The 57947-nt window shown below is 44.9% G+C and overlaps 2 protein-coding genes across 2 annotated transcripts; both read right to left on the reverse strand.

Annotated features, from left to right (window-relative positions):
- Window positions 1-27781: 27781 nt before the first annotated feature.
- On the reverse strand, window positions 27782-28192 carry LOC127298429 (putative ripening-related protein 7). Its single transcript, XM_051328278.2, has one exon. It carries the CDS (start codon window positions 28181-28183, stop codon window positions 27782-27784), a length of 402 nt encoding a protein of 133 aa, XP_051184238.1. The 5' UTR covers window positions 28184-28192.
- A 2558-nt stretch (window positions 28193-30750) lies between these two features.
- Window positions 30751-31211, reverse strand: LOC127298430 (putative ripening-related protein 6). The gene has a single exon (XM_051328279.2). The coding sequence runs from the start codon at window positions 31203-31205 to the stop codon at window positions 30792-30794; it is 414 nt and encodes a 137-aa protein (XP_051184239.1). The 5' UTR covers window positions 31206-31211; the 3' UTR covers window positions 30751-30791.
- Between the last annotated feature and the right edge of the window lie 26736 nt (window positions 31212-57947).

Raw genomic sequence — 57947 nt, forward strand, 5'->3', positions numbered from 1 at the left:
TGTTCTTCTTTGGTTTGTAAAGTTCTTTATGAGTTCAATGGTCTTCGGTGGCTGGAGCGTGGTTTTCATTTCATATTATCCAAGCTACACAAGTGAAAGGGCAATAATGACGATCTACGACAATTGGATTGTGGTGAGAGGCTGGTATGAACTCTATTTGTTTTCATTTTTGTACATATACTCATCCATGTGAGCATGCTTAGTTGGTTCATGTGAGGTATATGTTATTTGAGAAAGTCTAGTAGTTCATGATCTCTCATGTTTAGCACCAATTTATTAATATGAGTAGCATGTCATGGATGTTTGCTTGCATTTTTTATTCATAAGTATGTATGGCATTATGGTATCCTCCTCTGGATAATTCATTCATATCGACTTGGCACATGCTCACGCATGCATATGACTGAACAAAAAGTCAATTAAGCCTCGATGATCTATATTGCTTCAGAGTTCTTGTATCACTTTTATGCCTCCGTTAATTTATTTTGCCGCAAGCATGATTATGACAGTTACTGCTCTCTTGATTTGTCGCTCCCTAGTCCATTGCTAGCCTTCACTTGTACTGAGCGGGAACGCTGCTCGTGCTTCCTAACACCTGAAAACCAAGTTGTTCCAAAAGTGTCCACCATAAATACCTATGCATGGCATTTCAAACCATTCCAAGTAAATTCTCATGCGCTACCTTTAAAACCTTCAAAATGCTTCTCAATTTGTGTTTATGTTTCATAGCTCATGAGGAAGTATGTGGTGTTTAGCTTTCAACCTTGTCATTTACTTTTGACGGACTCTCATATGGACTAGTGGCACATCCGCTTATCCAATAATTTTGCAAAAAGAGCTGGCAATGGGATTCCCAGTCCCGAATTAATTAACTTAAATAGACACTCCTCCATGGTTTGTGATTGATGGACGGCACCCGAAGATTCGGTTAGCCATGGCTTGTGTAAGTAAAGGTTGGGGGGAGTGTCATCATCATAATAAAACTAAAATAAAAAGGCACTCCTTCATGGTATGAGATTGTTGGCAGGCACCCGAGGATTCGGTTAGCCATGGTTTGTGAAAGAAAGGTTGGAAGGAGTGCCAAATAAAATATGCAATAATTCATGGGAGCCGCTCTTGAAAGTCCGGTTGGCGAGGTAGTTAGTGTACCCATTACCATTCGTTGACAACAACAAACACCTCTCAAAATAATTTTACTCCTGTCTTTATAAAAATGAAAAGCTCTAGCGCATGTTAATCCCTGCTTCCCTCTGTGAAGGGTCAATCTTTTACTTTTATGTTGTGTCTCCATTATTTCTTTGAGCACTATCTTGAGAGCACAACTGTCATTCTTAGTATAATATGCTTGTCTCAAAATATGATTGATTGTGGTATAACTTTGATGCATTTATCTTTTGACAATCACTACTTCTAGTCTTTCTATGAACTCCAGAGGTGCCCGGGCATTTATGTTTTGCCAATCAAATACAGGCAAGCGAGATACCACTTTATCATACTCTCTTATGAACATTGCAATCCTGCTTATATACATGATTCATGACGCTTATTATTAATTGTTGGTACCTCTCCATGATTGACATGGCTGTTAGATGATCTTATTTGCATGTATCCCATTATGAATTGCTTAAGTATTAGCCATAGCATGAGAATATATACATCATATGAGCAAATGTGTTCGTTAAAGTTCTTTTATCGCTCAGCTGTTAACTGAATTGCTTGAGGACAAGCAATAAGCTAAGCTTGGGGGGAGTTGATACGCCCAAAACGTATCTACTTTCCCGAACACTTTTGCTATTGTTTTGCCTCTAATTTGTGTATTTTGGATGCAACTAACACGGACTAACGCTGTTTTCAGCAGAACTGCTCTGGTGTCTCGTTTTTGTGCAGAAATCCAACTTTCGGGAAAATCCTCGGAATTTATGCAGAAGGCCCTATTTTCCCAGGAAACTAACGGAGCCAGAAGGACAATTGAGGTGGAGGCCCGAGGGCCCCACACCATAGGGCGGCGCGGCCCTGTGGTGTGGCCCCCTCGGCCGGCCTCCGACGCCCTCCTTCGGACTACTTATTCGCCTCGACCTAAAAACGCAGGGGGAGAAGTCGAAGTCGCCAGAAACCCTCCAGAACGCCGCTACATCGCGAAACTCCGTCGCGGGAGCCAGAAGTCTCCGTTCTGGCACTCCGCCGGGACGGGGAATTGGAGGAGATCATCGCCGCCATCACCGCCAACGCCTCTACATCAACCAGCCATGTTTCCCCCATCCATGTGTGAGTAATTCCCCCGCTGTAGGCTGAAGGGGATGGTAGGGATTGGATGAGATTGGTCATGTAATAGTGTTAGATTGTTAGGGCATAGTGCCTAGTGTCCGTAATTGGTACTTTGATGATATTGTTGCAACTTGTTATGCTTAATGCTTGTCACTAGGGCCCGAGTGCCATGATCTCAGATCTGAACATGTTATTGTTTCATCATGATATTCATTGTTTATGGTCTTACCTATAAGTTGTATACACATGTCGCTGTCCGGAACCAATGGCCCCGAAGTGACAGAAATCGGGACAACCGGAGGGAATGGTAGTGATGTGAGGATCACATGTGTTCATGGAGTGTTAATGCTTTGCTCCGGTACTCTATTAAAAGGAGTACCTTAATATCCAGTAGTTTCCCTTGAGGCCCGGCTGCCACCGGCTGGTAGGACAAAAGATGTTGTGCAAGTTTCTCATTGCGAGCACGCACGACTATATATGGAACACATGCCTATTGATTGCTTTGTACTTGGACACCGTTTTATTATTATCTGCAAATGCCCTGCTATGATTGTTACATGAGTTTCTCTCATCCATGCAACGCCCGTCATCCGTCCCCGTGCCTACAGTATTTTAATCCTGCTGTTTACTAAAATCACTACTGCTGTCTTTGTTACTCTGCTGCTGTTATTTCACTACTGCTACTGCTATAAAACTGTTACTACTGATAAACTCTTGCGAGCAAGTCTGTTTCCAGGTGCAGCTGAATTGACAACTCCGCTGTTAAGGCTTCCAAGTGTTCTTTGTCTCCCCTTGTGTCGAATCAATAAATTGGGTTTTACTTCCCTCGAAGACTGTTGCGATCCCCTATACTTGTGGGTCATCAGTCCCCAACACACCTAATATGTGCACTAGTTCGGCGAAGAGATAGTGAAATACAGGTGGTATGAATAAATGCGAGCAGTAGCAACGGCACCGGAAAAGTGCTTTGCTGTCCAGGACTGGTGTGTGGTTGATGGTGATAATATTGCAGGAAGTAAAGATGCAGTAAAACAGTAAACAAACAGCGATAGCAGTATTTAGGAACAAGACCTAGGGATCATACTTTCACTAGTGGACACTCTCAACATTGATCACATAACAGAATAAATAAATAGATGCTAGACTCTACACCCTCTTGTTGGATGATGAACACCACTAACTGTGTAGGATTACACGAACCCTCAATGCCGGAGTTAACAAGCTCCACAATATTCGATGTTCATATTTAAATAACCTTAGAGTGCATGACATATCAACATAACCAAACCAAGTACTAACATAGCATGCACACTGTCACCATCACACTACGAAAGGAGGCATAGATCACATCAATACCATCATAGCAATAGTTAACTTCATAATCTACAAGAGATCACAATCATAGCCTACGCCAAGTACTACACGATGCACACACTGTTACCATTACACCGTGCAGGAGGAATAAACTACTTTAATAACATCACTAGAGTAGGACACAGATAAATTGTTATACAAAACACATTGCAATCATAAAGAGATATAAATAAGCACTTCACTATGCCATTCATAACAGTGAATAAGTATTCTGTGAAATATAGCCTAAGAGACCCACACGGTGCACACACTGTCACCTTTACACACGTGGGACAAGGAGTCTCTGGAGATCACATAAGTAAAATCCACTTGACTAGCACAATGACATCTAGATTACAAGCATCATCATATGAATCTCAATCATGTAAGGCAGCTCATGAGATTATTGTATTGAAGTACATAGGGAGAGAGATGAACCACATAGCTACCGGTACAGCCCCGAGCCTCGATGGAGAACTACTCCCTCCTCATGGGAGACAGCAGCGGTGATGAAGATGGCGGTGGTGTCGGTGACATAGGCATCCCCAATGGGCCTGCCAAAGATAGTACCCGGGGTTTACTAAAGGCCCAATACCCGAAGAATAAGAAGACTCGGAAGCCCAAAGATGTTGTTAAGGAAAGCTAGAGTTGTAATAAGAAGTGTTGTATGTAATCTTGCGGGACGAGTTAGAAACCTCCCCGGACTCTGTAACTTGTACAATACGAATCCCTCGGCTCCGCCTCATATATAAGGGGGGGTCGAGGGACGAGAAAGATCATCGAATCATTGTTGAGTAAACCCTAGTTTTATTTCGTCGAGCACTTTTCGGCTGATAACCTTCGAGATCTACTTGCCCTCTACATTACACGAAACCCTAGTCTACTATTCGTAGGCATTGACAAGTTAATACCTTGTCAGTCGGTGGAGAAGCCTTCCGGGGGCACTACCCCGTCCCGGCGGCGTGCCGGAACAGAGACTCCTGTCCCCCAGATCTTGGCTTCGCGATGGCGGCGGCTCTGGAAGGTTTCTCGTACCGTGGATTTTCTGTATCGAAGACTTAGGTCGAGGGGCTTCTTATAGGCGAAGAGGCGGCGTCAGAAGGGGTCTGGGGCCACCAGACACTAGGGCGGCGCGCCCCCCTGGGCCGCGCTGCCACCATGTGTGGGCCCCCTGTGGCCCCTCTCTGGCGGCTCTCGGGTGTTCTGGAAGCTTCATGCAATCCTAAGATGCTGGGCGTTGATTTCGTCTGATTCCGAGAATATTTCCTTACTAGGATTTCTGAAACCAAAAACAGCAGAAAACAGCAACTGGCCCTTCGGCATCTCGTCAATAGGTTAGTTCCGGAAAACGCATAATAATGACATAAAGTATGCATAAAACATGTAGATATCATCAATAATGTGGCATGGAACATAAGAAATTATCGATACGTCGGAGACGTATCAGCATCCCCAAGCTTAGTTCCTGCTCGTCTCGAGCAGGTAAACGATAACAAAGATAATTTCTGAAGCGACATGCCATCATAACCTTGATCATACTATTGTAAGAATATGTAATGAATGCAGCGATAAAAACAATGTAAATGACATGAGTAAACAATTGAATCATATAGCAAAGACTTTTCATGAATAGTACTTCAAGACAAGCATCAATAAGTCTTGCATAAGAGTTAACTCATAAAGCAATAATTCAAAGTAAAGGTATTGAAGCAACACAAAGGAAGATTAAGTTTCAGCGGTTGCTTTCAACTTGTAACATGTATATCTCATGGATAGTTGTCAATGCAAAGTAATATAACGAGTGCAATATGCAAGTATGTAGGAATCAATGCACAGTTCACACAAGTGTTTGCTTCTTGAGGTGGAGAGAGATAGGTGAACTGACTCAACATAAAAGTAAAAGAAAGGCCCTTCGCAGAGGGAAGCATTGGTTGCTATATTTGTGCTAGAGCTTTGATTTTGAAAACAAGAAACAATTTTGTCAACGGTAGTAATAAAGCATATGTATCATGTAAATTATATCTTACAAGTTGCAAGCCTCATGCATAGTATACTAATAGTGCCCGCACCTCGTCCTAATTAGTTTGGATTTACATGGATTATCATAGCATAGCACATGTTTCAACCAAGTGTCACAAAGGGGTACCTCTATGCCGCCTGTACAAAGGTCTAAGGAGAAAGCTCGCATTGGATTTCTCGCTTTTGATTATTCTCAACTTAGACATCCATACCGGGACAACATAGACAACAGATAATGGTCTCCTCTTTAATGCATAAGCATTCAACAACAGATAATATTCTCATAAGAGATTGAGGTTTGTTGTCCACACTGAAACTTCCACCATGGATCATGGCTTTAGTTAGCGGCCCAATGTTCTTCTCTAACAATGTGCATACTCAAACCATTTGATCATGATAAATCACTCTTACTTCAGACAAGACGAACATGCATAGCAACTCACATGATATTCAACAAAGAAATAGTTGATGGCGTCCCCAGGAACATGGTTATCGCTCAACAAGCAACTTATAAGAGATAAGATGCATAAGTACATATTCAATACCACGATAGTTTTTTAAGCTATTTGTCCCATGAGCTATATATTGTAAAGGTGAAGAATGGAAATTTTAAAGGTAGCACTCAAGCAATTTACTTTGGAATGGCGGAGAAATACCATGTAGTAGGTAGGTATGGTGGACACAAATGCCATAGTGGTTGGCTCAAGGATTTTGGATGCATGAGAAGTATTCCCTCTCGATACAAGGTTTAGGCTAGCAAGGTTATTTGAAACAAACACAAGGATGAAGCGGTGCAGCAAAACTCACATAAAAGACATATTGTAAACATTATAAGACTCTACACCGTCTTCCTTGTTGTTCAAACTCAATACTAGAAATTATCTAGACCTTTAGAGAGATCAATTATGCAAAACAAATTTTAGCATGCTCTATGTATTTCTTCATTAATAGGTGCAAAGTATATGATGCAAGGGCTTAAACATGAGCACAACAATCGCCAAGTATCACATTATCCAAGACATTTTACCAATTACTACATGTATCATTTTCCGATTCCAACCATATAACAATTAACGAAGCAGTTTCAACCTTCGCCATGAAAATTAAAAGCTAAGAACACATGTGTTCATATGAAACAGCGGAGCGTGTCTCTCTCCCACACAAGCATTTATTCAAGCAAAACGAAAATAAAAACAAACAGACGCTCCAAGTAAAGTACATAAGATGTGACCGAATAAAAATATAGTTTCAAGAGAAGGAATCTGATAATGTTGTCGATGAAGAAGGGGATGCCTTGGGCATCCCCAAGCTTAGACGCTTGAGACTTCTTGATATATGTAGGGGTGAACCACCGGGGCATCCCCAAGCTTAGAGCTTTCACTCTTCTTGATCATATTGTATCATCTCCCTCTCTTGACCCTTGAAAACTTCCTTCACACCAAACTCGAAACAAACTCATTAGAGGGTTAGTGCATAATCAAAAATTCACATGTTCAGAGGTGACACAATCATTCTTAACACTTCTGGACATTGCACAAAGCTACTGGAAGTTAATGGAACAAAGAAATCCATCCAACATAGCAAAAGAGGCAATGCGAAATAAAAGGCAGAATCTGTCAAAACAGAACAGTCCGTAAAGACGAATTTTTTAGAGGCACCAGACTTGCTCAGATGAAAATGCTCAAATTGAATGAAAGTTGCGTACATATCTGAGGATCACTCACATAAATTGGCATAATTTTCTGAGTTACTTACAGAGAATTCAACCCAAATTCGTGACAGCAAGAAATCTGTTACTGCGCAGCAATCCAAATCTAGTATCAACTCTACTATCAAAGACTTTACTTGGCACAACAATGCAATAAAACTAAGATAAGGAGAGGTTGCTACAGTAGTAACAACTTCCAAGACACAAATATAAAACAAAGTACTGTAGTAAAATAAACACATGGGTTATCTCCCAAGAAGTGCTTTCTTTATAGCCATTAAGATGGGCTCAGCAGTTTTATCGATGCACTCGCAAGAAATAGTATTTGAAGCAAAAGAGAGCATCAAGAGGCAAATTCAAAACACATTTAAGTCTAACATGCTTCCTATGCATAGGAATTTTGTAAATAAACAAGTTCAAGAAGCATAATGCAACAAGCATAGAAAGATAAAACAAGTGCAGCTTCAAGATTTTCAGCAAAAAGAGAGGTGTTTTAGTAACATGAAAATTTCTACAACCATATTTTCCTCTCTCATAATAATGTCCAGTAGCATCATGAGCAAACTCAACAATATAACTATCACATAAAGCATTCTTATCATGAGTCTCATGCATAAAAGTATAATTACTCTCCACATAGGCATAATCAATTTTATTAGTTGTAGTGGGAGCAAATTCAACAACGAAGCTATCATCATTATTATCATCATCAAATATAGGAGGCATATTGTAATCATAATCAAATTTATCCTCCATAGTAGGTGGCACCAAAAGGCTACTATCATTATAATCATCATAAATAGGAGGCAAAGTATCATCAAAGTAAATTTTCTCCTCAATGCTTGGGGGACTAAAAATATCATGCTCATCAAAATCAGCTTCCCCAAGCTTAGAATTTTCCATAGCATTAGCAACAATGGTGTTCAAAGCATTCATAGTAATAACATTCCCATTAGCATGCATATAAAGTTCCATGGGTTTCTTAATTCTCTCTTCAAACACATCATGTCCTAATTCAAGATAAAGTTCATAAAGATCTCTCATATTTTTGTTGTTTTCCATTATGCCTAACTAGTGTAAACAAGAAACAAAAAGATGCAATTGCAGGATCTAAAGGAAATAGCTTCGAGCACACACACAACGGCGCCAGAAAAGTACTTTACCTGGGACCGGAGTATGAGTGCCTTTTACCTTTCCTCCCCGGCAACGGCGCCAGAAAATAGCTTGATGTCTACGCCCCCTCCTTTTCCTGTAGACAGTGTTGGGCCTCCAAGAGCAGAGGTTTGTAGAACAGCAGCAAGTTTTCCTTAAGTGGATCGCCCAAGGTTTATCGAACTCAGGGAGGAAGAGGTCAAAGATATCCCTCTCATGCAACCCTGCAACCACAAATCAAGAAGTCTCTTGTGTCCCCAACACACCTAATAGGTGCACTAGTTCGGCGAAGAGATAGTGAAATACAGGTGGTATGAATAAATGCAAGCAGTAGCAACGGCACCAGAAAAGTGATTTGCTGTCCAGGACTGGTGTGTGGTTGATGGTGGTAATATTGCAGGAAGTAAAGATGCAGTAAAACAGTAAACAAACAGCGATAGTAGTATTTAGGAACAAGGCCTAGGGATCATACTTTCACTAGTGGACACTCTCAACATTGATCACATAACAGAATAAATAAATAGATGCTAGACTCTACACCCTCTTGTTGGATGATGAACACCACTAACTGTGTAGGATTACACGAACCCTCAATGCCGGAGTTAACAAGCTCCACAATATTCGATGTTCATATTTAAATAACCTTAGAGTGCATGACAGATCAACATAACCAAACCAAGTACTAACATAGCATGCACACTGTCACCATCACACTACGAAAGGAGGCATAGATCACATCAATACCATCATAGCAATAGTTAACTTCATAATCTACAAGAGATCACAATCATAGCCTACGCCAAGTACTACACGATGCACACACTGTCACCATTACACCGTGCAGGAGGAATAAACTACTTTAATAACATCACTAGAGTAGCACACAGATAAATTGTGATACAAAACACATTGCAATCATAAAGAGATATAAATAAGCACTTCACTATGCCATTCATAACAGTGAATAAGTATTCTGTGAAATATAGCCTAAGAGACCCACACGGTGCACACACTGTCACCTTTACACACGTGGGACAAGGAGTCTCCGGAGATCACATAAGTAAAATCCACTTGACTAGCACAATGACATCTAGATTACAAGCATCATCATATGAATCTCAATCATGTAAGGCAGCTCATGAGATTATTGTATTGAAGTACATAGGGAGAGAGATGAACCACATAGCTACCGGTACAGCCCCGAGGCTCGATGGAGAACTACTCCCTCCTCATGGGAGACAGCAGCGGTGATGAAGATGGCGGTGGTGTCGGTGGAGAAGCCTTCCGGGGGCACTTCCCCGTCCCGGCGGCGTGCCGGAACAGAGACTCCTGTCCCCCAGATCTTGGCTTCGCGATGGCGGCGGCTCTGGAAGGTTTCTCGTACCGTGGCTTTTCCGTATCGAAGACTTAGGTCGAGGGGCTTCTTATAGGCGAAGAGGCGGCGTCAGGAGGGGTCTGGGGCCACCAGACACTAGGGCGGCGCGCCCCCCCTGGGCCGCGCCGCCACCATATGTGGGCCCCCTGTGGCCCCTCTCTGGCGGCTCTCGGGTGTTCTGGAAGCTTCATGCAATCCTAAGATGCTGGGCGTTGATTTCGTCCGATTCCGAGAATATTTCCTTACTAGGATTTCTGAAACCAAAAACAGCAGAAAAAAGCAACTGGCCCTTCGGCATCTCGTCAATAGGTTAGTTCCAGAAAACGCATAATAATGACATAAAGTATGCATAAAACATGTAGATATCATCAATAATGTGGCATGGAACATAAGAAATTATCGATACGTCGGAGACGTATCAGCATCCCCAAGCTTAGTTCCTGCTCGTCCCGAGCAGGTAAACGATAACAAAGATAATTTCTGGAGTGACATGCCATCATAACCTTAATCATACTATTGTAAGCATATGTAATGAATGCAGCGATCAAAACAATGTAAATGACATGAGTAAACAATTGAATCATATAGCAAAGACTTTTCATGAATAGTACTTCAAGACAAGCATCAATAAGTCTTGCATAAGAGTTAACTCATATAGCAATAATTCAAAGTAAAGGTATTGAAGCAACACAAAGGAAGATTAAGTTTCAGCGGTTGCTTTCAACTTGTAACATGTATATCTCATGGATAGTTGTCAATGCAAAGTAATATAACGTGTGCAATATGCAAGTATGTAGGAATCAATGCACAGTTCACACAAGTGTTTGCTTCTTGAGGTGGAGAGAGATAGGTGAACTGACTCAACATAAAAGTAAAAGAAAGGCCCTTCGCAGAGGGAAGCATTGATTGCTATATTTGTGCTAGAGCTTTGATTTTGAAAACAAGAAACAATTTTGTCAACGGTAGTAATAAAGCATATGTATCATGTAAGGCAGCTCATGAGATTATTGTATTGAAGTACATAGGGAGAGAGATGAACCACATAGCTACCGGTACAGCCCCGAGCCTCGATGGAGAACTACTCCCTCCTCATGGGAGACAGCAGCGGTGCTGAAGATGGTGGTGGTGTCGGTGGAGAAGCCTTCCAGGGGCACTACCCCGTCCCGGCGGCGTGCCGGAACAGAGACTCCTGTCCCCCAGATCTTGGCTTCGCGATGGCGGCGGCTCTGGAAGGTTTCTCGTACCGTGGCTTTTCCGTATCGAAGACTTAGGTCGAGGGGCTTCTTATAGGCGAAGAGGCGGCATCAGAAGGGGTCTGGGGCCACCAGACACTAGGGCGGCGCGCCCCCCCTGGGCCGCGCCGCCACCATGTGTGGGCCCCCTGTGGCCCCTCTCTGGTGGCTCTCGGGTGTTCTGGAAGCTTCATGCAATCCTAAGATGCTGGGCGTTGATTTCGTCCGATTCCGAGAATATTTCCTTACTAGGATTTCTGAAACCAAAAACAGCAAAAAACAGCAACTGGCCCTTCGGCATCTCGTCAATAGGTTAGTTCCGGAAAATGCATAATAATGACATAAAGTATGCATAAAACATGTAGATATCATCAATAATGTGGCATGGAACATAAGAAATTATCGTTACGTCGGAGACGTATCAGTGTCGATGGAGGAGCCTTCCGGGGGCACTTCCCCGTCTCGGCGGCGTGCCAGAACAGAGACTCCTGTCCCCCAGATCTTGGCTTCGCGATGGCGGCGGCTCTGGAAGGTTTCTCGTACCGTGGCTTTTCCGTATCGAAGATTTAGGTCAGGGACCTTTAAATAGGCGAAGAGGCGGAGTCGGAAGGCTGACGGGGCGACGACACACTAGGGGGAGCGCGGCCCACCCCCTGGCCGCGCTGGCCTGTCATCTGGGGCCCACAGGGCTCTCCTCTGGTGGCTCTCGGGTGTTCTGGAAGCTTCGTGGAATTCTAAGATGCTGGGCGTTGATTTCGTCCGATTCCGAGAATATTTCCTTACTAGGATTTCTGAAACCAAAAATAGCAGAAAACAGCAACTGGCACTTCGGCATCTCGTCAATAGGTTAGTTCCGGAAAACGCATCAAAACGATATAAAGTGTGAACAAAACATGTAGGTATTGTCATAAAACAAGCATGGAACATAAGAAATTATCGATACGTCGGAGACGTATCAGCATCCCCAAGCTTAGTTCCTACTCGTCCCGAGTAGGTAAACGATAACAAAGATAATTTCTGAAGTGACATGCTACCAACATAATCTTAATCATACTATTGCAAAGCATATGAGATGAATGCAGCGATTCAAAGCAATGGTAAAGACAATGACTAAACAATTGAATCATATAGCAAAGAATTTTCATGAATAGTACTTTCAAGACAGGCATCAATAAGTCTTGCATAAGAGTTAACTCATAAAGCAATAAATTCAAAGTAAAGGCATTGAAGCAACACAAAGGAAGATTAAGTTTTAGCGGTTGCTTTCAACATGTAACATGTATATCTCATGGATAGTTGTCAATGCAAAGCAATATAACAAGTGCAATAAGCAAGCATGTAAGAATCAATGCACATTTAACACAAGTGTTTGCTTCTAAGATAGAGAGAAATGGATAAACTGACTCAACATAAAAGTAGAAGAAAGGCCCTTCGCAGAGGGAAGCATTGATTGCTATATTTGTGCTAGAGGTTTTATTTTGAAACAAGAAACAATTTTGTCAACGGTAGTAATAAAGCATATGCATTATGTAAATTATATCCTACAAGTTGCAAGCCTCATGCATAGATTACCAATAGTGCCCGCACATCGTCCTAATTAGCTTGGATTTACATGGATAATCATTGCATAACATATGTTTTAACCAAGTGTCACAAAGGGGTACCTCTATGCCGCCTGTACAAAGGTCTAAGGAGAAAGCTCGCATTGGATTTCTCACTTTTGATTATTCTCAACTTAGACATCCATACCGGGACAACATAGACAACAGATAATGGACTCCTCTTTAATGCATAAGCATTCAACAACAGATAATATTCTCATAAGAGATTGAGGTTTGTTGTCCAAACTGAAACTTCCACCATGGATCATGGCTTTAGTTAGCGGCCCAATGTTCTTCTCTAACAATATGCATACTCAAACCATTTGATCATGATAAATCACCCTTACTTCAGACAAGACGAACATGCATAGCAACTCACATGATATTCAACAAAGGAATAGTTGATGGCGTCCCCAGGAACATGGTTATCGCTCAACAAGCAACTTATAAGAGATAAGATGCATAAGTACATATTCAATACCACAATAGTTTTTAGGCTATTTGTCCCATGAGCTATATATTGCAAAGATAAAGAATGGAAATTTTAAAGGTAGCACTCAAGCAATTTACTTTGGAATGGCGGAGAAATACCATGTAGTAGGTAGGTATGGTGGACACAAGTGGCATAGTTTTTGGCTCAAGGATTTGGATGCACGAGAAGTATTCCCTCTCGATACAAGGTTTAGGCTAGCAAGGTTGTTTGAAGCAAACACAAGTATGAACTAGTGCAGCAAGACTCACATAAGAGCATATTGCAAGCATTATAAGACTCTACAGTGTCTTCCTTGTTGCTCAAACACTTTTACCAGAAAATATCTAGACCTTAGAGAGACCAATCATGCAAACCAAATTTTAACAAGCTCTATGTATTTTTTCACTAATAGGTGCGAAGTATATGATGCAAGAGCTTAAACATAATCTTTATGAGAACAACAATTGCCAAGTATCACATTGTTCAAGACATTATACAAATTACTACATGTAGCATTTTCTGTTTCCAACCATATAATAATTAATGAAGCAGTTTTAACCTTCGCCATGAACACTAAAAGTAAAGCTAAGAACACATGTGTTCATATGAACCAGCGGAGCGTGTCTCTCTCCCACACAAGGATGAGTTTATTCAGAGAATGAAAATAACAAAAACGAAAATAAAAGCACACAGACGCTCCAAGTAAAGTACATAAGATGTGACCGAATAAAAATATAGTTTCAAGAGAAGTGACCTGATAAGTTGATGAAGAAGGGGATGCCTTGGGCATCCCCAAGCTTAGATGCTTGAGTCTTCTTGAAATATGCAGGGATGAATCACGGGGGCATCCCCAAGCTTAGACCTTTCACTCTTCTTAATCATATATCATCCTCCTCTCTTGACCCTTGAAAACTTCCTCCACACCAAACTCAAAACACACTCATTAGAGGGTTAGTGCATAATCAAAATTCACATGTTCAGAGGTGACACAATCATTCTTAACACTTATGGACATTGCACAAAGCTACTGGAGGTTAATGGAACAAAGAAATCCATCCAACACATCAAAAGAGGCAATGTGAAATAAAAGGCAGAATCTGTCAAAACAGAACAGTCCGTAAAGACGAATTTTTTAGAGGCACCAGAATTGCTCAGATGAAAATGCTCAAATTGAATGAAAGTTGCGTACATATCTGAGGATCACACACGTAAATTGGCTTATTTTTTTGAGTTACCTACAGACGTAGCGACTCAATTTCGTGACAGCAAGAAAACTGTTTCTGCGCAGTAATCCAAATCTAGTATGAACCTTACTATCAAAGACTTTACTTGGCACAACAATGCAATAAAATAAAGATAAGGAGAGGTTGGTACAGTAGTAACAACTTCCAAGACTCAAATATAAAACAAAGTACTGTAGTAAAATAAACACATGGGTTATCTCCCAAGAAGTGCTTTCTTTATAGCCATTAAGATGGGCTCAGCAGTTTTAATGATGCACTCGCAAGAAATAAGAGTTGAAGCAAAAGAGAGCATCAAGAGGCAAATTCAAAACAAATTTAAGCCTGACCCACTTCCTATGAAAAGGAATCTTGTAAATAAACAAATTCATGAAGCATAATGCAACAAGTATAGAAAGATAAAACAAGTGTAACTTCAAAAATTTCAGCATATAGAAAGGTGTTTTAGTAACATGAAAATTTCTACAACCATATTTTCCTCTCTCATAATAACTTTCAGTAGTGTCATGAGAAAACTCAACAATATAACTATCACATAAAGCAGTCTTATCATAAGTCTCATGCATAAAAGTATCATTACTCTCCACATAAGCATAATCAATTTTATTAGTTGTAGTGGGAGAAAATTCAACATAGTAGCTATCATCAAATATAGGAGGCATATTTTAATCATAATCAAATTTATCCTCCATAGTAGGTGGAACCAAAAGACTACTATCATTATAATCATCATAAATAGGAGGCGAAGTATCATCAAAGTAAATTTTCTCCTCAATGCTTGGGGGACTAAAAATATCATGCTCATCAAAGCCAGCTTCCCCAAGCTTAGAATTTTCCATAGCATTAGCAACAATGGTGTTCAAAGCATTCATAGTAATAACATTCCCATTAGCATGCATATAAAGTTCCATGGGTTTCTTAATTCTCTCTTCAAACACATCATGTCCTAATTCAAGATAAAGTTCATAAAGATCTCTCATATTTTTGCTGTTTTCCATTATGCCTAACTAGTGTAAACAAGAAACAAAAAGATGCAATTGCAGGATCTAAAGGAAATAGCTTTGAGCACTCACAACGGTACCAGAAAAGTGTTTGGTTACCTGGGACCAGAGTGTGAATGCCTTTTACCTTTCCTCCCCGGCAACGGCGCCAGAAAAAGTGCTTGCTGTCCACAACTGGCGCGTGGTTGACGTGGGAGGTTTAATGGCGGTTGACGGGCTTGATGGAGTGTCTTGATTCGTTCCCGGCAACGGCGCCAGAAAAGTGCTTGATGTCTACTCACGCTTCTATTCCTGTAGACAGTGTTGGGCCTCCAAGAGCAGAGGTTTGTAGAACAGCAGCAAGTTTCCCTTAAGTGGATCACCCAAGGTTTATCGAACTCAGGGAGGAAGAGGTCAAAGATATCCCTCTCATGCAACCCTGCAACCACAATACAAGAAGTCAAGTATCTTGTGTCCCCAACACACCTAATACACTTGTCAGATGTATAGGTGCACTAGTTCGGTGAAGAGATAGTGAAATACAGGTGGTATGAATGTATATGAGCAGTAGTAACGGTGCCAGAAAAGTGCTTGTTGGCGTGTAGTAAGTAAACATGCAACAGAACAGTAAATAAACGGAGATTGCGGTATTTGGAAACAAGGCCTAGGGATAATACTTTCACTAGTGGACACTCTCAACATTGATCACATAATAAAACCACTCTACACTCTCTTGTTGGATGATGAACACCACTAATTGTGTAGGGTTACACGAACCCTCAATGCCGGAGTTAACAAGCTCCACAATATTCGATATTCATGTTTAAATAACCTTAGAGTGCATGATAGATCAACACAACTACACCAAGTACTAACATAGCATGCACACTGTCACCATCACACTATGAAGGAGGCATAGATCACATCAATACTATCATTGCAATAGTTAACTTCATAATCTACAAGAGATCACAATCATAACCTACGCCAAGTACTACACGATGCACACACTGTCACCATTACACCGTGCAGGAGGAATAGAGTACTTTAATAACATCACTAGAGTAGCACATAGATAAATAGTGATACAAAGCACATTGCAATCATAAAGGGATATAAATAAGCACTTCACTATGCTATTCATAACAGTGAATAAGTATTCTGTGAAATAAAGCCTAAGAGACCCACACGGTGCACACACTGTCACCTTTACACACGTGGGACAAGGAGTCTCCGGAGATCACATAAGTAAAATCCACTTGACTAGCATAATGACATCTAGATTACAAGCATCATCATATGAATCTCAATCACGTAAGGGAGCTCATGAGATTATTGTATTGAAGTACATAGGGAGAGAGATGAACCACATAGCTACCGGTACAACTCTTAGCCTCGATGGAGAACTACTCCTTCCTCATGGGAGACATCAGCGGTGATGAAGATGGCGGTGGTGTCGATGGAGGAGCCTTCCGGGGGCACTTCCCCGTCCCAGCGGCGTGCCGGAACAGAGACTCCTGTCCCCCAGATCTTGGCTTCGCGATGGCGGCAGCTCTGGAAGGTTTCTCGTACCGTGGCTTTTCCGTATCGAAGATTTAGGTCAGGGACCTTTAAATAGGCGAAGAGGCGGAGTCGGTAGGCTGACGGGGCGACGACACACTAGGGGGGCGCGGCCCACCCCCTGGCCGCGCCGGCCTGTCATCTGGGGCCCATAGGGCTCTCCTCTGGTGGCTCTCGGGTGTTCTGGAAGCTTCGTGGAATTCTAAGATGCTGGGCGTTGATTTCGTCCGATTCCGAGAATATTTCCTTACTAGGATTTCTGAAACCAAAAACAGCAGAAAACAGCAACTGGCACTTCGGCATCTCGTCAATAGGTTAGTTCCGGAAAACGCATCAAAACAATATAAAGTGTGAACAAAACATGTAGGTATTGTCATAAAACAAGCATGGAACATAAGAAATTATCGATACGTCGGAGACGTATCACCTGCCGCAATCCTTTCTTTGTTTGGAAATAATGACCATTGTCATCATTAACCTTAACACCTACACTCCCTCATTGAAAGAACCGTTGGACTAATTGGCCCCATTCAGGAGCAAAACCCTTCATCCTCAAGGTCTGTTGCAAAAAAGGCCATTTCACTTTATCATAAGCCTTTTCGAAATCAATTTTAAACAACACCCCATCCATCTTTTTGGTGTGTGACTCGTGAATTGTTTCATGTAGGATGACCACTCCTTCCAAAATATTTCTACCCAGCATAAAGGTTGATTGGGTTGGTTTTATCACTCTTGGAGCAATCCCCGAGATGCGATTTGTACCAGCCTTTGTAAAAAAATTAAAACATACATTTAGGAGACAAATAGGTATACATTGATGTATCTGTACTGCATCCTCTTTCTTGGGAAGTAATGTGATTACACCATAATTTAGTTTGTAAATGGGCAAATCCCCTTTACTAAACTGAGAGAACAGCGCCATCAAATCATCTTTTATTACTTCCAAAACTTTTTGATAAAACTCTGCCGGGAAACCATATGGACCAGGAGCTTTATTGAGTTCCATCTGTGAGATTGCCTCAAACACCTCCTCTTCAGTAAAACGAGCTTTCAGAATCTCATTTTCAGCCTGTGAAATTTGCGGTATATCATGTATCGCATCCTCCACTAAAGAAATACTACTTGGTGTCTGATACGTCCCAAATGTATCTATAATTTTTGATGCTCCATGCTTGTTTTGTTACAATTCTTATATGTTTTATGTGCACTTTTCCACACATTTTAGCATTTTCTGGGACTAACCTATTAACGTAGTACCGCAGTGCTAGTTCCTGTTTTCTGCTGCTTTTGTGTTTCACAAAAGTTGTACATGAAAGTTTCTCGGAATTGGACGAAACAAAAGCCCAGAGTCTTATTTTTCCGGGACGAAGACGAAGCCATAAGGACACGCGCGGGAAAAATTCTACGTGGCAGTACATAGGGCAGGCGCGGCCCCACCTTGGCCGCGCCTGGCCCATGTATTGGTGCCTCGTTGCCTCGTTTGCTCCACCCTTCCGCCTATTTATTCCTCGTATCGGGAAAACCCCAGGGAGCAGAGCCTCCATCCACGAAAAGTTCCGACGCCGCTGTCAACCTAAACCCTAGTTCGGGAGGGTTCTACAGTCCATCCCGGCACCCTGCCGGAGAGGGAAATCACCGCCGGAGGCCTCTACATCGCCATGTATTCATCCGAGGTGATGCGTGAGTAGTCCTCCACGGGACCATGGGTCCATAGCAGTAGCTAGATGGATGTCCTCTCCTTGTTGTGCTTCATGTATAGATCTTGTGAGCTGCCTAACATGATCAAGATCATCTATTCAAGGGTAGTTTCATCGTTTACTTTACACACATTGCTTAAAGCGATAGTCTGTTGCTTGCAACTTAATACTGGAGGGTGTTGCGGATGCAATCCTAAAGGTGGATTATTAGTCATAGATGCAGTTGGATTACGGCCTATATATATTGTTGTAATACCTGCATACTTTCATAGCATGTATTCTGCACCAACCATTAGCGTAGAATCTCTGTTTGTCAATTGCCCATCTGTAATTTGTTTACCCAGCATATTTATTTATTGGGGAGGCACCTCTAGTGAACTGTGGACCCCGGTCCTTCGTCTTTTAATTGCAATTTTCTACAACATTTTTCTGTTATGTTCTCTGCAAACAATTCTTCTTCCACACGGTTCGTTTAATCCTTTGTTTTCAGCAAAACCAGTGAGCTTGACAACCTCGCTGATAGTTGCGGACATAGTACTTGGTTATTTGTGTGCAGGTCTCCACGTTGCTGCTGACGCCGGCAGTGCGCCTTGCCACGAGTTGGTTTGCAACACCTCGGGAGAGAACGTTTTTCTCCTACTGGTCGATAAACCTTGGTTTCTTACTGAGGGAAAACTTCCTGCTATGCTCATCATACCTTCCTCTTGGGGTTCCACTCAACGTTACGTATAAATTATCCTTCATCAACTCCACGCTCAGCAAACACTTTTTCTGGCGCCGTTGCCAGGGAGAAAAGCATCTCTTCTGCGAGGGGAGTCTCTCACTCTCAACTCTGTTACTTTGTTATTGTTTTGCTTGCATATTTTATTTTTATCTTGTTTGCATTTTATACCGAAAATCCAAAAAATTAGTATAGCTTTTATTTTTGTTGCTTGCATTATTTTTATTAAATGGCTACTCCTGAGAATACTGACATAGGCATCCCCAATGGGCCTGCCGAAGATAGTACCCGGGGTTTGATGAAGGCCCACTACCCGAAGAATAAGAAGACTCAGAAGCCCAAAGATATTATTAAGGAAAGCTAGAGTTGTAATAGGAAGTGTTGTGTGTAATCTTGCGGGATGAGTTAGAAACCTCCCCGGACTCTGCAACTTGTACAATACGAATCCCTCGGCTCCACCTCATATATAAAGGGGAGTCGAGGGACGAGAAGATCATCGAATCATTGTTGAGTAAACCCTAGTTTGTATTTCGTCGAGTACTTTTCGGCTGAAACCTTCGAGATCTACTTGCCCTCTACATCCAACAAAACCCTAGTCTACTACTTGCACGACGTGTCAACGTGGTGGAAACAATGGACCCACAAGGCAGAAAAATTGCGACTATTAACAGCAATGAAGTAACTTCGACCAAGGGAGAAAATTTCGACAAGAAAAATAAAAGAGGATTGACGACAGGAGAAGTTATTGAATACTTTGGAGCCTTTGATCAAATACAAGTTTTTGCCCAAATGCTCGGGGGCTACTTTAAAAAAAAAAAGAAGAAGAGGAAATCTCGAGTATGACAGTATAGAAATTGAGGGAGCCTATGATCAAACGCAAGCGTTTGATCATAGCCTCGGGGGCTACTCCCATCGGGAGCGCTGTTCGCGCACCCGAGAGATAAAAGAAGAAAATATCGAGAAAGAATGACAATATAGCGACAAGGTGCACTAGAATGTTGAGCCTACAACCAAGCACAAGTCCTTGGCTGTAGCCTCGGGGGCTACTCCCATCAGGAACGCTGTTCGCGTGCCCGATGAAAATTATCAAATAGAAAAAAGAGAAAAAGAAAAAAGAGAAAGAAAGAAAGAAAAAGAAGGAAGAAGGAGCATATTTTGAGTTATAAAGATAACTCTACATATACTCCCATCGGGAGAGCAATATGAGTCAGAAATTGACTCGATGAAATGTGCTATTCCAACAGCCGAATAAGCACTCGACAATATATTCTCAGAACGCCAAAAGTTGCGAATAAATTCTGAATGCCGCAAAACACTGCGAAGGTAAGACCCCAGATCCGTTCTGTGCGGCGTGGCACCGTCTCTGACGATGGTTTGCTACTTTTATCCGTATCAACAGATACGAAGAAAAATCCTAACGGACGCGTTAGGTACCTGATAAATTTGACTGGGACTCGACAGAATGGTAAGATCTTAAGCGGCACCTGTCGAAGTTTACACCAGTATCCCGAGATCATGTCCAGGGACGTGATCTTGAAGTAGGTTTTTGTGGATTGCCACTAGAGCAGTTAACTAGTACCTGATCCGTCAGATGAACTAGCCCCAACTACCGCTATCCCTGTACAATATAGAAATTCATGTGAAGAAATATAGACAAGCTAAAGTTGTCGAGTAAAAATAAACAGGGGAGATTTTTCCTGACTCTACGACTCAAGCAAAATCTCGGGGGCTACTGACATAGGCATCCCCAATGGGCCTGCCGAAGATAGTACCCGGGGTTTGATGAAGGCCCACTACCCGAAGAATAAGAAGACTCAGAAGCCCAAAGATATTATTAAGGAAAGCTAGAGTTGTAATAGGAAGTGTTGTGTGTAATCTTGCGGGATGAGTTAGAAACCTCCCCGGACTCTGCAACTTGTACAATACGAATCCCTCGGCTCCACCTCATATATAAAGGGGAGTCGAGGGACGAGAAGATCATCGAATCATTGTTGAGTAAACCCTAGTTTGTATTTCGTCGAGTACTTTTCGGCTGAAACCTTCGAGATCTACTTGCCCTCTACATCCAACGAAACCCTAGTCTACTACTTGTAGGCATTGACAAGTTAATACCTTGTCAAATACTAAGTTGTGTGATTTTACTAGCACCAACAACAATGATTTTATTTGCACACCCATTGCTCCACCTGCTCCTGAAGCAGCTTTTTATGAGATTAAGCTTGCCTTGTTGAACCTTGTTATGAAAGAGCAATTTTCTGGTGTTAGTACTGACGATGCTGCTTCTCACCTCAACAATTTTGTTGAGCTATGTGAGATGCAAAAATATAATGATGTAGATGCTCATGTTATTAAGTTGAAATTGTTTCCTTTCTCATTAAGAGGTAGAGCTAAGGAGTGGTTGCTATCTTTGCCTAGAAATAGTATTGATTCTTGGGTTAAATGCAAAGATGCTTTTATTGGAAAATATTATCCTCCTGCTAAAATTATATCTTTGAGAAGTGATATTATGAAGTTTAGACAATTTGATACTGAGCATGTTGCCCAAGCTTGGGAAAGAATGAAATTGGTTAAAAATTGTGCCTCTCATGGACTGACTACTTGGATGATTATTCAAACCTTCTATGCAGGACTAAATTTTTCTTCAAGGAACTTATTGGATTCAGCTTCTAGAGGCACTTTTATGTCTATGACCCTTGGGGCGGCTACAAAACTTCTGGACAATATGATGGTAAATTATTCGGAGTGGCATACCGAGAGAGCTCCACAAGGTAAAAAGGTAAATTCTGTTGAGGAAACTTCTACTTTGAGTGATAAGATTGATGCTATTATGTCTATGCTTGCAAATAATAATGCTCCTGTGGATCCAAACAATGTTCCTTTGGCTTCTTTGGTTTCTCAAGAAGAAAATGTAGATGTGAATTTTATTAAGAGCAACAATTTTAATAATAATTCCTATAGGAATAATTTTGGTAGCAATAATTATAGGCAGTATGGAAATGGTTTTAGCTCAAAAATGCCTAGTGAAGAGAGAATTACAGAGGTAGAAAATTCGACTAAGGGCTTTATGCAAATGCAATTTGAATAAAACAAGTTATTTACTCAATCCATGGGAGAGCAATCTTCTATGCTTAAAAATATTAGCCAGCAGCTTGAAAATTTAAATAGGGAGATTTCTGGTTTACAAGTCAAACTTTGAAGGGCTGAAACTCGCATTTCAACTTTGTCTGAGGCTCAAACTTATTTAATAAATAGGATGGCAACCAAACCTATGATTTTAGAAGAGAAAACTTTTGCTCAAGCAAATGCTATTCAAGTTAGAATTGATGACAATATGAGGTTGTTAGCTGAATTGCATGCTAGGTGGGAAAGAGAAGATGAGATGGCTAGAGAAAATAATTTAGCCAAGGTTTACACAATCACCACAAATAGTAATACTGAACTTTTGAATGCTAGCAAACCTCCTACTACTACTAGCAAAATCGAAAATGTAGGAAAAGTCCCCACTCCACATAGAAAAGTGTATAAACCCATTAAAACCGTTCCCGACAAGCGTGAAATATTTAGAGGTGTGGGAGATAATTTTCCTTTTATTTTTGATAGAAATGATTTTTATTTTGAAAGTTGTACCATTACTGAAGTTATAAAGTTCTTGCAAAATCTCGCTGAAACTCCCAATGCTAGTGAACAAACTGTTGCTCTTACAAAGCATATTGCTAGTGCTATTATGAAAATGAGGGAAGAGAAGTTGAAACATGAGGCTTCAATTCCTAAAAAGTTAGGAGATGATTGGGAACTTATTATTAATATGATAGTAGAAGAATTTGATTGTAATGCTTTATGTGATCTTGGTGCAATTATTTCGGTTATGCCTAAAAGATTTTATGATATGCTTGACTTGCGACCGTTAGAAAAATGTTATTTGGATGTTCTTCTTGTTGATGTTGTTGCAAAGAAATCTTTGGGAAGAGTTGATAATGTTCTTATACAAGTTAATAATAATTATGTCCCCGTTGATTTTATTGTTTTGGATATTGAATGCAATGCTTCATGCCCTATTATTTTGGGAAGACTGTTTCTTAAAACTGCAGGTGCTATCATTGATATGAGAGATGGAATAATTCGTTATCAATTTCCACTCAAAAGAGGTATGGAATTCCCTAGAAAAATAAAGAAGTCTCCTTATGACTCTATTTATAGGACAACTTATGGTGTTGATGAGCCACCTCTTGACAATACTTGATTTGCACCCTTTCTGCGCCTAGCTCAAAGGCGTTAAAGAAAAGCGCTTACGGGAGACAACCCATGTTTTATTTCTGTTATTTTTGCTTTGTTGAGTCTTGAAAGTTATTGCTACTGTAATAACCTCTCCTTATCGTTTTTATTTCGTTTTTGTGCCAATGGTAGTCTCTAATAGAAAGAAAGCAGTGTTTGGGGTATTTGCAATTCTGAAACGGATTTTATGCTGGTCACGAAAAACATTCTTAAAAATCGCCAGAACGTTATTTTGAGTTGTACATTTTTATGCTTATGCCCCAGTATGTTAGCTAACTTTCGTTAGTTTAGCATTTTTCGATTTGAGCAACAGAACTATTTTTTAAATTTCGATCTCTTCCTGCTGATCTCTTTTGACAGATTTCTGCCATGTTTTGCATTTGCGTCTTATGCTTTATCTTTTTTAGTTCTTTTATGAAAAAGAGCTTTGGGAATAAGTAGCTATGGTATCATATGTTAAAATGAGTGTTTGATATGTGCCATTACTGAATCCTTGCTGGTTTGATATATTTTTATTTGTGCTAATGTTGCTAATCAATTGTGCTGAGTTTTGTGTGAAGGAAGTTTTCAAGTGCAGGGAGAGAAGAATGGTGGAATAAGATGAAGCATGGATAAGAGCTCAAGCTTGGGGATGTTCCCTGGACCCCCCAAGAAATATCCAAGAAGTACAAACGTCAAAGCTTGGGGATGCCCAAGGCATCCCCTCTTCATCAACAAAAAGCACCAGGTCATTTTTCAAAACGATATATTTTTATTCCTTAATGTGATATGTGTTATCCTTGGAGCGTCTTTACTTTTTGATGTGTGTTTACTTTCAATAAATTTGGATCCCATCATTCATGTTTACTTTGGATTGAGACACGCTCCACCGATTTGCATATTTACTTTGGAGTGAGACACGCTCCGCTATTTTGCATGTTTATTTTGGAGTGAGACACGCTCCACTGTTATGCATTTTGCGTTGGAGAGATACACGCTCCATTTTTACATTTATTTGAGTTTCAATAGCTCTCTGGACATTTACTTGTTTTTCATATATGAGAGTTGTTTGGTTTCATTTGGTTGGAGTTGGAAGCATGAAAAAAGGTTTTATGTGTATGTGATGCAAATGGAAGTATTTTTAGACTCTGTCATAGTTATTTTTGCATATCTTTCTAGATGTTATTCTCATGATGAGCTTGTTAATTATGTTTTCATTATGATTAGTCTCAAATACTGAGTGTTTAGTGTGCCATTGAAGGTTTCATGCATTGTTTTTAGCATACAATAGAAAAGCATAATATTATGGTATATATTCTCCTGCGAATGTTTTTATTTGGATCGACTTGGCACATGTTTTGCAACATGTTATGACTACATTCCAGTCAATTCTTGCCTCTATGATCATTTAGTTTGCAACTTATGTATCACTTGATGCTTTTATTAATATATTTTGTCGCTGGCCATGATTATGGCCATTATGCTCTCTTAGTTGGTCGCACTCGGTCTTTTTCTAGCCTCCATTTGTATGAGTATTTTATTCATGCATCCAACCACCAAAAACAAAATATGCCAAAGTGTCCACCATATCTACCTATATGTGGTATTTCATTGCCATTCCATAGTAGTTTGCTCGTGTGCTACCTTTAAAACATTCAAACAGTTTCTCGTTTTGTGACATTGTTTTTAGCTCATGAGGAAGTAAATTAAAATTATGGTTGTCGTCTTCCATAATAGTTAAGTAACTCAAAGACTCGCGAGCTTCATATTGCTTGTCACATAAAAAATTATATAAAAAAGAAGAGCTGGTTTGACCACAACTTCCAATAGGGGAAGAAAATAGGAAAATTATAAGAAAAGTGCACTCCTCCATGGTTTGTGATTGCTTGATCGGCACCCGGGGATTCGGTTAGCCATGGTATGTGTAAGCAAAGGTTGGGAGGAGTGTCACAATTTTATAAGTAGTATAAATGAAAAGAGGCTTCGCCCAAATATTTCGGAACCACTCTCAAACTTGCTTAGTATGGAAGATGACAATAGCTTTTTTTACTACTTGTTGACATGAACAACCACCTCTCAAAAGTGCATTTTATAGTCTTGTTGTTTAAATAAAAAGCTCTAGCACATGAGTGATCTTACCAAAGAGAGACCTTCTTTTACTTTTATGTTGAGTGTCCACCTTCTAGTTTATGCACCACTTATGAGAGCATAGTTGTCATTCTTAGTTTTATGTGCGTGGTCCCAAGATTTTATTGATTGATTCATAATTATGGTATTGCTTATTCAAACTTTTTGTTTCTAGTCATCTTTATAATCTTTTAAAGGTGTCCAAGCATTTATGTTTTACTTCCATTTATGGGACAAGCTGAGTACCACTTTATTATGTATCTATGCTATGCTCTTGACAATCACTTTACTTTCCATGCATGTTATACATTTTCTTTTGTTTGATTACTATTCATGTTTTAGCATGGTTATTAAATTTCATTGTTTGATTATATCTATCATGCTTATGTTAGGATTCTATGATTGTAGCTATGTTTGCTTTTACATTTAGATTGATCAAAGTAGTGTGACAGCATGTCACCTCAAAAATTATTTGTTTGTTATCACTTACCTACTCGAGGACGAGCAGGAGTTAAGCTTGGGGATGTTGATATGTCCCAAATGTATCTATAATTTTTGATGCTCCATGCTTGTTTTGTTACAATTCTTATATGTTTTATGTGCATCTTTCCACACTTTTTAGCATTTTCTGGGACTAACCTATTAACGCAGTGTCAGTTCCTGTTTTCTACTGTTTTTGTGTTTCAGAAAAGTTGTACATGAAAGTTTCTCGAAATTGGACGGAATAAAAGCCTAGAGTCTTATTTTTTCGGGACGAAGAAGGAGCAAGAAGGACACGCGCAGGAGAGCTGCCACGTGGCAGTACAAACGGCAGGCGCGACCCCACCCTTGGCCGTGCCTGGCCCATGTACTGGCGCCTCGTCGCCTCGTTTGTTCGGCCCTTCCGCCTATTTATTCCTCGTATCGGGAAAACCCCAGGGACCAGAGCCTCCATCCACGAAAAGTTCCGACGCCGCCATCAACCGAAACCCTAATTCGGGAGGGTTCTGCAGTCCATCCCGGCACCTTGCCGGAGAGGGAAATCACTGCCGGAGGCCTCTACATTGCCATGTCTTCATTCGAGGTGATGCGTGAGTAGTCCTCCACGGAACCATGCGTCCATAGCAGTAGCTAGATGGATGTCCTCTCCTTGTTGTGCTTCATGTATAGATCTTGTGAGCTGCCTAACATGATCAAGATCATCTATTTGTAATTGCTACATGTTGGTTTTATGTGGATCCGATTTATAAGAGAGATTGCTTTGGTTGAGATTATGTATAATGTTATTATGATCTTGCATGCTCTCCGTTTATAGTAGATGCTCTGACCAAGTAGATGCTAGCGACTTCAGGTGGGAGTATTTATACTCGGTAGTGGGTTCATGCCTCTAGTTAACCATGGGAAGTGACCTTGTTCTCTACGGTTGTAGATGTGCTGTTGCTACTAGGGAGAAAACAGCGGTGTTGTATTCAAGGGTAGTTTTATTGCTACTTTACACACACTGCTTAAAGCGATAGTCCGTTGCTTGCAACTTAATACTGGAGGGTGTCGCGGATGCAACATACTGAAGGTGGATTATTAGCGGATGCAATCCTTAAAATCAAAGACATCCAAACAACTCGGCGCAATGTATATCTTACCATTTTTTGCCTCATTTGGTTATCGTTTTTGGTGCTTGCATTTCTGAGCATTTTTCTCTGAATTTTTAAACTTGTTTGTATTTTCTATTTAACCATCTAATTTTCTCTGCCGATATAATTCAAAAACTTCACCACCAAACATTATTGATTCGTTATTTGTTTTGATGGCAAGGAAAAATAGTGAATTTGGGAGAATAACTGCAAGGCAAAAATCAAAACAATCTTACATTGCCAGGTATGCGTTGCTCACATGGGAATTAGATTGAAGTTTCAAATAAGTACTCTATTATCTGTATACATCACATGGAAGTACTTTATTTATTAAGCGACCACGCGCGTGCAGCCGTGGTGGACACATAAAAGTAGAGTAGCGACGCCGCCACACCACACTACCACACAACCATGTTTTCATTCGAAGATGTCCGAGAAGCTGATGCTCACCTCGCCGACGCTGGGGTCAAGATTGAAGTTACGCCAGATGTGGGCGGACGCGCCCACCTCGTTGTCGCAGTCACGGCACTCATCCACCACCGTGGCAAGGATGTGAAGGTTGGAAGGGCCCTGGATACTGATCAGCTTGCCGCACCGTGCCCCGCCGTCGAACCACTCAGAGGACAGGGACACGATGAACTCTTCGTCGCTGTGATACTGGCCGTCGCACGCCGCCGGCCCGCCGCCCCCCTCACCTTGCTGGAAGCCGTTTAGCGTCATCACCGCCTGGACGTTGACGAGCAGCTTGGAAACGGCGCACGACATCTGCAGACAAACAACGATGCCGAAAAGTAGCGCGACAATGGTGGAGTTGGCCATGGTGATTAAGCTCCTGCTTGCCCTGTGTGTGTGTGGTTTCTCGTGGATGCTGGTGGAGGAGTTTATGTAGGCGCCGCTGCAGCCTCAAGACAAAGCGAGGGACGTACTTACGCATGACCATGCCGCCCTCGTGCTACTCGCCCAACCCTGCTGACAAGGCAAAGGAGTTTTAGCCGTTGGGGATTCTGGTCTTCTCTGTATATTTTTTCATGGTAATTTCATTGTGTTTACTGTGTATATTATACATTGTTTTTCCCAAAGAAACATATGAGTATTTTTATTTATCAAAGTCTTGCCGCTGCCCTCCTTCACCGACGCCCAGTCTCGCCTCCTTCTCGCCGAGATCGATTTCAACAGCAAGGCCAAAAAGTCCGCCAGCCAGGCCATTGCCGTCCACAACTCCGGAAACTGTGGCAACTGCAGCTCCGGATCCTCTGGTAGCAACGGCGACCGTGGTGGCCAGAATCAGGGTTACCGAGGCAGGCACTATGGCGGCGGGCGCAATGGGGGCTACAACGGAGGCTACAATGGGGGCAACCACGACGACCAGTATTGGGGCTACCACGGTGGCTACAATGACGGCAACTGCGGTGGACGCGGCGGATGTGGCCGTGGCCAGCAACATTGACCGCTGGCAGCAACAACACCCTCAACATCAGTAGAACATCTGGATGGGCTATCACAAGCCGTACGGCGCAGCACCTCCCATCCAGTGGCACCCTCCGTTGTTCCTCCCCCGAACGCCACGGCCCGGTTGTCAAGGCGGCAACAATTCGAGTTGTGCTCAGCCTCTCCACATCCCTCTGTTGGCCAATGCATCAATTGGATGCAAAGAACACCATTTTACACAGTACTCTTGATCGATGAGGTGGTTTACTACCAACAACTTTCTGGTTTTGAGGATTCTTCTTCCCCTCATTATGTTTGTCACCTTAACAAATCCTTTTATGGGCTTAAACAAATTCCTCGCCAATGAGTTTCCATGAGCGTTTTAGGTGATATTCATCACTTCATAGGCATCAATGTTCACCGCAACACTTCTGGCCTTTTACTTTCCCAACAACAGTATGTCTTTGAGATTCTTGATAGAGAGCCAATATGCTTCATTGCAATCCCATCTAAACACCTATTGAAAACAAACAGAAACTATCCTCATCTGATGGTTCCCTTTTTGCAAACCCTTCGCCCTATCGTAGCATTGTCGGCGCCCTCAAGTACCTCACTCTCACCCACCCCGACATTTCTTACGCCGTGCCGCAAGTGTGTCTTTTTATGCACTCGCCCCGTGACACACATTACCAACTCATCAAACGCAGCTTACGGTATATCATGGGTACATCTCATTTTGGTTTGCAGCTCTACAAAAATTCCTCCACTGATCTCATGGCCTATTTGCATGCTGATTGGGTGGGATGCCCCGACACACAGATGTCTACTTCGGGTTTATGTGTTTTTCTTGGCTCCAATCTCGTTTTCTGGTCTTCCAAGCGCCAACACGATCTTCCTTGTTCGAGCGCTGAAGCGGAATACCAAGCTGTTGCCAATTGTGTTGCAGACTCTTGTTTTTTTATAAAGGGAATATATTAATATCGAGAGGTACCAATTACACCCAGCCTCTGCAACAACGCAATACCCTAATGGCAGTACGGATGCACACGGAAAAAGGAAAAGAAAACTAAGAAATTGCGGAGTCTTGTTGGTTGAGCCAACTCCTAGCCAAGCTTCATCACCGCCCTCGTCGAACCACAGCGCCATGTACCTGTCCTCAAATCCGGTACAACATCAACGCACCAAGCATGTGGAGATTGACTTGCACTTAGTTCGTGATCGGGTCGCACTTCGTGAGGTCAAGGCGCTTCACGTAATCACATTCAAAGTTCATCACAGTTCGCTGATGTATTTCCCAAGGGTCTGCCTAGTTCAGTCTATACGGTTTTCAGGTCCAGTCTCAACATCTTGCCAAGCAATGTTCAGACTGACGGGGGTGTTGAATTGTATACTGTAACCGTTGTAGTGTAACGTTGTGTACCGGCCGATCCTAGTCCTTAGGAATATTTAGATCATGGCCTTGCATGCATCTGCACATGCCACTGCATGAGCCTCCACGATCGGTACCTTTTGGTTTATATATGTACTGTAAGTCGGCGTTGTAACATTCAGTGATTGAGCCATATACTTCAGTTCGGCGAACGCGCCGCGCCATCTCCAGGAGATGGCCGGGATGGCTCCAGACTCCAGAGCCTAGCGGCGGATCGGTGAAGGACAGGGAGCGCGGGGCGGAGAGATTGCCAGCGAGCTCGTTATCAGGCGTTCCATGAGAAAATGCTGTTATGATCTTCAATAGATTCTCGTTACCGATTCATTATTTCAATCTTTCAACGAAAAGTGAGTTTGGCTGAATTACTGCAAGGAGAAAAGTACACAGGCCAATCTTACATTGCGTTGGGGACAAGATTACAGTCATTTATTGACGCATTCACAAATAAAAGTACTACTCATTTAGTTACTTTATCCGCATACATCATGCATGTACGCATTTAGTTACTTTATTATTCAGCTAGCTACTCCGTGGTGCCGTGGTGGAAAGTAGACGCCGGCAAACCATGTTTCATTCGACGACGTCCGAGAAGCTGATCTTGGCCTCGCCGACGCTGGGGTCAAGATTGAAGTTACGCCAGATGTGTGCGGACGCGCCCACCTCGTTGTCGCAGTCGCCACACTCGTCCACGACCTTGGCAGTGATGTGAAGGTTGGCAGAGTCCTGGATGCGGATCAGCTTGCCGCACCGTGCCCCGCCGTCGAACCACTCAGAGGACAGGGACACGATGAACTCTTCGTCGCTGTGGTACTGGCCGTCGCACGCCGCCGGCCCGCTTCCCTCTCCTTCCTGGAAGCCGTTCACCGTCATCACCGCCGGCGTGTTGACGAGCAACGACTTCCCTGGAGAAATGTGGGGCCTGGAAACGGCACACGACACCTGCAGTAAAACAAGGAGTACCGCGACCTTGGTGGAGTTGGCCATGGCAATTAAGCTTCTGCTTGCCCTGTGTGGTTTCTCGAGGCTGTTGGTGGAGGAGTTTATGTAGGCGCGCGCTGCAGCCTCAAGACAAAGCGAGGGACGTACTTCCGCATGACCATGCATTCCTAGTGTTACTCGCCCAACACTGCACACAAGGCAAAACTTTTGGTGATTCTCGTATTCTTGGTGACGTCTGCAAAATGTCATCAACTATTTTTCCTTTTTATAATCTTTAATGTTTTTGGAACTTTTTTCGTTGTTTTCTATTTGTGTTTACTGTCTATACTGTATTATATCGTTTTCCCCGAAAAGTGTTTTGGCTCTTGGGCACGAGTGCTCCTACTGTTTAAATAAAAGGAAAATTATATTTGTTTCAAAAAAAATCTAAAAATAAATCTGGACATAGTAACCTACAAGCGTGTAAATTCTTTTATATTATAGGCTACACAAAAAAGACAAAATCTGTTGAAATTTGGAGATTTGAAATATGCATACCCATATCTACACGTTTGTCATTTTTATGTAGCCCAAAATATTTGTATTTGAAATTGAAATTTTGCACATTTATGAGATATTTATTGGCTACACTATGATTTTTTTTCTATTATTTTGAAACACATAAGTGTAATTGTTTATTAAAAAAAACAGCAGGAGCACTGGGCAGCCAAAAATCTCTGTCCCCCAAATAAGCTTTATCAGATTTATCACTAGCACAGAGCATGTGCTAGGACGTCACATTAACCAAAAGGAATAACTTTTCATATGTTCAAATCCACCGGATTGGCCAGCTGGGCACAACCCGATCCGCGGGTGAAGCTGAATCACCGGCGCAACATATACTCGCCAAGCCTGCACCGTGCACACGAGCAAGATCTAGAAGGTCCCTTACGCCTTGGATGTTGGATCCCAACGATATAAGGTACAACTTGAACCACATAAACTTAAGCACACCGGATATTTTTACAGTTATAAGTGTATGCACTTACATATGATAAACATTGACACATTTTTTTTTCAAAATGGAGGTAAACCCCGGCTTCTGCATCATGACGATGCACACGGCCTTTTATTATTAAAAAGATCCAAAAAGTATAATTTACAACTCACGCATCATCGAGGATTGATACAAAAATCAACCATCGAAAAGTACCCATACTATGACTACACACTAACATAGCCTTCTAGTATGTCGCTAGCCAGCCTGGCACAAGATATCCTGAGCAACCATCAGGAGCTGTGTGCAACCAGTAGTCATAGCATCCCGCTGCCCCTCCGGTGAGAGTAGAGCCCAAAGCTGGACCCAATGGGACACCATATGGATAACCTGCAAGAAATGAAAAGAGGTTTTTTTATTAAAGATTATATCATTTCTAATCCTCCAAATAGACCAACATAAAGCAGAAACCCCTATCCGGATAAAAGCCTTAGATTGTCTATCTACTCCATTTAACCAATTACCAAACATATTGGTAATATTGGACGGAGGTGGAAGATCGAAAGTGAAATTAATCGTTCGCCATAGAAGCTTAGCTAAAGGACATTCAATAAAAAGGTGTTGAATTATTTCATGTTCCCCACAAAAAACACATTTTGTACACCCATTCCAATGCCGTTTAACTAAATTATCCTTAGTTAATAAAACCTTATTGCTCAAAAACCACATGAAAATCTTAATCTTAAGTGGGATTTTAACCTTCCATAAGTACTTCCGCAAAAAAGGGGTGTGATCACACATGAGATCCTCATACATAGACTTTACTGTAAACAAACCATTTGATGTTAACTTCCAAACAAAGCGATCGTCAACTTCAGTCAAATTAACCATCATCAATTTCCTACATAATTGTAACCAAGCTGTCCATTTATTACCACTAAGCACCCTTCTGAACGTAATATTCAAAGGTGTTTGGGCTAACACCTGTGCAATAGTGACATTTTTATGATGTACAATATTATATAAGGACGGATATTGATGAGCTAAAGAAGTAGTTCCTAGCCATGTATCTTCCCAAAAACGGGTGGTCATCCCATTACCCACCTTGAAAAAACCCCTAGAAAAGAACTCTTGTTTAACTCTCATTAATCCTTTCCAAAAGGGGGAATCGGTGGGCTTAACTTGCACCTCCGATAACGTCTTCTGTCTTAAGTATTTATTATGTAGCAATTCTTGCCACACCCCGTCACCATTTAGAAGTTTAAAGAGCCATTTACTCAACAAGCATCTATTTTTGATTTCGAGAACCTCAAAAAAGGGGTGGTAATACTACATGAAACAAAACATGAGTTGCATACTAAAAAACTGGATGGAGTGTTATTTAAAATTGATTTTGAGAAGGCATACGATAAAGTGAAATGGCCTTTTCTTCAGCAAACTTTGAGAATGAAGGGTTTTGCTCCAGAATGGGGTAGAATTGTGCAACAATTTGTTCATGGTGGCAGTGTTGGGGTTAAGGTGAATGATGATATTGGTCATTATTTCCAGACAAAAAAAGGACTAAGGCAAGGGGACCCTCTATCTCCGATGCTTTTTAATATCGTTGTAGACATGCTTGCCATCTTAATTGAAAGAGCAAAAGAAGATGGTCAAGTCGGAGGGTTAATTCCACATCTTGTTGATGGAGGACTCTCTATTCTACAGTACGCTGACGACACTATCCTTTTTTTGGAACATGATCTTAACAAGGCTGTTAATATGAAATTAATTTTATGTCTCTTTGAAGAGCTATCGGGGCTTAAGATTAACTTTCATAAGAGTGAGATCTTTTATTTTGGTAAGGCAAAGGAGGAAGAGGAACGGTATAAACAGATCTTTGGATGTGATGCTGGTCATCTCCCCTTTAGATACTTGGGTATTCCAATTCATTACAAAAAAAACTCAGGAATTCAGATTGGTATCCGGTAGAAACACGGTTTGAGAGTAAATTAGGATGCTGGAAAGGGAAGCTACTATCTTATGGTGATAGGTTAGTACTTATTAATTCAGTATTAACTAGCCTACCGATGTTTTTGTTGTCTTTCCTAGAAATACCTGTTGGGGTAAGGAAACGTCTGGACTTCTATAGATCTAGATTCTTTTGGCAGTCCGGCGAAAACAAAAGAAAATACCGGCTCACTAAATGGAATATTATAAACATTGACACATAGTTTCTACCTATTTACATTTGAAAGAATAAGATACCACTTAAAATCAGAATTTTATGTGATCCCTTCATCAAAAGGTAATTCTAACTAATGATAATCTAGTGTAAAAGAATTAGCATGGATGCATGAATCGTTGATTTTGTGATAAGACGAAACAATACATCACCTCTACATTGCATGCCCTATTACAAAAAAAATTACGGAGAATTGTTCATACGGCTTTTAATATCTTGCATACATATGTTATTAAGAATTATTTTGAGAATTGACATAAAGGGGTAGCAAAGAAAGATAACGCTCACACTAGAGTGGGTGTTTTTGCTTTACTATGGGCCATCTAGCATGTACGCAATGATTTTGTATTAACAAATAAAGTTTCATGTCATTCCTACAGGTTATTCCCTTGGCCACCATTGGATCTATGTGTGGTCCCTTCTCCAGCTGATGAAGGAGAGTCACGTCATGGATTATGGGTGGAACCGTTTGACTATGTAGCACGGGATATGTAGCAAGTTACGATTTGATAGAAGATTAACATAAGGCATAGGCGATCCATCTCGTTTTCTCTTTTTTCGATGGATGATTCATGTTTCAACTCTTTGTGATACATGACTTGTAATAAGATGTAATACTCTCTTTTAAAATAAGAGGTTGTATGTATCGATTGATGCAGATGCTGAAGATGTCCTTTTTAAAAAAAAATGGTGCGAAACAAGCAATTCCCCATGATTCAACCCACACTTCGGCTACCTAGAAGGCAAAGATTTTCCACGTACGTCAAGTTTTCACTTGATGGCCTGAAGATCTACAAATGAACAGGTGCTTCGAGTACATGGATCTAATTTCTCATGACATGTAACCTCATTACTCGGAGCTGCCTCCCATCTACTAGGTGAGGAGCACAATACTATGCGTCCGTCCAAGTATCCGTGAAAGTCTGTGTCTGTCGTAAATCTTTTGAAGTCGGATCTCCCCTTTCATTTTTGCCAGCGATGATCATTCTATGGGATCAAATCCCTTGAACCTCCGGTTCTAGAAGCAGTCTCTAAATTCTGCAAATGCTTTATTGAATCAATGAACGTTTTTTCATTGCAAAAAATTTCTATTGCAGCATATGCAATTCCCTCCCAAATCCTGCAAATGCATCGATGAAGCAAAAAAAAACATTTAGTTTGTACCAAACTTTTTTTTGCTATTGTAGCATTGTTCCAACAACCTTTAATGCGGTGGGTTAAAAATGAAAAAAAGATTGGGACATTTCGGAAACATCAATGTAGCACAGACACTACATGGCACCAGATCATTGTTATCTGCACTACAGGAAAATCAGGCGCTGCCGTGCAGCCAAACTTTGCCGTGAGCTGCTGCACGGCAAAGATTTCTTTGCCGTGCGTAGAAGGAAGAGCGCACGGCAAAGAAAATATGCACGGCAAAGTATTAGCGCAGCGCACGGCAAAGAAACATATCACGGCAAAGCAAGATTTGGCGCACGGCAAAGAAGTTTCTCACGGCAAAGAATTGGAGCAGCGCACGGCAAAGATTTCGGGACGGCAAAGTCCCTGCAAGCCGCACGGCAAAGAAACAGCGCACGGCAAAGGCCTGGGCACTGCCGTGCGGCCAAACTTTGCCGTGCAGACAGACAAGTTGCACGGCAAAGGGTCCTTTGCCGTGCGCTCCTCCCTTTGCCGTGCGCCAATATACATTTTTTTTGTTTTTCTAACTATTTTATTTCATCTACTACTTATATTTATTTTGTTAATTAGTTTTTCTTTTTGATGACTATTTATTACACTATGTGAAATACAAAATTAGTCTCCATGCTCATCCCCCACATATATCAGGGTTCCGGTGCTCCGGCGGCCGTCCCCCTCCTTCCCCCCCAAAACAGCGGGACGGCGGGTCTACCCCCTAGATTTCTCCGCGCGACGTTCCACCAATATACCTTTTCATAGGTTTAGGTTTGTTTAGTCCATGGACATATGGAAAACCATGTGTGGTACCCTTTGGCACAGTCTAGCCCCCGATATACCCGCGGCGGGACACTTCACGCCGTACACGTCCAGGAATCTGTTAAGTGTTATCGCCCGAAGGTGAGGAATGTCAGACCGGGGATCCATGCCATGCACCATTTGGTGAATTACACCTAGCATCACACTTTGAAACATAGAATAGGTCCACATGCAAGGTTTGGTGGGGTTCCGGTGCTCCGGCGGCCGTTCTCCCCCTCCTCCCCCAAAACAATGGAACGTGTGCCCCGGCGGGTCTACCCCCTAGATTTCTCCGCGAGGGTGCACCAATGTAACTTTTCATTCTTTTAGGTTTGTTTAGTACATATACACATGGAGAACCAAAGATTGGGACCCTTTGGCACATATACCGCAGCTAGAGCCATTACCACACGATCGACGGTGTGCACGGTCTCTTGGTTAGGGTTAGGTGTAGGGTTAGGGCTAGGGTTTAGGGGCTAGGGCTAGGGTTTAGGTTAAAGGGTAAGTATTTATGGTTAGGTTTAGGTTTAGGGTTTAGGGTTAGGGTTAGGGTTTATGATGCATGGTTCTGCAGCTCCGGCGTCGTGGTTTAGGGATTTAGAGGGGTTTAGGGCTCGAAGCCTCCCCAGTTTAGGGTTTAGGGTTTAGGGGAGCTACTTTTGCACCATTAGACCTTGCACCACACTTTGAAACATATCATAGGTCCACATGCAAGGTTTGGTGGGGTTCCGGTTCTCCGGCGGTCGTTATCCCCCTCCTCCCCCAAAACAATGGAACGCGTGCCCGGCGTGGTCTACCCCTAGATTTCTCCGCGCGAGGGTGCACCAATGTAACTTTTCATAGGTTTAGGTTTGTTTAGTCCATGGACATATGGAAAACCATGTGTGGCACCCTTTGGCACAGTCTAGCCCCGATATACCCGCGGCGGGACACTTCAGCGTACACGTCCGGGAATCATTAAGTGTTATCGCCCGAAGGTGAGGAATGTCGACCGGGGATCCATGCCATGCACCATTTTGTGAATTACACCTTGCAACACACTTTGACACATATAATAGGTCCACATGCAAGGTTTGGTGGGGTTCCGGTGCTCGGCGGTCGTTCTCCCCTCCTCCCCAAAACAGCGGAACGCGTGCCCAGCGGGTCTACCCCTAGATTTCTCCGCGCGACGTTCCACCAATATACCTTTTCATAGGTTTAGGTTTGTTTAGTCCATGGACATATGGAAAACCATGTGTGGTACCCTTTGGCACAGTCTAGCCCCGATATACCCGCGGCGGGACACTTCACGCCGTACACGTCCAGAATACGGTTAAGTGTTATCGCCCGAAGGTGAGGAATGTCAGACCGGGGATCCATGCCATGCACCATTTGGTGAATTACACCTAGCATCACACTTTGAAACATAGAATAGGTCCACATGCAAGGTTTGGTGGGGTTCCGGTGCTCCGGCGGTCGTTCTCCCCCTCCCCCCAAAACAGCGGAACGTGTGCCCCGGCGGGTCTACCCCCCTAGATTTCTCCGCGCGAGGGTGCACCAATGTAACTTTTCATTCTTTTAGGTTTGTTTAGTACATATACACATGGAGAACCAAAGATTGGGACCCTTTGGCACATATACCAGCAGCTAGAGCCATTACCACACGATCGACGGTGTGCCTGGTCTACTGGTTAGGGTTAGGTGTAGGGTTAGGGCTAGGGTTTAGGGGCTAGGGCTAGGGTTTAGGTTAAAGGGTAAGTATTTATGGTTAGGTTTAGGTTTAGGGTTTAGGGTTAGGGTTAGGGTTTATGATGCATGGTTCTGCAGCTCCGGCGTCGTGGTTTAGGGATTTAGAGGGGTTTAGGGCTCGAAGCCTCCCCAGTTTAGGGTTTAGGGTTTAGGGGAGCTACTTTTGCACCATTAGACCTTGCACCACACTTTGAAACATATCATAGGTCCACATGCAAGGTTTGGTGGGGTTCCGGTTCTCCGGCGGTCGTTATCCCCCTCCTCCCCCCAAAACAGCGGAACGCGTGCCCCGGCGGGTCTACCCCCCTAGATTTCTCCGCGCGAGGGTGCACCAATGTAACTTTTCATAGGTTTAGGTTTGTTTAGTCCATGGACATATGGAAAACCATGTGTGGCACCCTTTGGCACAGTCTAGCCCCCGATATACCCGCGGCGGGACACTTCAGCGTACACGTCCAGGAATCTGTTAAGTGTTATCGCCCGAAGGTGAGGAATGTCAGACCGGGGATCCATGCCATGCACCATTTTGTGAATCACACCTTGCATCACACTTTGACACATAGAATAGGTCCACATGCAAGGTTTGGTGGGGTTCCGGTGCTCTGGCGGTCGTTCTCCCCCTCCTCCCCCCAAAACAGCGGAACGCGTGCCTCTCGGCGGGTCTACCCCCTAGATTTCTCCGCGCGACGTTCCACCAATATACCTTTTCATAGGTTTAGGTTTGTTTAGTCCATGGACATATGGAAAACCATGTGTGGTACCCTTTGGCACAGTCTAGCCCCCGATATACCCGCGGCGGGACACTTCACGCCGTACACGTCCAGGAATCTGTTAAGTGTTATCGCCCGAAGGTGAGGAATGTCAGACCGGGGATCCATGCCATGCACCATTTGGTGAATTACACCTAGCATCACACTTTGAAACATAGAATAGGTCCACATGCAAGGTTTGGTGGGGTTCCGGTGCTCCGGCGGTCGTTCTCCCCCTCCCCCCCCAAAACAGCGGAACGTGTGCCCCGGCGGGTCTACCCCCCTAGATTTCTCCGCGCGAGGGTGCACCAATGTAACTTTTCATTCTTTTAGGTTTGTTTAGTACATATACACATGGAGAACCAAAGATTGGGACCCTTTGGCACATATACCAGCAGCTAGAGCCATTACCACACGATCGACGGTGTGCCTGGTCTACTGGTTAGGGTTAGGTGTAGGGTTAGGGCTAGGGTTTAGGGGCTAGGGCTAGGGTTTAGGTTAAAGGGTAAGTATTTATGGTTAGGTTTAGGTTTAGGGTTTAGGGTTAGGGTTAGGGTTTATGATGCATGGTTCTGCAGCTCCGGCGTCGTGGTTTAGGGATTTAGAGGGGTTTAGGGCTCGAAGCCTCCCCAGTTTAGGGTTTAGGGTTTAGGGGAGCTACTTTTGCACCATTAGACCTTGCACCACACTTTGAAACATATCATAGGTCCACATGCAAGGTTTGGTGGGGTTCCGGTTCTCCGGCGGTCGTTATCCCCCTCCTCCCCCCAAAACAGCGGAACGCGTGCCCCGGCGGGTCTACCCCCCTAGATTTCTCCGCGCGAGGGTGCACCAATGTAACTTTTCATAGGTTTAGGTTTGTTTAGTCCATGGACATATGGAAAACCATGTGTGGCACCCTTTGGCACAGTCTAGCCCCCGATATACCCGCGGCGGGACACTTCAGCGTACACGTCCAGGAATCTGTTAAGTGTTATCGCCCGAAGGTGAGGAATGTCAGACCGGGGATCCATGCCATGCACCATTTTGTGAATCACACCTTGCATCACACTTTGACACATAGAATAGGTCCACATGCAAGGTTTGGTGGGGTTCCGGTGCTCTGGCGGTCGTTCTCCCCCTCCTCCCCCCAAAACAGCGGAACGCGTGCCCCGGCGGGTCTACCCCCTAGATTTCTCCGCGCGACGTTCCACCAATATACCTTTTCATAGGTTTAGGTTTGTTTAGTCCATGGACATATGGAAAACCATGTGTGGTACCCTTTGGCACAGTCTAGCCCCCGATATACCCGCGGCGGGACACTTCACGCCGTACACGTCCAGGAATCTGTTAAGTGTTATCGCCCGAAGGTGAGGAATGTCAGACCGGGGATCCATGCCATGCACCATTTGGTGAATTACACCTAGCATCACACTTTGAAACATAGAATAGGTCCACATGCAAGGTTTGGTGGGGTTCCGGTGCTCCGGCGGTCGTTCTCCCCCTCCTCCCCCCAAAACAGCGGAACGTGTGCCCCGGCGGGTCTACCCCCCTAGATTTCTCCGCGCGAGGGTGCACCAATGTAACTTTTCATTCTTTTAGGTTTGTTTAGTACATATACACATGGAGAACCAAAGATTGGGACCCTTTGGCACATATACCAGCAGCTAGAGCCATTACCACACGATCGACGGTGTGCCTGGTCTACTGGTTAGGGTTAGGTGTAGGGTTAGGGCTAGGGTTTAGGGGCTAGGGCTAGGGTTTAGGTTAAAGGGTAAGTATTTATGGTTAGGTTTAGGTTTAGGGTTTAGGGTTAGGGTTAGGGTTTATGATGCATGGTTCTGCAGCTCCGGCGTCGTGGTTTAGGGATTTAGAGGGGTTTAGGGCTCGAAGCCTCCCCAGTTTAGGGTTTAGGGTTTAGGGGAGCTACTTTTGCACCATTAGACCTTGCACCACACTTTGAAACATATCATAGGTCCACATGCAAGGTTTGGTGGGGTTCCGGTTCTCCGGCGGTCGTTATCCCCCTCCTCCCACCAAAACTGCTGATCGAGTGCCCCGGCGGGTCTACCCCCCTAGATTTCTCCGCGCGAGGGTGCACCAATGTAACTTTTCATAGGTTTAGGTTTGTTTAGTCCATGGACATATGGAAAACCATGTGTGGCACCCTTTGGCACAGTCTAGCCCCCGATATACCCGCGGCGGGACACTTCAGCGTACACGTCCAGGAATCTGTTAAGTGTTATCGCCCGAAGGTGAGGAATGTCGACCGGGATCCATGCCATGCACCATTTTGTGAATCACACCTTGCAACACACTTTGAAACATAGAATAGGTCCACATGCAAGGTTTGGTGGGGTTCCGGTGCTCTGGCGGTCGTTCTCCCCTCCTCCCCCCAAAACAAATAACGCAGCGTGCCCCGGCGGGTCTACCCCTAGAGTTCTCCGCGCGACGTTCCACCAATATACCTTTTCATAGGTTTAGGTTTGTTTAGTCCATGGACATATGGAAAACCATGTGTGGTACCCTTTGGCACAGTCTAGCCCCCGATATACCCGCGGCGGGACACTTCACGCCGTACACGTCCAGGAATCTGTTAAGTGTTATCGCCCGAAGGTGAGGAATGTCAGACCGGGGATCCATGCCATGCACCATTTGGTGAATTACACCTAGCATCACACTTTGAAACATAGAATAGGTCCACATGCAAGGTTTGGTGGGGTTCCGGTGCTCCGGCGGTCGTTCTCACCTCCCCCCAAAACGGCGAACGTGTGCCCCGGCGGGTCTACCCCCCTAGATTTCTCCGCGCGAGGGTGCACCAATGTAACTTTTCATTCTTTTAGGTTTGTTTAGTACATATACACATGGAGAACCAAAGATTGGGACCCTTTGGCACATATACCAGCAGCTAGAGCCATTACCACACGATCGACGGTGTGCACGGTCTATCGGTTAGGGTTAGGTGTAGGGTTAGGGCTAGGGTTTAGGGGCTAGGGCTAGGGTTTAGGTTAAAGGGTAAGTATTTATGGTTAGGTTTAGGTTTAGGGTTTAGGGTTAGGGTTAGGGTTTATGATGCATGGTTCTGCAGCTCCGGCGTCGTGGTTTAGGGATTTAGAGGGGTTTAGGGCTCGAAGCCTCCCCAGTTTAGGGTTTAGGGTTTAGGGGAGCTACTTTTGCACCATTAGACCTTGCACCACACTTTGAAACATATCATAGGTCCACATGCAAGGTTTGGTGGGGTTCCGGTTCTCCGGCGGTCGTTATCCCCCGCCGCCCCCCAAAAATCGGTAAGGCGGGCCCGGGGGGTCGTCCCCCCTAGATTTCTCCGCGCGAGGGTGCACCAATGTAACTTTTCATAGGTTTAGGTTTGTTTAGTCCATGGACATATGGAAAACCATGTGTGGCACCCTTTGGCACAGTCTAGCCCCCGATATACCCGCGGCGGGACACTTCGTCGTGCACGTCCAAGAATCTGTTAAGTGTTATCGCCCGAAGGTGAGGAATGTCAGACCGGGGATCCATGCCATGCACCATTTTGTGAATCACACCTTGCATCACACTTTGACACATAGAATAGGTCCACATGCAAGGTTTGGTGGGGTTCCGGTGCTCTGGCGGTCGTTCTCCCCCTCCGCCCCCCAAAACAGCGGAACGCGTGCCCCGGCGGGTCTACCCCCTAGATTTCTCCGCGCGACGTTCCACCAATATACCTTTTCATAGGTTTAGGTTTGTTTAGTCCATGGACATATGGAAAACCATGTGTGGTACCCTTTGGCACAGTCTAGCCCCCGATATACCCGCGGCGGGACACTTCACGCCGTACACGTCCAGGAATCTGTTAAGTGTTATCGCCCGAAGGTGAGGAATGTCGACCGGGGATCCATGCCATGCACCATTTGGTGAATTACACCTAGCATCACACTTTGAAACATAGAATAGGTCCACATGCAAGGTTTGGTGGGGTTCCGGTGCTCCGGCGGTCGTTCTCCCCCTCCCCCCCCCAAAACAGCGGAACGTGTGCCCCGGCGGGTCTACCCCCCTAGATTTCTCCGCGCGAGGGTGCACCAATGTAACTTTTCATTCTTTTAGGTTTGTTTAGTACATATACACATGGAGAACCAAAGATTGGGACCCTTTGGCACATATACCAGCAGCTAGAGCCATTACCACACGATCGACGGTGTGCCTGGTCTACTGGTTAGGGTTAGGTGTAGGGTTAGGGCTAGGGTTTAGGGGCTAGGGCTAGGGTTTAGGTTAAAGGGTAAGTATTTATGGTTAGGTTTAGGTTTAGGGTTTAGGGTTAGGGTTAGGGTTTATGATGCATGGTTCTGCAGCTCCGGCGTCGTGGTTTAGGGATTTAGAGGGGTTTAGGGCTCGAAGCCTCCCCAGTTTAGGGTTTAGGGTTTAGGGGAGCTACTTTTGCACCATTAGACCTTGCACCACACTTTGAAACATATCATAGGTCCACATGCAAGGTTTGGTGGGGTTCCGGTTCTCCGGCGGTCGTTCTCCCCCTCCTCCCCCAAAACAATGGAACGCGTGCCCTGCGGGTCTACCCCCTAGATTTCTCCGCGCGAGGGTGCACCAATGTAACTTTTCATAGGTTTAGGTTTGTTTAGTCCATGGACATATGGAAAACCATGTGTGGCACCCTTTGGCACAGTCTAGCCCCGATATACCGCGGCGGGACACTTCAGCGTACACGTCCAGGAATCTGTTAAGTGTTATCGCCCGAAGGTGAGGAATGTCAGACCGGGGATCCATGCCATGCACCATTTTGTGAATCACACCTTGCATCACACTTTGACACATAGAATAGGTCCACATGCAAGGTTTGGTGGGGTTCCGGTGCTCCGGCGGTCGTTCTCCCCTCCTCCCCCAAAACAACGAACGCTTGCCCCGGCGGGTCTACCCCCTAGATTTCTCCGCGCGACGTTCCACCAATATACCTTTTCATAGGTTTAGGTTTGTTTAGTCCATGGACATATGGAAAACCATGTGTGGTACCCTTTGGCACAGTCTAGCCCCCGAGATACCCGCGGCGTGAGACTTCACGCCGTACACGTCCAGGAATCTGTTAAGTGTTATCGCCCGAAGGTGAGGAATGTCAGACCGGGGATCCATGCCATGCACCATTTGGTGAATTGCACCTAGCATCACACTTTGAAACATAGAATAGGTCCACATGCAAGGTTTGGTGGGGTTCGGTGCTCCGGCGGTCGTTCTCCCCTCCCCCCAAAACACGGAACGTGTGCCCCGGCGGGTCTACCCCCTAGATTTCTCCGCGAGGGTGCACCAATGTAACTTTTCATACTTTTAGGTTTGTTTAGTACATATACACATGGAGAACCAAAGTTTGGGACCCTTTGGAACATATACCAGCAGCTAGACCCATTAACACACGATCGACGGTGTGCTGGTCTCGGTTAGGGTTAGGTGTAGGGTTAGGGCTAGGGTTTAGGGGCTAGGGCTAGGGTTTAGGTTAAAGGGTAAGTATTTATGGTTAGGTTTAGGTTTAGGGTTTAGGGTTAGGGTTAGGGTTTATGATGCATGGTTCTGCATAGCTCCCTCCGCGTCGTGGTTTAGGGATTTAGAGGGGTTTAGGGCTCGAAGCCTCCCGCTTTAGGGTTTAGGGTTTAGGGGAGCTACTTTTGCACCATTAGACCTTGCACCACACTTTGAAACATATCATAGGTCCACATGCAAGGTTTGGTGGGGTTCCGGTTCTCCGGCGGTCGTTATCCCCCTCCTCCCCCCAAAACAGCGGAACGCGTGCCCCGGCGGGTCTACCCCCCTAGATTTCTCCGCGCGAGGGTGCACCAATGTAACTTTTCATAGGTTTAGGTTTGTTTAGTCCATGGACATATGGAAAACCATGTGTGGCACCCTTTGGCACAGTCTAGCCCCCGATATACCCGCGGCGGGACACTTCAGCGTACACGTCCAGGAATCTGTTAAGTGTTATCGCCCGAAGGTGAGGAATGTCAGACCGGGGATCCATGCCATGCACCATTTTGTGAATCACACCTTGCATCACACTTTGACACATAGAATAGGTCCACATGCAAGGTTTGGTGGGGTTCCGGTGCTCCGGCGGTCGTTCTCCCCCTCCTCCCCCCAAAACAGCGGAACGCGTGCCCCGGCGGGTCTACCCCCTAGATTTCTCCGCGCGACGTTCCACCAATATACCTTTTCATAGGTTTAGGTTTGTTTAGTCCATGGACATATGGAAAACCATGTGTGGTACCCTTTGGCACAGTCTAGCCCCCGATATACCCGCGGCGGGACACTTCACGCCGTACACGTCCAGGAATCTGTTAAGTGTTATCGCCCGAAGGTGAGGAATGTCAGACCGGGGATCCATGCCATGCACCATTTGGTGAATTACACCTAGCATCACACTTTGAAACATAGAATAGGTCCACATGCAAGGTTTGGTGGGGTTCCGGTGCTCGGCGGTCGTTCTCCCCTCCTCCCCCCAAAACAAATGGAACGTGTGCCCCGGCGGGTCTACCCCTAGATTTCTCCGCGAGGGTGCACCAATGTAACTTTTCATTCTTTTAGGTTTGTTTAGTACATATACACATGGAGAACCAAAGATTGGGACCCTTTGGCACATATACCAGCAGCTAGAGCCATTACCACACGATCGACGGTGTGCCTGGTCTACTGGTTAGGGTTAGGTGTAGGGTTAGGGCTAGGGTTTAGGGGCTAGGGCTAGGGTTTAGGTTAAAGGGTAAGTATTTATGGTTAGGTTTAGGTTTAGGGTTTAGGGTTAGGGTTAGGGTTTATGATGCATGGTTCTGCAGCTCCGGCGTCGTGGTTTAGGGATTTAGAGGGGTTTAGGGCTCGAAGCCTCCCCAGTTTAGGGTTTAGGGTTTAGGGGAGCTACTTTTGCACCATTAGACCTTGCACCACACTTTGAAACATATCATAGGTCCACATGCAAGGTTTGGTGGGGTTCCGGTTCTCCGGCGGTCGTTATCCCCCTCCTCCCCCCAAAACAGCGGAACGCGTGCCCCGGCGGGTCTACCCCCCTAGATTTCTCCGCGCGAGGGTGCACCAATGTAACTTTTCATAGGTTTAGGTTTGTTTAGTCCATGGACATATGGAAAACCATGTGTGGCACCCTTTGGCACAGTCTAGCCCCCGATATACCCGCGGCGGGACACTTCAGCGTACACGTCCAGGAATCTGTTAAGTGTTATCGCCCGAAGGTGAGGAATGTCAGACCGGGGATCCATGCCATGCACCATTTTGTGAATCACACCTTGCATCACACTTTGACACATAGAATAGGTCCACATGCAAGGTTTGGTGGGGTTCCGGTGTTCCGGCGGTCGTTCTCCCCCTCCTCCCCACAAAACAGCGGTATGCGTGCCCCCGGCGGGTCTACCCCCCTAGATTTCTCCGCGCGACATGCAACAATGTACTTTTTCATTGAAAAGCATGATACATACATTAATAAATAATACACATGTTCAAAAAACAGCTTTAGTATAATTTTGAAATACTACTCAATGTTGTTCATAATTAAAATGGTAAAAAAAAAAAGAAAAAAATGTTTGCCGTGCGCAAGCGCACGGCAAAGAGAGCTGCCGCACGGCAAAGGGGCTTTGCGCACGGCAAAGTCCTAGCCGCACGGCAAAGCCACCCTGCCGCACGGCAAAGACACGCGCACGGCAAAGACACAGTACTTGACCTAAATCGAGTCGGTCCCGACCAGGTGAATTGGCTAATCCCGCGCGCTGCCTACTTCCTCCCGCCACACGCACCGAGCGCCGCCGCCCACCTCCTGCTCCCCCTCTGCCCCTCCGGCCAGCCGCCGGCGCCACCCCCACCGCCCACACAGCCGCCGCCCACCTCCTCTCCCCCTCTGCCCCTCCGGCGAAGCGCGCGAGGACCTCCTCCCCGCCCAAGCCCCCGTGCCCACCGCCGCCGCCTCTACAGGACGCGCCCGCCGAGGATCCCCGCGCGCTCCTCCGCCGCCGCTGGGAGCTCGCCGTCCGTCCTCCACTTCCTCCAGGTGAGCCCCCGCTTCCGCTTAGCCGCCTAGGATTTTGTCGAGCCGGTCCTTGAGCGCGCCCAGCAGCGGCGGGCCGTGGTCGCCCGGCACCTTGCGCGGCGGCAGCGCGGCAGCCGCAGCGGCAGCGGCAGCGGCGGCGCAGCGGCGCCAGCAGTGCCGGTCCGTGGCGGAAGCCGACGCGCGGTCTGCCGCCGGCCGCGCGGTGGGCGGCGATGGGGGACGAGTAGGAGAGCTGAGAGCTGGGTCGGTAGACGGAGGCCCGGCGGAAAATCGAGGGAGTTGGTTGCCTCAGAACACTAGCAGGAGGGACTGGGGAAATGGTCCATGGCGACTTGTACGGGGAGGAATGGAGGGCTGATGGCGGCGGAGTAGGGTTGATGTGTTAGGGGCCAAAGAAGAGGGCCGGCGGTGGGTAGGAGGCGGCGATGGTATTGAATGGTAAGAGAGAGAGAGAGGCTGCGGCGTGGAAGGAAGGAAGGAAATAGGGGCGGCGTCGACGCCGGTGAGGGGCGCGGTCTAGGGTGGCCGGCGAGTGAGGAGGAGCATCAGCGAGCGGCGGCGCGGCGTTGTCGGGGGGATGAAATGGGGGAAAGTGGAAGGGGCCGGTGTTTGGGTAGGGGATGGATTTCCTCTGATTTCGATTTCGATTTCGATTTCTCGGGAGGATGGATTTTTGGTTCACGCACGCTTTTACCCCTGAAGTTTAACCCTCCCCGTCGCATAGAACCAGCTATTGACGGCATACGCGGGAGTATATGCTCAAATGCAACAATTGTGCAAAAATATGTGTGTAAAATTTCAAATTAAATATTGACCATCTTGGATACGCCTTAGTTGTTACATGTAGATGATATATTGCCTATGCATCTGCTGAAAGCGGTTTTATGACCCTTGTGCCTGTTTTAGCATAGTTGTTTTATGATACGGATATGTTAAAACTAGGCACATATGGTAGATATAAGATAATGTGTCGGAAGGAAATTCTTTATGGTGAAGTAATATTGTTATACCACTATTGTAAAAAATTCTTGTTCAGTTGCATGACTATTTTTCTTGTTATGCAGGCGATGCTTCGAGGTGGACACGAGGGGCGGCGTCGCGGGGGTGTTTGACGGGGCGTTCCGGATCTTCTTCGGCGATTCTCTCAGAGGGTCGTTGATCTTCTTCGCTTGTTGTCGATCACGCTTCGAGGGTGAGAATCCGTTCGCCTCTCTTGTACCTAGGTTTTTCTTTGTGTCTAGATCACCAAGTCTGTCGCGATACCTAGGCGTCTCTTCCCGACCGTAAGGGTTACGCGGATAAATATGCATTAGTGGTCTCGCATATTATGAACCGTAACTCTTACGGCATTTATCGGGACAGCCGGCGGATGCGTAGTTGGGTACGTTCTCCCAGCTCTACCCCGATCCGAGACAGGATTTCGGTAGCGCCTCCCCGTTGTTCTCCGGATGCACACCCCTCTCGGCTTTTTGCCGAGACGTGTATCGGGAGAGCAGCGGGGAGGTGCTGCCGAAATTCTGTCTCGGATCGGGGTAGAGCTGGGAGAACGTACTCAATCTACGGATCCGGCGGCTGCTAGGAGCCCACCTAGTAGAGTTTCAGGTTGATGCACGCGTAAAATAAATAAATATATGATGCATTTATTTCCTATTTGATATATAAATGCTATGTTCGTCTGTTTTGTTGCTGATTAGAGGATGGATAATCGTGGCTGGATGTACGATGGCAGAATCAGTCAGTGGAACTATACTGATGAATGGGGAGAAAAGACCGAGCAGTTTGTGGATAGGGCGTTTGCCATCCCTAGCAGACCTATAAGTGTTTGGTGCCCTTGTAGTAAGTGCGCTAACCGAAAGGCACAGGACAAGGAAACTATGAGTATGCACCTGATCAAGTTTGGGTTCACACCGTCCTACAGGATTTGGACTTACCATGGAGAAAAGGCAAAGAAACGTGCTAGGAAGGAGGTGCGGCAGATTCAACCTAGGGGGGAATATGACACTGGTTTTGATAGGTGCTTAGAAAACTTGGCTAATGGTAATGTGCCTGAAAGCTCTCATGTAGAGGTGGAGACACCTCAGGATGCGGAGACAAGTGAGGACCCGGAGGAAAACACAAAGGAGTACTATGAGGCTCTGTTTGCTTCGCAGAAACCCCTACATGAAAATACAGAGGTTACCCAACTAGATGCCATCGCTCGCCTTATGGCCTTGAAGTGCCATAGGAACTTGTGCAGAGATGGGTTCGATGAACTTCTGGTCATCGTAGGCAGCCTTCTGCCGAAAGGGCACCTCTTGCCGCAAAACTTCTACTATTCGACCAAATTGCTCAGTGACCTTAAGATGTCATCTCAGCAGATACACGCTTGTCCAAAGGGATGCATGCTATTCAGAGAGGAGCACGCTGACACAAATTATTGCATCAAATGCAATTCCTCTAGGTACTTTGAGGTAGACCGCAATGGTGATGGTCAGAAGAGGCAGACCACGGTTGCCAAGAATATCCTCCGCTATCTTCCAGTTCTACCGAGGATCCAGCGGCTCTTCATGACCGAGGATACTGCCCAGCAGATGAGGTGGGCCGTGGAAGGAAACAGATACACCGACAAGATGATACATCCGTCGGATGGTACTGCATGGAAGAACTTTGTGAAGAAATTTCCACTGAAAGCAGGTGACCCGAGGAGCGTAGCAGTTGCGATATCAACTGATGGGTTCAATCCATATGGTATGTCGGCTGCAGTATACAGTTGTTGGCCAGTGTTTGTTATTCCCATGAACCTCCCCCCTGGCGTCTGCATGAGATCAGAGAACATGTTTGTGTCGATGATAATCCCAGGGCCCAAATACCCGGGCAAGAACATGAATGTGTACCTGGAACCGCTGGTGGATGACTTGGTTCGTGGCTGGGAAGGTCGCGGGATCCGAACATATGACGCATCAAAGAAGGAGTACTTCGATATGTATGTGTGGTACCACACGTCCCTGCATGACCTGCCAAAGCACGTGCTTTGTTCTGCGGGTGGTGTACACATGGGAAGTGGCCTTGCCCACAGCAAGTGCATGTGCCGTGACTTTCTTCTGGCTAAACAAGGGAGGCAAGTATTCATGCTTTGATGAAGCTCGACAGTTCCTTGAGCGGAGGCATGCATACAGGAGTGATGTAAAGAGTTTCAAGAAAGGCCGTGTTGTCCGTGGCCCGAAGCCAATTCCGAAGACCGGAACGGAAATCAAGGCCGAGTTAGATGCTCTTCAGCCTAGCCCTGATGGGAATGGTTTCTTAGGATATGGGGAGACACACCAATGGACTCACAAGCCGTGCTTATGGAAGCTCCCTTACTTTGAGTTTCTCGAGCTCCCGCATAACATTGATGTAATGCACACCGAGAAGAATATCAGTGAAGCCATTTGGAGCACGATTGTGGACACTGAGAAGACGAAGGATAACATAAAGGCTCGAATTGATCAAGAAAGGTGGTGTGATAGGCCGGAGTTGAACATGCAGCCACCTAATGGTGCCAAAAAAACTTGGACTAAGCCACACGCTCCGTTCTGCCTCACAAAGGCCCAAAAAAGGGAGGTCTTCCAATGGATGAAGGACTCCTTGTTTTTCCCCGATGGGTTCGCAGCCAACTGGATGAGGGGCCTGAACATTGAAACGCTGCGAGTACAAGGACTGAAGAGTCATGACTACCACATATGGCTTGAGCGGATAATGCCGGTGATGATTCGAGGCTATGTCCCTGAGAAGACTTGGCGAGTGCTAGCGAGGTTGAGTTTTTTCTTCCTGCCGATTTGTGCTCGGGAGTTTGTCACTATAGTGATTGAGAAGCTGGCTGAAGAGGCACCCGTGTTGCTTTGCGATCCGGAGAAGATCTTTCCTCCAGGGGTTTTTTAATCCGATGCAACACATGATCCTGCACCTCGCGGAGGAGTGCTTAAAGGGGGCCCAATTGGGGCCGTTGGCAGTTTGGTCCCGAGAGAGAAACAAAAGCTTCGTCAAATGACTGGCAATAAATGCAAGATCGAAGCATCCATAGCCAAGGCAGTCCTGAACGTGGAGGTGGCAAACTTCACCACTAAGCACTATGATCCCAACATTCCCACAAAGCACAACCCGGTCCTCCGTTTAAATGCCGCCAACAATGAAGAAGTACCCAAGCTTAGCATCTTCGTGGGGCTTGGTGGCAAGTCAAGTGGCTCGAAGCCGTACAGAACGGACCTACCTGAGCGGACCTTGATCCACTCGTATGTCTTAAACACCATGGTCGAAGTGAAGCCGTACATCGAGTAAGTGCGAACCATTTAATTATTCGCAAACGTTCACTCGTATGTTCGTGGCTAACTCTTCCTCTTTTCATCGGTATAGGAAATTCAAGGCTATACATTGGAAGAATACCCACAGGGAGCCTACCCCGGAAGAATCCAAGCAAATTTTCGATAAGGGAGGCGGTTTCGGTTTCAGTAGCTGGTTTTGTAATTTGGTACTATTCTATCCAAATTAGCTAGCACTTCCTACATTTATCGGTCATTTCTCGTTCTAAACTTCTTGTGCTAAACTTGTAGGCAAGAACTGACAAAGAGATGAAGTCAGAGCTAAGAAAAATTGCTAGGGGCTTTGACCATTCCGTAGAAGCGTTCAACTCATATGACGTGAACGGGTATCGCTTCCAGACCCATCAATACACAACAAGCCGGCCCAACGCGAAGACAATAAATAGTGGGGTGGTATGTCAAGGTGATGATGGGCTCCATTACTATGGAAGAGTCGAGGGTATATACGAGCTGAATTACGGGTTTCACAAAGGGCTAAATCCCGTCGTCTTCAAATGCCATTGGTTTGACCCACGTCGGGTGAGACGGGATCCTGAAATTGGGTTGGTCGAAGTTGAAAGGAACTCCATTTATAAGGGAGAGGATGTGTACATCTTGGCAACCCAGGCCTTTCAAGTATTCTATCTCCCATACGCGTGCAGAAACCCGACAAAACGTCTACATGGATGGGATGTTGTGATGACGGTGCCTTCACGCAATAGGCCGCCCCCGCCAAACAAGGACGATTACCGCCGCGTAGACCCCACAGCAAGGAGTGTCGAGTTTTATCAGGAAGAAGGGCTCCCCGGCCATTTCACAATCGGCTTGCCGACTATCGATGACATGGTCGTAGACGATGAACAAGAAGACGCGGGCATGGATGGAGACAATGCGAGAAGATGAAGCCGAGGATGTTCGTGCCCCGGAAGACCTGAGTTTGCTCGAGGCGTTCAAAGCAGGGATTGACCTCGATGCAGATGGACCACCTCCAGGTTTCATTGATGATTATTGGTTCGCCGAGCCTGATGACGATGAGGAGACACGCGGTCCAATCACGGATGGCGACACAGGCTACTGATCTATGTAGTATTAATTGTGAGGCTAGCCTATTTGTAATAACTCCGTGTAATAGAGATTGTCTAGCTAGGTTATTTGTAAGAACTACGTGCTATGTTTGAGAGAACTCTATGGTAGCTATTTGTTGCTTCCACTAATTAATTAATGTTCATCCTTTTGCATTATTTGTTGCTTTCATTAATGTTCATCTACTTATATTTCTGTTGCTTTCACTAATATTTATCTCTTTACAATATTGCGTACTAATAAACCACTCTCTTCATTTGTGTTTGCAGGTGATTGAAGCATGCCGCCAAAAAAAAGGGGTGGCGGTCTTAAAAAGAAGCTCAAGGACTTGGTAGGTGTAGGGACTTCGAGGCGGGGGCCCCCACCTAGCCCCCCTCCTAGCCCCCCTCCTGTCGCTCCCACAGGGCGGCCGCGTAGGAAGAATGCGACGCGGGTACTCACTCCTAGTCCTAGCCCCCCTCCCGCAGCCGATGATGATGACGAGGAGGAGGAGGTGGGTCGGGAGGACGAGGAGGAGGTGGGTGGGGAGGACCAGGAGGAGGAGGGGGGTGGGGAGGACCAGGAGGAGGGGGACGAGGAGGACCTCTCGGAGGATGAGGGGTTGGGGAACTTAGTGTTCGATCCTGATCCAAGCCTAGAGTGGTGTGAGCCGGAGGATTACCAGTACGTTCCAGCTTTGGAGAGGCTGAGGCCACGTGATAGGAAGCCATATCGGCGTGGGATAACACAGCTCCCCTCGCTGAGAAGCTGGCGCTACAGGCACGTTGTTCTTGTGCCCTATGGAAGGAGGTACATGTTATTTTTTGGCATTTCGTTATCGCAATTTTGTCATTATCAAAATTATTATCACATACATATTGATGTTGTCGTTTCATGGTGCAGCTCGTTCCAGCTTGAAGACCCGACGCAGAGACCGCCACGTGGGTACTCGAACATCCTTGGGGGCCTACTTAGGTGGTATTTCCCTGGGATAGTCAACTTCCCTACTGGTGGCTGCGACGTAGCTTGGAGGTGGGCGCACTACAGCCTCGCGGAAGATCCTCTTGGCCGCGGCACCGCGGCGGATATGGTTGTTGCCAAATTCTGGGTACGTGACTTTTGACTTCTTACCATTCATACACTCTCCTTGGTTCACAATAATTGCACTAATGCCCCTTGTTTTACCTATGTGCATGGTTGCAGAAATACTTCAAGAGGGCCGAGGGCAAGGAGAATGCGTGCGATGATGTCCTACACCAGCTTGCAAGGAAGAGGGTGACTGGCATGCACTACGAGGCACGTATTCAATGCGTCCGCGACTGGCACGCCGACCGCTTCGTCCACATGAGTAAGGAGGACGCTCGCGACACGCTCATGCAGCCGTGGCAGTACTTGCAGGTATTTGCATTTATGTGTTATTGATTTCTTTATCGCCATGTAGTTTATTTTACCATAATGGGTTTATCTTGTGCATGTAGAACCCTCCTCAGGACGTCGGCAACGACGATAGGTGCTTTCGTGCGATGGTCATGTGGTGGACATGCCCCCAGTACCTCAAGAAGCACGAGGAGGGCAAGGCGAAGCGGGCAGAGATGCGAGGTGGATCGCATATCCAAGGCAGCATCCCCATCTCTCTTCACCTGCAGAAGGAGGTGAGCAAATTAATGGTTCCTTCATTCTTTGAATTCATGTTATATATTTGTTAACTCCGCAAGGGTGTGTCACTTCACTCAATTACATGTTCTCTTTTGCAGGAAGTCAGGACAGGAGCGAAGCCTAACGTCTTTGCCGTGCTAAAGAAGATGAAGCAAAGGAAGACGCCTGATCCTGAGACGGGGTCCTTGTGGGTTAACCCGCAATCCGAGACCCAGTGCACGGCGTATGTCTCCAAGTTCAAGCAGAAGCACGGCGAGGACGCCAATCCAGAGGCCGAGGACTTTGACCCTGAGGTCGCGGTGCTTGCGGGAGAAGGCTTGAAGCATGGCCGCCTATGGTTTGGTGACGGGTGCGTCGACCCAGCGAGGGTTCCCTCTCTCCGCCAGATCCGTCGTGGTCGTAAGAGCGGCCAGCCTGAGGTAGAGCCCCGGCCACGGGCTTCGGATCTAGCTGTCGAGCGGTTACGGGTATGTTCTTCCTCGGGTCTCTACATTTCCTTTACATGCTTTCCATTGAAATGTTAATGACATCGCGGCAACACAACGTAGGAGGAGATGGCAGCGAAGGAGCAGGCGGCCCAGGAGCACGCACGGAACATGGAGCGGCAGATTCTGGAGTACCAGCAGCAGCAGACACAGATGATGCAGCAGATGCAACAGCAGCAGCAGATGATGCAGCAGCAGCAGGCACAGATGAGCTGGCTCATGAGCCAGACGGCTCTGTCTTCTCCACCGGGGAGTCTTCCTCCTCCACCTTACTCCATGTGGATGCCGCCACCGCCCACTCAGACCCCGGGGACACCTATCACCGTCAACAACATGAACATCATCCGGAGCATGAACCTCGGTGAGTCCTCCTACGCTTGTGCCCAACCCGCTACTTGTGCTTGTTCAAGTGTTCAATATGCAAATGCATGTTAATTCCATCAACCTGCTTATAGATTTTATGTCACAAGGCAATGACAATGAGGCCGGCGGAAGCGGAGGAGGACAATAAGGTTGATGGCATGGTCTTGATGGATTTGTGGACTTTCCCGTTATGGATTGTACTTGTACTTGATGTGTGTTGATGTATTTGTGGACATTGCACTTGTACTTGATGTATTTGTGGACATTGCACTTGTTATGCATAAACTATGTGTGCTCGATGTATTTGTGGTGTTGTTCATGTGTTTGGTGATGCTATGGTGAATATATATGTTGTATATGTTATATATATGTGAAATGCAATTTTGAAATGCAGGGAATAAAGAAAAACAGAAAAAAAATGAAAAAACCAGGGGCCTTTGCCGTGTGTATGCACACGGCAAAGGACATTTGGTCACTTTGCCGTGTGCATACACACGGCAAAGGCGCCACGTGGCGCAAGCCTGTTCTCCTGGGAAGCCAGTGTGTCCCTGGAGAATCCTTTGCCGTGCGTCTGGGGAGTGGGCGCACGGCAAAGAGGGAGAAGCACGGCAACGAGCGGGCGCACGGCAACGTCGGGGCGCACGGCAGCGTCGGGGCGCACGGCAGCGTTTGGTGGCACGGCAGCGTCGGGGCGCACGGCAACGTCTGGGCGCACGGCAGCCTCCAGGACGCACGGCAGAGACGGCGCGCACGGCAAAGGAGTGGGCGCACGGCAACGAGCGCGCGCACGGCAAACGCTCGAGCGCACGGCAACGAGAGCGCGCACGGCAACGAGCCTTTGCCGTGCGGTTTGGTCAGGCGCACGGCAATGTCTTCTTTGCCGTCGAGGGCGTTGCCGTGCAGACGCTGCCGTGCGCCGACGCACGGCAAATCCTTTGCCGTGCAAATAGGCCCCTTTGCCGTGCGATTGGTCGCACGGCAACGTAGTGTTTTCCCGTAGTGCTGGTAATCACTACTATCTGGAAAAGTCCACTAAACTTTTATGATGGAATAGATTATGATAATATGTGGAGTTTCATACTTTGCCCTATAGTGATACCCATAAAGATTATAGCAATAATCTTTGGTATGTGTTGGTGTATCCCAGATTGATTAGGAGCTTAGAGAAAACGGTATCTATTAGGAACTTAGACAGGCAAGGGGCGTATAATTTTCCAAGGTGATAAGAATAACCGGATTGAAGATTATTGGAATTTGAACATTGTGACTATGAAGAACAAATATCCTCTACCTAGAACACAAGATCTATTTTACCAAGTTAAGGGCGAAGGAATGTTTCCTAAGATTGATTTAAGATTTAGATATTTTTAGACCAAGATCAAGGTGGAACATATGCTTGACATGAGTATTTAGTGGTATCATTTGGATTGGCCAATGCACAAGATTCGTTCATGAATCTAAAGAATATGAGTTTTTCATATATGGAAAAGTTTGTGCTCATCTTTATATATGATATACTTGTTTACTTTGAGAGCATATCGGATCATGTGGAACATCTGAGAATAGTTCTTCAAGCCTTCAGGGAAACATCAGGTTGTATGCCAAATTCAGCAAGTCTTAATTTTGTTTAGAACAAGTGGAATTTATTAGACATTTGATCAACAAGTAATAGTCGTGAATCCAAATAGAGTGAAGTTAGTTTTGGAATGGCTAGCACCTAAGAATGTTAACGAAATTCAAGGATTCTTAGGCATAGCATGATACTATCGGAGATTTATTGCAGGATTTCCAATATTTGCGGGCCAATTATGAAGTTTTTTTATTGAAAAATGTGCCATTTGACTAGATAGAGAAGTGAATAATTTTTTCGGGAACTCAAGAAGAAGTTAAGTGCCGAACATGTGTTAGCAGTACTTGAAACAATGTGTTTTGACACATCCAAGGATGGATTAGGACGTGTTTTGATGCAAGATTGAAAATTCATCACAAATGGCTCAACACAGTTGAGGCCACATGAAGTTAATTACAACACATGACTTCGAATTTTTACCAGTTGTGTTTAAATTAAAGAGATGGAGACATTTTCTGTTTGGGGCTAGGTGCGAGTTATGTTCTGATCATAAGACTTTTAAATACTTTGATTTGAACTGGAGGTAGGGGAGATGGTCGGAATTAATTAAATACTGGAGTATGATTTTACATTGGGTCTTTAAGGAGGAAGGTTGCATGCAATATGTTAGTAGGACAGTGATGCATGCAAGAGCACATGTTTATTAAATCACACTCGTTTGAAAGTATTCTTCTCGCTTTTTATATCATTTTCAACGAAATAGTGAATGTGAATTATGTGTCAAAAAGGACTCTGAGCATAGCTTAAAAGTAAATAATATAAAAGAAATTATGTATTGTCGCCGTTGTAAACATACGAGCACGTCATTTTAAAATTACTACTAACATCCAAAAATAAAGTGCATGCATTATTTATGAGCTACAATTAACGTAGAGAAACAAAATACATGTGTCAATGGTAAGCTACTAATAACATAGAGAAACAAAATGAAGGCGTTCATGGTAAGCTATTAATGACATAAAGAAACAAAATGCATGCGTCAGTGCTAGTCTACAATTGACGAGACATCCGTTCCATGGCTTGTCAGAGACATCCGTTCCATGGCTTGTCACTGGTATGTTATTAATGATATTTTCCACACGAACGTGCACGTTTCTTTAAATCACGAAATGATGGTGCCTAATCATAATGAACTGTCACTTTTTTCGATAAGGGGCGCTTTATTACTCAAAAACTTTTAAGCATTACACCCAGCCTCTGCATAACCAGGATGCACACAGCCGTTCAGTAGTCTAGGATCCATCAAAGAGTGATACAAAAAAAAGATAAAAGCCAACTACTATGACGCTCCGTTGGCTTCAATCCTCCGACTATGCAGCCACCCATGTTGGGATATAAACTCCATAGCCGTGTTCTCCAATCGTGTAGACACCTCCATAAAGAGGTCGCGATCCTCCAAACGCTGAAGTGGTGACCATGAACGGAGCAAAGCCGTACACCGGTAGATGACCTGCATAAGAGTAGAATTTTTGTCATTAAAAACCTTGTCATTTCTACATAGCCAAAGAGACCATGCAACCGCAATCGCTCCCACTCTGATAATCGTTTTGTACCTAGAATCCACCCCATTAAGCCAATTGCCAAAAATGTTTGCAATGCTACGGGGAGGGTATAAGGTAGAACCT

The sequence above is a fragment of the Lolium perenne genome, chromosome 5 (genome assembly GCF_019359855.2).
Source record: "Lolium perenne isolate Kyuss_39 chromosome 5, Kyuss_2.0, whole genome shotgun sequence".
Lineage (NCBI taxonomy): Eukaryota > Viridiplantae > Streptophyta > Magnoliopsida > Poales > Poaceae > Lolium > Lolium perenne.

Coding starts and splice junctions, on each gene's coding strand:
- LOC127298429 (XM_051328278.2), bottom strand. CDS start 28,183: ATGGCCAACTCCACCATTGTCGCGCTACTTTTCGGCATCGTTGTTTGT.
- LOC127298430 (XM_051328279.2), bottom strand. CDS start 31,205: ATGGCCAACTCCACCAAGGTCGCGGTACTCCTTGTTTTACTGCAGGTG.